Below are 70,716 nucleotides of genomic sequence, written 5' to 3' on the forward strand. Positions count from 1 at the left end.
GAGGAGTTATGTCTCTTCCCAAACACCAACCCAGTCTACCACCGGCTGGTGTCCTAGAAGTCAGTTCTATTCTGACACTGACTATGCAGAATCAGCACCAGACTTCCACAGGTTCAAAGCTCAGTCCTGCAAGACCACCCTCATTTCAGATACCAGCCACAAGAACGGGGCCCCCAGTTTACCCACAATTCTCTCTGACTTGGCTACAGAGTCAGGGGTTTCCATGACCACCCCCTCAGGTTTGGTCATTTACTAAAATGACTCACAGAACACATCAAAGTGCTTTCCTTATTGTTACTGGTTTATTATGAAGGCCACACCCCAGGAACAGCCAAGGAGAAGAATGCATAGGGCAAGGTATGGGGGACGGGGTTGGGGGGCAGGGGAAGACACAGACCTTCCATGCCCTCAGCAAGTTGTTCACTCTTCTGATTCCTTGCCAACCCAGAAGCTCTCCAAAACCTGTCACTGATGGGCTTTTGTGGAGGTTTCATCATGTAAGAATGATGATTATTAACCCAATCTCCAGCCCTTCTCCCTTCCTCAGAGGTTGCGGGGGCTGAGTTGAAAGTTCCAGACTTCATTTGTGACAAGGCTTGGTCTTTCTGGTGACCCATCCTAAAACTACCTTGGGCCTCTTAGTGTCACTTCAGTGGAACAAACACATTCCTCTCACCCCTACCACTCAGGAAATTATAAGGGATTTAGGGTCTGGGATTAAAAATAAAGATCAACTATCTTTCTATGATAATAAAGAACCCTTACTATATTAATCACATGGCTTTTAAATTCTTAGTTTCATCATTCCCAATTCCCTGCCACATCTTAGCCTTGTTCTCAAACTTATTTTGCTTCTTCAGATTGTGTTTTTTCCTGGCCTTTTAGCAAGCTTTGTACTTTTTACTGAAAGCCAGACAGGATGTATCAGATAACAGGAGCTGACCTAAATAACCCTTTTAGTGTGAGATGCTATGTTTACCTGGCTAAGAGTCTATGTTTGACGTTTTCTGTACTTGTCAGAGAATTTTATTTGATCTAGTTTCTTCATTTTTGCCTCCCCTGTGGTTTTTGGGTTTCCCTAGAAACTCCCTCTTAAATAGAGTTGTAATCTACTGTTACTGTTCTAGAGTTGTGTGGATGTGGTGGTGACATACTGTGAAGGGGAAACATTCCATGATACTATGATTAAATCTCAGGCCTTGTTTTCCTTTCTGATGGGCCTGAGACTGGACTGTGACCTACAGAGGAGTTTCTTGGAATCCCTACCCCTTTATTTTCTCTCCTATGATGATAGACAGGAAGGTTCAAGGGGACTGAGCTGTCTAATTCCTCTTGAGCAGGATCAGATTGGGTTCTGGTAGAATGACTGGTTCCCTTTGAAGGCAGGCTTTCATACAGAACATTCTGGGTGTATTCCAAAATGGTTAGTCTCTTCCTCCCAAACAGGAGAGGAATTTCATGTTCACGTTCATGTTCATGTTCTCCATGCCAGGAGAAGCTGGCAGAGCACCTGGTGGAAAGATCAAGAAACCGGAGGACCCCACTAAGACTAGGCTCCCAGGAGTTTTTAATTCTCGAGTTAGTCCATGCTCAGTCTTCAGCAGTGAGTCAAAAGCAGTTTAAGTTTTCTTAAGGTTTCAGAGATTTCCACTCCCTGTACACTGATTGTCTACATCAGCCTGTCTCTCCAGTTTTCAGGCTACAATTTTCCCTGGGACCCCTATTCACTGATGGACCTAAGGAGAGATTTTCAGTTGGTTCGGAATTTCTCTTGTGGAACGTGGAGTAACAATTTCTAAGCTCCTGACATCGTGGAACATACTGTGTTTATTTTTTAAAATCTTTTCCCTCGTCATGCAAGTAAAAATACTTAGAAATTTGGAAAGTAAAAAAGAAGAAAATAAAAATCACCTCTGATAACCCAATCTGCAATTAATCCTTGTTATCATTTTAATCTATTTCTATCTGTTGTATTTCCATTTGCATCCTTCGTTTTATTTACTTATATAAAAGGATGCATACAACTACTGGGGATTTACCCTAAAGATACTTCGCAGTGATCCGAAGGGGTGCATGCACCCAAATATTTATAGCAGCAATGACCACAATAGGCAAACTATGGAAAGAACCTAGATGTCCATCAACAGATGAATGAATAAAGAAGATGTGAGATATATATATATATATATATATATATATATATATATATATATATATATAATGGAATACTATGCAGCCATCAAAAGAAATGAAATCCTGCTATTTGCAATGACGTGGATGGAACTAGAGGGTATTATGCTTAGTGAAATAAGTCAATAGGAGAAAGACAATTGTCATATGATCTCCTTGATATGAGGAAGTGGAGAGGCAACGTGGGAGGTTTGGGGGGTAGTAAAAGAATAAATGAAACAAGATGGGATCGGGAGGGAGACAAACCATAAGAGACTCTTAATCTCACAAAACAAACTGAGGGTTGCTGGGGGGAGGGGGGTTGGTTGGGAGACGGTTGTGGGGTTATGGACATTGGGGAGGGCATGTGCTATGGTGAGTGCTATGAAGTGTGCAAACCTGGCGATTCACAGACCAGTAGTCCTGGGGCTAGTAATACATTATATGTTTATTTTTTTTAGTATATGTGCTGCTTTAAAAGGACGCATACGATGGAGTATTGGCTTTCTCCCACTGTCAAGGACTATTTCTGCAGCTTCTCCAAAACTGCTGCTGAAAATATTATCAATGTTGAATGTCTTTTATGAGGACACGAACCCGGTGATGAATTCCCTTCAGGTCTTACAGGACTGCTGGAAATTCTGCTTCTCTGAAAGACAGGAAGCCGACAGACATCCTCTTATGATCATCTCTGTGCCTGTTGTAAAGAGGGGTCAGCAAATACTAGTTGACTGAATGTATGAAAATGTTCCCTTTTCTAGCTACAAAAAGTATGAAACATCCTCTCCCCCTCTTCCTCAGAGGCGGGAAAGCTGACGGTGAGATTGAATGCTCAATGAGAATAATTCAGGGTTTAGTGTATTTCTTTTCCTTCTCTTTCGAAAGGATTTTTAACATTCCCATATGAGTAGCCTTAACGTTTAAAATACACATACATTTTGGAAATTGACAGGATATAAACAACAAATAAAATATTGAGGGACTATCTGTCCTCCCTCTTTATCTGCCCTGAACAGACGGAGGGAAAGACCCACAGATAAGGAGGGGGAAGTGAGTGGACCGCACCTGCGAAGGCCTGCCGGAACCTGGAACTGTACCAAGCCTTTGGTACCAACTCAGTGGTGGCTATATTTATCCCCGTTTTATTGACTGGAGAATTAGAATCAGAGCGTTTTATAGAACTCGTAAGTGGGGGAGCCAGGAGAGAACCCATTCGCTCATTCATTCATTCATTCATTCAGTGTATTTTTACTGAGTGCATGAAAGGTACTCCGCGTGGTTCCAGACGCCACGCGCTGTTCCAGCCCCTGAGGACCCCGCAGTAAACAAAAAGCCCAAACCCCGGGTCCCTTCCCCTACGGAGCTCCCGAGGGGAGGGTGCGAGGGGAGTGGTAAGAGGCGGCTCGATCAACGTCAGTAGAGGAACGAGTCGGGGCTCCGCCCCCGGCCCCCGCCCGGGCTTTCCACCAGCTGCCCGAGGCCCGCGCTCAGCGCGCGCACCCCCCTCGCGCACTCCAGCCACCCGCGGGGAGAAAGTCCCGCGGATCGCCCTGGTGTCGTCCCCCGGCTGAGTTTGCGGTCCGCCCCGGGGCCCACCGCCCGCTCCGCCCGCCCGCGTCCGCCGCCAAGGCCGGGGCCGCCCGCAGCGCGTATCCGGGCCGTGGGCGCCCCAGCCGGAGGCGGAACGGCGGGGGCGCAGGCGGCGGCCCGGAGCCGAGCACCCCTGCGGGCAGCGGCGAAGCGACCTTGCCGAGGTAAAGGGCTGACGGGGTCGGGGCGTGGGGACCGCTAGGGCGCCTGACCTCTCGGCAAACGCCGCCTCCCCGCGCCCGCTTCCCGGAATCCCCCGCAGGCTCCGAGCCTCCCGCGGACTCCGCCTCCGCCCGCGCGGCTCCCTCCCCGCTGGGCTCCCGCCCTCCCGCTCCCCACACTCCCTCCGCCCCCCACACTCCCTCCGACCCCCGTCCCCCGCCTCCCCCGCCCTCCCCCGGCCGCCGGGCGGGGCGGCCCGTGCGTCCTCCGCTGTCCCCGGCTGTCCCCCGCGTGCTCCGCTCCTCGCCGCCCCGGGAGCTCTCGGTCTTTGCACCGGTCCCGCGCCCCCTCCCCCCCGTTCCCACCAGCGGTGCCCCCGACACCCGGGCACCGGCGGCTGCGAGATGTGAGCCGCCACGAGTGTGAGAGTCAAATGCCTCAAGATCCACTGGGCCTTGCAAAACGGGGCTACCGGCTCGGGCCTCGGGGTCGGGGTCCGCGGCCGGCCCTCCGCGGGAACGCCCGGAGTTCACCAGCCTTGGCGGGCGTGCGGAGAGGGTCCCCAAGGGGCGACGGCGGCTGGGGTGTCCGGCGTCCTTCCAGACGCCTCGCTAGGAAGCAGAGGGGCGGGTTGAGGGGAGAGGGCGGGGAGACCGAAGAGCGGCCCTGCTCCCGGGCCGGGGCACGAGGGGAACCGGGTGCCAGTCGAGGCTGGAGTTTCCACCGGGAGAAATCAGCCTGTTCAAAGCTGTCACCAGTTCCATCCATCAGCAGGCTTAGGTGGTGAGCGGTGGCTTTATTGAACAACGCTAGGAATCCCAGGTCATTTTTTTTCTCTTTATTTATTTATTTTTAAGATTTTATTTATCCATTTGACAGAGAGAGAAAGAGAGCACAAGCAGGGGGAGCGGCGGGCAGAGAGAGAAGGGGAAGCAGGCTCCCCAGGGAGCAGGTAGCCGCAGTCGGGGTTCGATCTCAGGAACCTGGGATCATGACCTGAGCTCAGCAGAGGCTGGGCCGCCCAGGCGCCCCTCATTTCTTTCTTTTAGTATTTGTTTGACTTCCTTGCATTTGTTTGGGAGGAGGTCTAGAAGATAGTGTAACAGGCCAGAGGGGTCCGATCTGAGCCCGCTGTGCGGGGACGTGCAGAGCCGCGCTCTGGGAACCTGGAGTCGGGCCCCGCTCCGCCGGCGTCCTACTCACTGAGCCTGGGGGCTGCGACGCCCAGGCCGTCCCCTGTCCCACACCTTGGCACGGTTTCTAAGTACCCGCCCCTCCTCTCACTTGCAGTTCAGGTTTAGGGAACCAAATGGGCGGAAGCGGAGGTCACACCAAAATCTGCACTAAAGAAAACATCTTTTAAACTCTCCTAGCGGTATGGGCTTCCTTGATAAGGTTTGACCTGTTTGTTCCAGGAAAAGGCTTGAACTTTAAAGTTCTCTTGTTCACAAGCTGGCTTTCCACTTTAAAACATCAAAAAATCTGCCTGGCTCTTTTATTCTTACCCATATTTCCTCTGAAGTTCTTCATGTATTTATTGAAAAGTTAAAATCTCCCTGAAATTTGGTTCCTGTGATTTGACAAATGGTAATTAGTCTAAAAAAAATAATAAAAAATTAGAGGGACGCTTAAGTGGCTCACTAGGTTAAGCATCTACCTTCAGCTCAGGTCATGATCCCCGAGTCCTGGGATCAAGTCCCACTCCCCCGCTTGTGCTCTTCCCCCTCTCATTCTGACAAATAAATAAATAAATAAAATCTTAAAACAAAATTAGAACCAGTAATAGTTCCCGGGAAATAGTATTAGGAGTAAAACGTTTATTAAAATATATATATATAAAATATATAAAAATATATATTTCGTCCCTCCCACTTGCGCTCAGAGCTGAACTAACTCATTTTCCTGTTACATTTATAAACCTTCAAATGATTGAAGAACATGGCCTCTATCTTCTTTGACTCTCCGTCATCGTATGTCACCAAAACTACAATGTCATGGAGTCTAAGATGCACTTTTATATTATGTAACCAAGTGAGAAAAACACACATTCTGATTTCAGAGCTGTTTGGATGTAAGAAAGAAATGTGCGGTTTATAATCTGTAAAATGTAATCTGAGCAGAAGCGGAGCCTGACAGTATTTTCCCTGAGGATTCTTCATTCCTTCCGAGAGTGAAACTGATTGGTATGCAATTCTGGGGCGCCTGGGTGGCTCAGTCCTTAAGTGTCTGCCTTCCGCTCAGATCCTGATCCCAGGATGCTGGGATCCAGCCCCATATGGGGCTGCCTGCTCAGTGGGGAGCCTGCTTCTCTCTCTCCCACTCCCCTTGCTGTGTTCCTGCTCTCACTCTCTGTCTCTCTGTCAAATAAATAAATTTTTAAAAATCTTTAAAAAAATAATTCAAGAAGTATAAAGGAAAACTAGTTCTTTGAGAGAGCTGGAGAGCTGAAGTGAGAGTCCAGAAATTGAGAATTCAAGAGAAGGGAGGAAGAAAGAGGGAGGGGTGGGGAGTAGTTGAGAGCCACTAAACGTTTTCTCCAGAGCAGGCAGGAAAATGAGGACACTTCGTGTCCCCGTAAGCCCGGGGACACGGGAGACAGAATCTTAAGCATTGTCTTTGTTCTTGCTGTTTTAATTTTGACAGTTTTTTTCTTTAATATAGTTAAAATTTGGGGCCCCTGGTGGCTCTGTGGGTTGAGCATCTAAGTCTTGGTTTCAGGTCAGGTCCTAATCTCAGGGTCGTGAGATCAAGCCTCATCTGGGGCTTCAAGCTCAGCACAGACTCTCCATGGGATTCTCTCCCTCTTCCTCTCCCTGGGGCCCGCCCTCCCTCTCTCTCAAATAAATAAATAACATCTTTAAATATACTTAAAATTTGAGTTGTACCTGACCACCAGAATCTATACCAGTAAGTCAACAACGATTGCAAAAAGCCTAATAAATAGGAAAGAAGATAACAGTGCCTTGACTGTACTTGACCTTCTAGTTCTTTGAGAGAGGAGCAGTGGTCAGAGGACGTGAGATGGGGAAACTCAGCTGGGCGAGTGGGAGCAGCAAAAGCCAGTGCCAGATCAGGAGAACCAGCCAGAGGCCCAGTGCTGGACTCTCCCTTACCTCTCCTCCAGAGACAATGAACAGAATCTTCCAGGAAAAAGCAGGGCTGGGGTAGCCTGACATCTCTCTCTCCCTTGACTGAGCTCACCTGATCCCAGGGCCAGTCCTGTGGGCTCAGGAAACAGCCCAGTCCTTACAGAACAAGCTGGAAACAGGTGTGGAAGTTAAGGAGACAAGGAGGTTAAGATTTCACTGCTGTATCACAGTAACAGAAGACAAAGCCACCTAAGTGCCAGCAAGGTGACTGGAAGTGGTGGGGGAGGGGAGTGGTAAGAAGGGGGGAAAAAAACAACATAGCTTGCCAAGAGTCTTACTACAAAATTACTATTACTCCTGGGTTAGGAGAAAATTTCTTCCAATAGCCTTATATTCTACAACCTGATAAAAATATGACTTCAAAAGGATAAACTCAAAGACTATAATATTTTAAACTGGGCTGGAATGGGAGATCGCAGACTTTAGGGGATAAATTGAGCATCATGGAAACATGATCACAGAAGTCAGAAGTATGAATAGATACTGCGGAAAGTAAAAGCATTTTTAATAGAGGAAAGGCTTGATTCAAGTCAGTGAATGCTAATGAAAAGAAAGATCAAGTCAGTTAGTAAGACTCTGATGTGGAAGATAAGCAAAGCATGACCAAGCATTAGGATAACTGGGGTTCCTGATGTAGGAAACCCACAAATGGGATTAAAAAAAAAAAAAAAAGCACATAAAGGTAAGAGAAAAGAAATTTTCTTGAAATGACGAAAAAAATGGTCTGTAGACCAAAAGAACATTTTCCAGGAAATTGCCACCTTCCAGGAAATTTCCATATGGGAATGCCCAGCACCAAGATATCTAAAGCGATTTAAAAAAATTTTTAAAAGAAAAGAATTATTTAGGAATCCAAAAAGAAGTAAACAAAAGAGGGGCGAACAAAGTCAAGCTGACCTCAGACTGTCTACTGAGAGTATGGGGTTGCTAAGAAGTGTTCTGAATGGAGGACACTGTCCCCAGGAAGACATTTTCTCCAGCTAAGACGTCATTCGAGGTAAAAGTCAATTGGCAGGTCTTCTCAAATATGAAAGAGCCAAAGGAATTCAAGACCCAGTGAGCCCTCTTTGGGGAAAAAACTGCTGGATTAGAAGAATCCAGTGAATTAGCAAAGTAAGAGTTAAATTAAAAATAAAAGAATAAAAATAATGATAATAAATAAATAAATAAATTAATTAATTAAATAAATTGAAAAAAGGAATAAAAAAATAAAGAAAGAACCCAAGCATAGAGAACTCATGCTTGAAAGGAGTGTTCATGGGTATTTATCTAAATGTGGAATTAATACCAGACAGCTTTGAAAATTGTAGGTAGAATAAAAGGTGATTGTTCTATCAATCTAGACACAAAAAAACAATAAAGCAAAAAAAGATATAAGGAGGTAGGGAGGAAAATGGGAGGAAAAGGGGAATAGTAAAGTTCTCTAGTTTGAAAGCATGGGCCAATAAATATGGTTTAACGCAAAAGATGCTGTGAACATATAAAACCCCAACCTTCCGAATTTCTGCCGTAACTTTTTTTTTTTTTTAAACATTAGTGGACTATCTTAGAAAGTTATTCTTTCCTAAAGAGAAAAATAATTCAAATTGCAACAATTCCTTTGGTCTTTCCTTCAGACTTTTTTCCCCCAAGTACAGTTAAATTTAGACGGAAGTGCTGTCTGTGTGTGTGTACGTATGTGCGTGTATACTCATGCATAGAAAGATCTCTGGGATTATGTTCACCTGTAAATGATGGAAATATCTGGATGCTGGAATTTGTACTTTTATACATTCTTAATTTTTCTAATGAGCACAGGAAAGAAGTGCTACAGAAGCAAGACAGACATTTGAAACATCAACTGGAAACAAACATGCCGCGATATTAGCAATGGTTGATGCTGGGTGGTAGAAATAAGGATGCTTGTTACTTGCTTCTTTCTACTCTTTCCCTAATTTCCAGGGGAAAAAATTACGTAATCGCATTTGTGCAGTATTTCCAAATCTAGTCCATTCATTACTCATTGACGACCAATGCTATGCCAGGCATCAGGCCAGATGGAAGGAAAAACCCTTATGTTCTCCACCAGGGGACCGGGAGGCTCCTTGAGGGCTGGCTGGCTGGCTGGCTGGCTATTTAAGAGGAGCTGGAATTCAGGGAAGAGTCTCTTCACCCCACAATGTCCACTTGACTGGGGCCCTGAAAACCAGCCGTGTTGAGAGGTCAGAGGCTAGGGTCGCTCCCAGAGGAATGGAGGAGAGAGCCAGAGCAGGGTGAGGGACAGCCCGAGCTGGGCACCTGTGCAGGGCAGTGGCTCCTGGGAAAACTTCGAAGGCTGAGGACAACCTTGAATTCAACCCAAGGCGCTTGATGCCTTGTTAGGTGACAGCGAGCTGCAGATTGTCGGGAGCCCAGAGCAAAACAGAAATGCAGGACCCCTATGTTTACAGAGCAAGAAGTACCACTGAAGGCCTTAAACTATAAAGCATTTTCTTTTCTCTCATTGTCTCTGTCTCTCAACTTGTGGCTTTTGTATTTACTGTTTGATGTCTTCCTGAATTAAAAAAAAAAAATTACATTATTAGCAGGAATTTTCCCATTCGACTTTATACTGTGCAAAGCCAGATCTAAGAGCACTTCATTCCCATGGGGAATCATTGAATTACACAATTGGCATCTAACAGGGTACCTCGAGGGTACCTCGAACTAGCTGGTAGGAGCGAACGCAGGCCAGACTCAGGAGGGAGAAGAGGGGTCCCCCCAGGCACACAGCCCCAGAAGCATTCCCTCATGCCGGGGGTACGGTCCCGGCCAGTGCAGCTCCCCGCAGGTGCCCAATGCCACCCCACCCCTTGCGACTCTCGGCACACATGCACTGGGGCCTGAAGAATGCTGGGATCCCCCTCCTGCTCGCCACCCCGCAGGTCCGGGACGGGTTCTGGGGAAGCTCAGCCCCAAATCCCTCCCACTGGAGGACCTTCTATCTCAACCCACCGCATAGAAGCAATGTCTGAAGGTCTTTAAACCCCTGCCCATGGACATGCTAGGTACCTGGATCAAGGCTGACCTCCATGCTCACCCCTAGCGGTCCAGCTAGCTGCACCCCCCCAGGTGGGTTACTGCCAGCCTGGAGGGGGAGCAACTGCCACTCGGGCGATGTGACGTAGCTGCACCACCACACTAAGTGCATCAGCGGTCCCCAGGGTAGAGGGAGAGGCCAGGCATGGGCCTGGGACCACCTCCAGCGGGCGCAGGGGGGCGAGACCAAGTGTGAGCTGAGGCTACCAGCTCCCCGTGGGTCCCGCTGTCCCATCGGACTTCACTAACAAAACACAAGTTCAAAGACAAAATGACTAAGAATTTCAGGACAGCCTCGGGAGAGCAGTAAAACAAGTGTGGATCCCTTCCACCTGGGGGACCCAGGACCCGAGGTGGGGGAAGGAGCGAAGCCAGCCCTGGCTGGCTACAGAGAAGAGATGGAAATAGCTTTGCTGTAGGAAAGCTGATTGGTAGTCAGGGAGGGTTTCCAGGCGCCTCATTAAACAACTGCGGGCAGGATGCCAAGAGACAGGAAATTAGATTTTCCAAACAACCAGGAATCTCATTACTGGACATTAGGCTGGAATTGGGGTATGGGTCATCAGAAACAAAGAAGGGGAGGAGACATCCCCTGGCCCACAGAGGATGAGGGACTTTTAAATGTGTAATTGTGTGTGGGTGTCCGCTGCGGAAGAAACCAAGTGTTCTGTAGAACAAAGGTGAGGATTTTACCACCATCAAGAAAAGACAAAGGGGGGGGGGGGGGGCACCTGGGTGGCTCAGTGGGTTAAGCCTCTGCCTTTGGCTCAGGTCATGATCTCAGGGTCCTGGGATCAAGCCCCAAATCGGGCTCTCTGCTCAGCAGGGAGCCTGCTTCCTCCTCTCTCTGTGCCTGCCTCTCTGCCTACTTGTGATCTCTGTCGAATAAATAAAATCTTAAAAAAAAAAAAAAAAAAAGACAGAGGGGCAAGGGGCCACAGGGCAGATGGTCAGTGCAAGGTAGTGTCACCACCACCCCCCTCCCCACCCGTGGCATTCTATACTCTAGGTGCGCCCAGCGTCTTAGGGAATGTCCATACCCGTGCAGACCCTCCACCGGCAGTGAGGGTGGGAGATGGCGTCACACATCACAGTGCTCTCTGTCGACCTTCGAAATGGGCATGGTATGGCGGGATAGCAGGAGGCAGAGGAGCCTAGGTATGTCATGGGCAGCGGAGTCTTCAGCAGGGATGGCAGTTTTAACCTGGAATCTCTTGGATTCCTCCAGGACAGTACCTTGGGTGGGACGTGTTACCCTGGCAGTCCAGAGGACATTTTAAATTTGTTTTGAACTTCAGCTCAAGTCTGGTGTTCTGTGGTCCTTATTCAGTTCCAACTTGGGGCCTGATGCTGCTACAGTGTTGGGGGGTGGGGGGACAGAATACCCAGAATTGGTAAAGCCCAGTTGCTTAGGTAGAGGCAAAAGCCCTGAGGCAGAAAAGGAACACGATCCATTGCCAGGCGGGGTGGGGGGGAGTGTTTCCATAAAACTCACGAAGAATTTCTCTCCATGGAACAATTTCAGACTATGACTCAAAAGGCAAATGCCAAGGAAGCTTTAAATCTGAAAACATAATGATTTTTTCTTTTTTAAGCCAGGATGAGGGACACGGGTCAACCTAGGTCGTGATCCCAAGTTCCTGGGATCAACTCCCCCATCAGGCTGCTCAGCTCTGCTTCTCCCTCTGCCTGCTACTCCCTCTGTTTGTGCTCTCTCTCTATCTCCCTGACAAATAAATAAATAAAATATTTTTTAAAGGAAAGAATCAGTTTTCTGATTCATATTTTTAAAACTTACAAATAAAATAAAAAATAAATAAGGCCGACATGAGCAAATCAAAGGGCAAGGTGACAACAGAGGGGGAAAGATGTGATTTGTATCAAAGACAAAGGGCCAGTTTCGCTCATAATTAAAAAGTTCCGACAAACAAACCAGTAAGAAAAAAAGCTACAACTCAGTAGAAAAATGAGCAAAGATAGAGTTAACAAGAAAGAAAATGCAAATACCTCTTACATGTATAAAAAATGGATACTCAACTCAGAATAAGAGAAATGCAAATTTATATTCGTCTGAAGATCATTTTTATTTATGAATCTGATTTGAAAAAGTCCAGGGGTGGGGCATATGAGTGGCTCAGTTGTTAATAGTCTGCCTTCAGCTCAGGTCATGATCCCAGGATCCTGGGATTGAGCCCCACATCAGGCTTTCTGCTTAGCGGGGAGCCTGCTTCTCCCTCTCCCTCTGCCTGCCACTTGCCCTGCTCATGCTCTGTCTGTCTCTGAAAGAAATAACTAAATAACCTTAAAAAGAATAAAGTAAGTAACAAGTCCAAGAACTTGATGACAGCCTCCCTGAAGAGCTTGTGGTGAAAGGAAAAATTGTCACACATCACAGGTCGCTGTGTATGTCACACAGCCACCAGGGCAAGAGAGTGGCCGTTTCTATTTGAATTACGAGTGCAGCGCCCCTCTGGGTCAGGTGTCCATCATTGACGCCCCCAGACCCAGCCTCCCCACATAAACCCCTTACTTTGTTCTGCGATCCTGTCTTGCACAGGCACAGTCACCAGCACCCTGGTCCTATGACTTCCGACTGGAATCAGCCAGGGATGAGCCCCAAGTAAGAGGACGGAAGAAAGACCGTGAGGGCTACTCACCCTCCCATCACATGCCGTCCCCCTGCACTACTATCACATTGGATTCCCACAGGATTTTCTACTACCAGATTCTAGCACCTTCCCTTTGCGCCCCAGCCCAGGAGGGTAACAGCCCCGCGGCTGTTAGCTCCAGGTACTACTTGCTTCCTTACTGTTTGCCTACATCCTGCTCACGCATTTGTAACTGACTAAAGTCTTTGTCCAGATGTCCTCATTCGAATATCTTTTTCCTGCTGAGACCCTGAGCGGCATCACCTTTTGCCTGCCATCCTACTTCTGGGAAGTTTTCCTACACTTAGACTCGCACACATGTGGAAGGACACGTGTCCAAGATAATCTGTTGCAGAAAAGACCAGGAGCAACTCAGACATCTCTCGTGGGGCCTAATTCCCTCCATGGTAGTGTGTCCATAAACTGGACAGCTTAACTGGTTAAAAAAAAAAAAAAAAAAAGAAATTCTCTTGGGTGCTGATGTAGAAAGATCTCCCAACTATGTATCTTCAAGTAGAAAAAGCAGAAGTAGGACAAGGATTGTACATCCCATCTCTTGTGTTAAAAAAAAGGGGGGGGAGAAATAATATATATTTGGTTTTGCTTGTGCATAGAGATATTCTGAAGGACTCACCAGAGAATGAATAAAAGTAGTTTTCTGAAGGAAGCAAGACCCTTTGCTATTTACTTCTGTGTGTTTCTGGAAACAGATAATCCCGTCGCCTATTCCAAAGTTAAATTTAAAACCTCTCCCTGGGGGCTTCTGGGTGGCTTAGTTGGTAAAGCGTCTGCCTTGGACTCAGCTCTCAATCCCTGACTCCTGGGATTGAGCCCCACCTCCGGCTCCTTGCCCAATGGGAAGCCTGCTTTTCCCTCTCCGCCCTGCTGGTGCTCTCGCTCACTCGCTCGCTCTCTCAAATAAATAAATAAAATCTTCAAAATAAAAATAAATAGATAAAACTTCTCCCTGGTAGACCAGGAATTGGTACCAGGTCCGGCTCCCAGGAGGGCAGTGGAAGCCTGGACGCGGAAACCCTCGCTGTCCTGTCTTTGTCCATCTTGATCTTTGTCATTTAATTACATGCTTCAGCGTGGGGAATCACCTAATGCTGATTTCCTTTCAGATGTGAACATAAAGAAAAGACTCAATAACCAAGATGCTTTGGAGCCAGAATGCTTCCCCACTTAGATCACGGAATCTGTGTCTCGTGGGTGAGTGTTAACGTTCGTCGGAGCTCTTGTAGGAGCAAGCCAGCCAAGTCACCATGCCCCGGAGCCCAGCTGGGCAGTAGCAAATGGATGTCCCCGACCAGGGGCCCAGCATCAGCCTGTCCAATGCCAAGAGCCAGATGGAACGTAGACAGGAAGCCTGGATTCAGGGTCTTGAGTTTCCACCCTACTATTCATTTTAGGAAAAGAAACAAGAATGACTCCGTAATGATGGAGAGTACCCTCCTAGGCACTTTGAAGAGGAATTCCTCTTAATTCCCTCGTTCTAATCCGAGGCGGAGTTTCTCACTCTACTCCCCTACGGAGGACGAGGCCAAACCCCCTTATCTCCTCTCGGTCACCAGACTGAAAAGTCAGCCTTGAACTTTGGTTTCTGGGCTTCATTTATTCTTGACTTTTTTCCCTATAGTCCAGTGCTGCTCTTTCTCTACCTTTCTTTTGATTCTATTTCAGTGTCACTGTGTCATCTCTTCTAGAGCTTACCTGTAGGGGATCCATGAGGGGGACACTTCTCCCCTGTGCAGAGCTGCCCTTGCCTGTAACCTCTCCCGCAAGTCACTGTGACAGCCAGAAAGCAAAGGAGAGTCCCCAGCTCCCATCACTGCCGATTTTCTTCCTACGCCACCCTTGACAAAAGTCTTAACCTTCAAACTGTATCAGCTGACAACATGCGCGTTCGTATTCTGAGACTTCTTCCAGACACATAGCTAGCTGCGTCTCGGCACTCTCTCCCAACCCATCAGCCCTGTTATTCGCAGCAATTCCCAGACGGATCTTATTTTGGATTCACTCAGGTTGAAACCCTTGAACCGTGACCCACCGATAGCAGCATCGATATTCCAAGAACCGTTTGCTTGAGGATATTTTTTTTAAGCACAAGGAAGTCTCAATCCAGGGTTAAGACATGTGTCCAGGGGTGCCTGGGTGGCTCAGTGGGTTAAAGCCTCTGCCTTCAGCTCAGGTCATGATCCCAGAGTCCTGAGATTGAGCCCCCATCTGGCTATCTGCTCTGCGGGAGCCTGCATCTCCCTTTCTCTGTGCCTGCCTCTCTGCCTACTTGTGATCTCTCTGTCAAAGAAAGAAATAAAACAAAAATTAATTAATTAATTAATTAATTAAAAAAGACATGTCCAAAAGAATGCCAGACTCAGAGCTAGAATTACAAATTGAGCCTGCAGAGAGTGTTTTTGCTTGTCTAATTTTTTTCTTCTTCTTCCTAGTGTGTATCAGCCTCCTGTCTGGTGTGTTATCTTCGCTGCCTGGTAAGAGATTTTCTTGGCTTGACTGAATTTTGTGGAAGGGTCAGGGTACTGGGGCGACTATTCAGAAGTTTAAAATGTGGGGAATTTGATTTCTGATCCCAGATCTGTTGCCCACGTTGTTTGTATCGCTTTTCTTTGATTTTCTCAAATACTCTTTTCTTTCCTCTGTCACAGGGGCAAAAATTAGCCAGATTTGTACATTTGTCTCTCAAAACACTTAGAAGAAATTAATGCACCCCCCCCCAAAAAAAGAGAGAGAGAGAGGGAGAGAGAGAACACACCAGAAGTCATTTTAAAACTCCTTAAAAGACTATGCAATTTCAAGCCCCTTAATCAAAGAACAAGGAGGTACAGACCATGTCAAACAGGAAATGATCCGAATAATTTCCCCTTCATTTCGTTCTTCCACATGCTGTCTGGTACCTGGTGCCAGATAAAGGAAAATAATTGTTTTAAGCCAAACGTCTTGCCTACATCTATAAATCTGTCCATATAATGTCACTGTGCATTAACTCTGTGTCCAAGCTTGGGCTGAGCACAGGAGAGGAAGAGCTCCCAGCCAAGAAGCAAAGTCCTAAGTCTGAACCACAGGCAACTTAGAGGATCATAAAAATTGAATTTGGAAAAAAAAAGACTTGAATTTATTTTTTTTATTAACCTATAATGTATTGTTTGCCCCAGGGGAACAGGTCTGTGAATCATCAGGCTTACACATTTCACAGCACTCAGCATAGCACATACCCTCCCCAGTGTCCATAACACGTAACACCTCCCTCTCCCTCCCCGCTGCACCCCGAAAAGACTTAAATTTAAACGGAATTTGACCAGTGTAGCTTTCAAGTCTCCCTTGCTACCGCCTCATCCCAGCTGCGTAACACTATATAACTCAACTGCTCGGTTTCACGGTCTGTAGAATGGGTCTCTTCCTGGCACCGACTTCAGCATTTTTGCTCAGATTAAGTGCCTGGGAAGGGCCAGTCTGAGCGCTCATTGTCTGTCCCTTACTTCCGTAACTGGAGAGTAAGTGCGATGGGAAGTTCAGAGGAGGGAAAGTAGGCAGTGTGCCGAGCCGCTTAGGGGGACTACAGGAGGCATTGGAGTTGAGTTGAGAGAATTAGGTGGACACGGATCCTTGCCCTAATGACGTGTTGCTCATGAATTAGTTATGTTACTTCATTTCTCATGTCTCACACTAAAATCGTGTCTTTCCGGTGTTCCCAAGACCGTGTGGGCTCCAGATCCCAAGGGACTGATTGGACCACCTTGGGTTCCAGATTTCAGCGTTTCTTTTTTTTTTTTCCTCCTGTTTCCTCTAGATTTGTCAGACAAATCTTGCACTTTCAAGGTGACATTACGCAATTTCCGGGTCATCTTATCTTGGGAATTGAAAAACCATTCGATTGTACCAGATCGCTATACATTACAGTACACGGTTATAAGGTTGGTTTAGCATTTCATTTTTTCCTTGCTAAATACATTCTCTTTATATTAACTGGGGGATGGGGATGGGGAAGGGTCGTGATCCTCCTTGTGTTAGAACTCTCTCTCTCTGAGTTCAGAGCTCTCAAAGTCCAAGTCCGCTTTTAATTAAATTGAGTACTTTAACAGTTTCAAACTGGTTTTGACAAAACTTGTATTTATAATCATCTCTACAGGTCAGAGCCGCAGAAGCAAAATAATCACTGTGTATGGTTTTCACAGTTATTTCTCTAACTCATTGGACAGTCAATGAATAAATGAATACGCTGTTTTCTGAGGACAGGAGTCCAAAGACCTGGCGACCGTATTGATATTGGGTTCATGTTTCTTTACTCGGGGAACTGTGTGGCACATCAGAAAGCTGTCTGGCCCAGACCAGGAGAGGCCCAGGTCTGCAGTCTGGCTTGATCACTGATGGGCCGTCATCTTGGGGCACAGAGCTCAGCTTCTCTGAGCCGAGTGTCCAAAGATGAATAACATAATGGAAAGAGCCCTCAATGGCTCTCTTCTTCCGATGTCTGATGTCACCCTTCTAAGTGGTTGCTTTGATCCAGTCGCCCCTCCCAGTGTTCTTTTGTTTGCTCTTTATTTGGCTAACAGCTCTTACTACCACTCACTGACCCAGTAGAAGGCTTCTTGCAAGTCTCTCTGCTGCCTGCCAAAGTCTTAGTTTCTCTCTGCGTTAGGCGGTCACGTGTGCCACCCACTTACCTTTCTGAAGCTCAAGAAATCAGATGTCTCTGCTGTCCCTACATAGCACGGGCTGACTTGGGACTGGACCATGTGATCCTCGGAGGGAGAGAGGGTTTCAGGGAGGACGCTCGTGATTGTTGTGTGGGGAAGGGAGATCTGGGGCCTCTCCCACAACAGCATAAGGGTTTGCTCATTCATTCATCCAGCAAATATTTACTGAGTACCTCCTGCATGCCAGGGGTTGAACCGTGAACCCAAGTCCTTGACCTCCTAAGGCCTAGAGCAGATACTCTGAAAGTAGGCATGGATTTCAATCAACAAATAAAGACATAATGTGGTAGGTGCTGGTAAACAGTGTGCAGAAAAATAAACACGGGCGAGAGGGATTAGGAGAGAATGGGTGGACACTGTGGGGTAAGGTGTATTTCTATTTTAAATAAGGAAGACGACTTGATACAGTGATACTTGGGCAGAGCCATAACACAACAAAGAAGCTGGGCGTACAGTTAGTGGGTTCTTATCACATAAACACTGAAATTCTCCTTTTGTCCTTTATTTTCCTTTCAAAGTAGACCAGACGGTGTGAAGATTGTGGAGCACTGTTCAAATATCACAGCATCATTCTGTGACCTAACGGATGTGTGGGAGGTCCTGCCTGAGACATACGCCGTCACGGTTGACGGGTTCAGAGGGAACACGACGCTGGTCACGTGCTTCACCGATTTCTTCCTGGCAGCAGACAGTGAGTAGATCTCCCTTTATCATCTCCGTCATCATCAATATTTGCTTCGATCGTGAAGCAGAAAGGTCGGCAAAGCGTGGCTCAGACTCAGGGCATGCCTGACCCTGGCACTTTTCCTAGCTCTGGAACTGTGAAGTATTTACTTGGCCTCTCCAAGCTTCAGTTTTCTTAGCCAAAAAGTGGGATGATGATCTATACTTTGGAGAGGATTCCTCTGTGCCCGAGTGAGGCGGGCATCCCGGCAGCAATGGCCGCTACTTTCTGGTATATTTCAGAACCCGACGGGAAGTAGAGTGAGGTCCAGATGGCCTGTGTCTGAGCTGTCTCAACTCTTTGGGCCAATGTGTTCCTTAATACTGCAACCTCTCCCCCAGATCATAACCCAGTAGCTCTTACCTACACCAGTGCCCGGTCTCAGAGAAGACCAGAGCCCAAGAGTGGGTCTGCCTCTCTCTTCTTCCCCTCTGACTGCAATCAGCTCCCTATGGCACTTGCCTTAACAGTCGCAGGGTCAGTGGTCCTCAGCCAGACTCCAGCATTTCCTCAGTGTCCGACTGTGCAACCGGTTTCCAAGAGAAAGATTCAATTTCAGCTCCCTGTTAAAGGCTGTGTGAGTGTGCTCTCACGCATACGTGCTTACCAAAGTGAAAACAACTGAATCCGCATGGCCACAAACATCCTGAATGGGCAATCCACTGGAATGGTGCGTGTATGTTTATGTGTATGTAGAAATATACATATCTGTGTGTATAAAAAAAAAAAAAAGAAAAGAAAGAAAAGCACAGGAGCACCTGGGTGGCTCAGTGGGTTAAGCCTCTGCCTTCGGCTCAGGTCATGATCTCAGGGTCCTGGGATCGAGCCACGCATCGGGCTCTCTGCACTTAGCAGAACAGAAGCAACCATGAAAATTCACGATGAGTATCGGGGTCATCCAGCTTTCTGTAAAAGGCCAAGAAAGAAATACTTCAGACTTTACGGGTCACACATCATACACCGTATCACCAATTCTTCTTTCACTGTTTTACAACCCTTTCAGAACTAAAAACACCCTGAGCTGGCAGGCTGTACAGAAACCCAATCCACAAGCCTTTTGGCCAGCCCTCAATGGAGATAAATAGGCATTAATATGTTTATGAGATGAGTTAAGTGCAATATATTCCATGCAAAACTGCGGGTAAGAATGATTTAATTTTAGTTTAGATGCGTGTGTGTGTCTACACTAGTTCAGTTTATATACATATACACAATAGACACACAGTAGACAAATAATGATTAACCACATTCAGGGACAGTTGTCTACTGTGTTTTCTGCTATTTCTGCAACAGTTGGATATCATTACAATACGAAAAGAAGTTATTTGTACTTTCGTGTTTAGAATACAGCCTGAAAATCAGGAAAGACTGACTTCCATCCCCAAACCTGCCCTCCATTTCTCCATTAAGCAAATCACATCACTGTTATTGTTCTCAGTTTTTCACCAATAAAACAAAGACATGGGGCACCTGGGTGGCTCGGTGGGTTAAGCCTCTGCCTTTGGCTCAGGTCATGACCCCAGGGGCCAGGGGTCCAACTCCGCATTGGGCTCTCTGCTCAGCAGGAAGGTTGCTTCTCCCTTTCTCTCTGCCTGCCTCTCTTGTGATCTCTCTCTCTCTCTGTCAAATAAGTAAATAAAATCTAAAAAAATAAAAATAAAATAAAACAGAGACAACCCATGCCTCAACGAGGACCCTAGGCAGGCTAAAGAAAAGATAGCTGTCAAGAAATCAGGTTATGTTACAGCACTGGGAACAGTACGGTTAGATATTGGGATTTGTTTCTGATTTTGTTTTCTGAACAGTATCTTTGGAGCCACCAGAGTTTGATATTGTTAACTTTACCGACCACATTAACGTCAATGTGAATTTTCCACCCGTCCTTCCCAAGATACTAGAAGAACTATTACAGTTTCACCTATCACTTATCATCGAAGAACAGTCAGGGGAGATTGTCAAGAAGGTAAGTGGTCAAAACAGTTCTGATTTGGCCATGAATATGTTTTTCTTTAAAAAAAAAAAGACATTTGTAATGACTAGAACAATGAAGGGTAAAGAGGCTGAAGCAATGGGGCCTGGCTTAAGAGAAGAAGTCTCCATAGTTCATTCATTGTGGAAATACGTTGACTTAGCCCATTGGTGTGGTCTTCCTTCGAAGAATAAATCACACACACATCAGGGGACACACAGGAAAGAGAAAGGAGTGTGGTATAGACCAAGAGAACAGACTAATTTCAACTGGGGCAAAATTCTAAATGGAGGAATGAATGAAAGTGGCCTCTGCTTGAGCAACTTACATGGGCATAGCCCTTTGCCAAGTGTAAACCCTTGTACATGACACCAACCTGCAGGATACAGGGGCACATGCTTTTCAGGTAGAGGGCACCAGAAGTCAAAGGTCCTGAGGTACTGGAGCGGACCCAGTGGATTTGAGAAACAGCGGGGAGCTGGAATAGAGTGACCAAGACAGGAAAATAGAAGGAGGTGAGGTCATGGAGACATTGGGGCTCAGATCTTGTGGGGCTTCAGAGTGTCATGAAGATGCTGGAGGACCCGAGGCTTTTCCAGGGTTATCCTGCCTGGTGTATTGAGGAGTAGATCATAGGGGCCAAAGGTAGAATTTGGAAGATCAGTTAAGAGGCTATTATGATGGCTACTTCTCAGTAGGAAGTAGCAAATTATACAATTATAATTTTCCCTTTAATATCGACTTGGATTATAATCAACACCCTAATCCTTTGATTAGGAAAAGGGTACAAAAATAACAGAGGGAAGAAGTAAGCTCATGTAGCTCAGAGACTGTATCAAGTTTCTTTAAAGCTCATAATCCAGTTACATCTAATTTATATTCAACCCATGAGCTATTAATTCTGTTTGAGATTATTATTTCTAAAATAAGAGTGCCATGCTTATTAGGATATTGACAACACTGTAAGGGGGAAATGGTGGTGTTTCGCATCTTCTTCATTAAATAAATAGTCTTTGGACTAAATTAGATCAAGAAAAAGAGGCTCCTGGTGGAAGCCAGGTGACAGCTGGTGGTGGCTTGGACTTCTCCGCAGTAAAGAGAAGTGGTCAAATTCTGCATATGTATTGCAAGTGGAGCTGACAGTATTTTTGCATGGGTTGGATGTGCGGTATGGTGAAGAAAAAGACAGGAGCACCTGGATAGATGGAGCTTCCATTCATTAAAATAGGGTAGATTACAGACAGAGGAGGTAGATGGTTGGATCTCAATAGCTTGGAATTGTATATGTCCATTTTGAGATGCCCACAAGGCATCCAGGAGGAGATATTGAGCAGGAGTTGAAGGCTCCAAGTCTGGAGTTCAGGAGAGAGCTTCTAGCTGGAGAGATGTCCACAGGAGTCTTTAGTTTCTTGGTGTGTATTAATACCTTGAGAAGAGACAAAATCATCCAGAGGCGGATATGCAGAGAGAAGATGTCCAAAGTCAGAGTCCCAGAGGACTCAAAAATGTAGAGATCTAGCAAATGAGGAAACAGCAAACTCTTTTGCTGGGAAGGAGTAACCAGCAGTGTAGGAGGAGAAGTAGGTGAGAGTGATGTCCTGGTGGCTGAGAGAAGAAAGTTCTGGAAGGAGAAAGTGATCTACTGGGTCAAATGCTATAAACGGGACACATTAGAGGAAGACTATGGATTGACGATTGGATTTCGCCGCATGGAAGTCCCGGTGACCTTGATAAGAGTGACTTCGGTGGAATGTTGGGGTGAGGATCTGGTAGGAATAGATTCCAGAAAGAGAAGGGAGCGAGAAATTGGAGAAAGTGAGGTGAGCTACTTCTTCTAAGGAGTTTTTCTATCAAGAGAAGAAGAGATACTCTGTGATGGAAATTGGGGTCAAGGGAGGAACACTTTAAAATGGAAGAAGTTACAGGACGCTCCTGTGCAGATGGAATGTCCCAGGGGACTGGCAGAGCAACATTGTAGAGGAGATGAGGATGGATGAGCACAAGAAGGGGTTGGCCTTGGCTTGGAGCGGGACTGGGCATCCGAAGCACGGTGGGGCAAAATAGTCAGGCTCAGGGGCATGTCTGCCTGCTTAGGGAAACAGGAAGCAAGTATCTCACACTTCATCAAGATCACACAATGGCAACACCAGGTGTGGGACCTAGATCTTCTCAGCTACCATTGGCTATTCCTCTTCCAGGAAGTTTCTACTTCTCTCCCCCTTTTCTTCTTCATTGCTTATTGGCCATGCATGGGATTTTAGTTCTTTAGGGCTCACCCACTCTTTCTTTCTTTCTCTCTTCCTTTCTTTCTTTTCTTATTTCTTCCTCCTTCTAAGCAGAAACTTGCAAAAGAACACTATTACAGAAGGCCATATTTGAACTGCTGGAAATCCTAATTCATAGAACTGCTAGTATTTTGAAAACTGTAAAACTTTACACAGAAGTTGTTTTTTCTTGGAAGAACAACCTTCGTATCATCTCTTTAATTCCAGAATGAAACAGAACTACGTGAGAAGGACGAGGCAAGGTGTTTTAAGGGAAAAGATAAGAAATTAAACAGCACCCACAGGTCTGCCACAGACAAGCTGTGTGGCTTTGGAAAGTTACCTAACCACTGTGAGCGGTAGTTTCATCATCTGGAGAATGCAGATAATGCCAACTTTGCAGACCATTTTAAAAATCCCATTCATTAATGCATATGAAAGCACTTCTGAAGGGTAGATACATATCATTAATGAAAAAAGACAATCTTTTTTTATTTTCTCATTTTTGCTGGGTTATCTCAATGCAAGACAAAATAATCTTGTAAAATGACATCATGGAAACCTTTATTCCTTGTTGAAACTTTTTCTACTCATTTATAAAATGAAGTTTCTAGACCAGATTTCGTGGTTTGAAAGTGTGTGTTGAACGATCAATTTCTGGTCCCTAATAACTTAAAAAATCCTTTTTCCCATCAAGCCAGTATTTTTATCCCTGTTTAAGATTTGAAAACAAATCCCCAAAGACACTGTTTAGACCTGCCTCTAAACGAAATTCTCCCTCAAAGTCTTCCTGATTTTTGGCTTCTTTTCACAGCATAACCCCGCACTAGATGAAAACGTCATTGGAAATTTCACTTACATCATCGACAAATTACTTCCAAACACAAACTACTGCGTATCTGTTTATTTCATGCCTAGAAATCTGGAAGCAATACGCAGATCACCAGTAAAATGTACCCTCCTTCAACCTGCACGCGACACAGGTATAAGTTTTTAAAAATTCATGTGTGGCTTTTGCTCTGTGGGAAAACATATTTAATGAGAAGAATCTGAAAGTCGTGGAGTATGGAAGTTATCTCTTCCCCTGAAAGCCCATCACAGTGATGTGTTCTCTTGGTCAGTTGCAGCCAAGTGATGGAGTCCCCTTTAAGGTACCATACCAGAGGGACAGTTCCGTGTCTACCTTTATAAAGTCAAGTCCTCCTGAAATGGAAATGCTTCAATTTCAGGGAGTCAGGATGAAACTCAGTTCTGGGCACCCTTAGCTTGGCCATTACTCAAGCCAAGGGCTGGAGGAGGGAGGGATTCTGGAAGCAATTAGAGGCAGAGGTATCAAAGGGTCAAATTACGGAGGTTGGGTGTGGCTCATCCATGTGGCCTGCCTCACAGGAAGGTGAGCTATTGTTCGCACATGGAAGGAATACTCACTAGTGTGGCTGAGATAGTTCCTGAGGAAGACGGAGAAGTCCTGTTGCAAAGGCATCAGAACAGGAAATAGCATAGTTCCCAAGCCTTCCCCCAAACGGAGAAATTTGAGTGAGACCAATCAGACTTAGGAAAGTTCGCTGCTGCTGATTAGCCCAGGAAGTAACAAGTTCCCTGATTGTTTTGCCAAAAGTGAACATCTCCACCAAGGAAGACTTTCAGAATTTCCCAGCCCCCATTAGAGTTTCTTTAACGTGCTCATTTACCAGAGTTCAGACCCTAAGGTGAGGCGAGAGGAAGGAACAGTCAAGGGTGTGGCTTATTTGTGGGTTAAGTGACCTACGGTCCACACTGCCTGACACATGAAGTTCCTCCTTGTGATTTTACTCTCCTGTGTTCCTCAGGGTCAGATGACACACAGAACAATTTTAAAGGAAAAAATATCTCCTTTAATGTATCTTTAAAGGGAAAACGCATTAGCTTCAATCATTATTAGAGTGTCAGTCAAATACAGGCGAATCTAAACTTGCGTATAAATTCTTTATGCCTGGAGCTCTTACAAAAACGTGAACTCCAAGTGAAGTTACATACTTATGTCCTCATACCAAATCGCCAACATCAGCTCACTGTCCACCGATTTGGTTCATTTCCTACACTCTCTGGAGTTGGTACAGGCCACCCAAACTTCTGTCCAGCCTGGCCACAAATCCAGAGGTTCCCATGACCTCCCTTCACATTTAAATAGGGCAGGAGCTCCTGTCCCCTCGGAGTCATGCGGTGTCAACCTCCCAATACTTCCATGTGTCCACCGACTTGGAACCTCTCTAAGCTTTGCTGACCAGAGTTTGTACTGGGTTTCATTACGTAGGCATGATTGATTAAACCATCATCCATTAGCGACTAAATGCGATCGGCAGCCCCTCTCCCTTTCCTAAGGTCAGTGAGACTAGAAGTTTCCACTTTCTAATCACCAGGTTGGTTTTTCTGGTGACCAGCCCCCATCCTGGAGCTCTCCAGCACCCTGCCTTGCCTTGTCTCGTCAGCATAAACTCAGATTTGGTCCCCGAAAGACACTCCTGAAACTGGTATTTTGTGCCAAGAACTAGGGGCAAAGACCAGATGATTTATTGTATTATTATTTTTTTATTTTTATTTGTATTATACCATGACCTTATAAGCAAATGAAACTAATGGACTGGAGAAACTATTTTCTCCTCTCCTCATGGAATACTGGCGTATTCCATTGGTGTAGGGGTTTTCTGCACTCCAAGTCATCCTCTTGGATGACCAATTCAGGGTCTTATGACGTAAGACCAGTTCAGGGTCTTACGATTTCACTCAGTCTCAACACTGTCTACCTGGAGGTAGAGACCCGATCTCACAAGACTGTCCCACTGCCACTGCAAATGCGAGTTGCGATCAAAGTTGTCACCTGGGTGTCAGACTGACCAGCTATAAATTAGAGATAATCACAGCCCTCTCCCTGGGTTTGATCATTCACTAGAATGACTCCCAGAACTCAGGAAAACAATTTCTTTACTGGGTTCCTGGTGGATTCCAAAGGATATGACCCAGGCACAGCCTGGGTGGGGAGCTGCATAGGGCCAGGTATGAGGGGGAAGGGCAGGGAGCTTCTCTGTCCTCTTAAAGCGAGCACGTCACCCCCACACCCCAACTTCCCAACCCAGAAGCCCTTAGAACCCTGTCTTTTAAGGGTTTTATGCAGACTTCATTACAAAGGTAGGATTGATTAAATCCTTTGCCACTGGCAATTAATTCAACCTCCAGTCCCTCTCTTGCCCCCAGAGGTCCAGGGGTAGGGTTGAAAGTTCCAACCTTCTAATCACCAGTTGGTTCTCCTGACAACCAGCCTCCATCCTTAGGGGCTTTCCAAAGTCATCTCCTTAACAGTAAACTCAAGTGTGGTCAAAAGGGGCTTGGATATGAACAACAAAAGACACTGCTTCACCTTCCCTGCTCTTATCACTTAGGAAATTCCTAGGAAATTTCAGAACCCTATGCCAGGAACTGGGGACAAAGACCAAATAGATATTTTCTTTATTATTATTGTGAATCACAATCTCAGCAGTAAACACACAAATCAGTAGTATGACATGACAGACGGTGGTTTGCAGGAACTCAGTCCCCACCTGGAAGATGAAGTTAAGTCTGAGACCAAAGGCACACATTCTTTGGGGGTTGACATGCTTTGTGATGACTCAGTTTCTCCCCTGAATTTTCTGTTTTACCCGCTAAGAAACAGTCATGCAATAGCATGTTGTCATGTCATTTTGTCTTTACATGGTGCGAGCACATCATTTTGCATATTAAATCAGCCTCCCTTCTTGTATCATTACCCAAGACAGCACAAGTACAGGTGTCCTTCACAATCCAAATATTGGATGTCTCAATTCTTATTGTCTGAAACTCAGGAACCAAGTAGGCTCACATAACATGGACTCCTCACTGTGGAGACTTGTCATCTGAACTACGTTCAACTAGCCCAACCTGGGAACCAGACAGGTTCAGATGGTGGGAGATTCTTGACACACCTCCTGGGACAGGTGTTCACTTCCTCAGCCTTGGGGATGAACACTGCTGTCTTAGGGGAGTACTCATCTGGGTGGAGTTTAGACCAGAGATCTAGAAAAATGTCTCCCTTCCGGTCAAGTCCTAAATTACCTGGTTGGCTCCTTCAGGAAGGCCTTGAGGGAAAGCTGTGTCCATCCATTTGACGGGACCTACTGTATGCTGGGTTCTCTCATAGATGCTGGGGAGATGGCAGTGACCAAAACAAATAAAATTGAGGGGTGCCTGGGTGGCTCAGTGGGTTAAAGCCTCTGCCTTCGGCTCAGGTCATGAACCCGGGGTCCTGGGATCGGGCCCCGCATCGGGCTCTCTGCTCAGCGGGGAGCCTGCTTCCTCCTCTGTCTCTCTCTGCCTGCCTCTCTCCCTACTTGTGATCTCTCTCTGTCAAATAAATAAATAAAATCTTTAAAAAGCAAAACAACAACAACAACACACACACACACACACAAATAAAATTGAATATCCCTGATCTCGTGGAGCTTACATTGCAGCAGAGATGGAGAAACAAAACTTTAAAAAGCCACTTGCAGTCAGAAGGTTGAAATTTTCCAAAAGGAATTTTTTTAAAAAGATTTTTGTTTTGTTGTTTCTTTCAGACAAACTCTTCTTTTCCACCTCTCCTTGCCTGTAGGGTATACTGTTAAATAACAGACATTCAAGTACATTTTAAAGACCTAATGAGCTCTGTTGAACAATTCGGAAATCAGGAATCGGGGAGCATCCCACCTAATAAATAGAGAGGAGCTCCAGAGGGCTATAGAAAAGGAAAGGTTTTTAAAATCAGGACAAGGAAGTCACACCGAAAAAAGGGATTTTCGAGTGAAGTCACCTCCCTTTGGGGGACAGAAAGTTATTATATCAGGTGGATTGCCTGGCAGTGCTGAGCAGGAAATTCTGGAATGACCAGTTAAGATTACAGTCCCGGGGGGGGGGGGGGGGGGGGCGGTGAAAATGCAATTAGGTTAGGTGTTGAGACCCTGTGTGTTATGGACTAGGTATAAGTGACTCCATTTTGGACCCGGAGTTTCGTTTTGTTTCGTTTTGTTTTGTTTTGTTTTTAACAATACTAACAGGTGGCGATGGAGCATTTGAGATGTGGCCAGGATGACTAAAAACTGAGTTTGGTGGAGTTTCTCTTCAGCTTTGATAATTAATTTCATTTTTTTTGAGGTTTTATCTATTTATTTGACAGAGAGAGAAAAGGAGAGAGGAAAGAGAGCACAAGTAGGGGGAGCGGCAGGCAGAGGGAGATGCGGGCTCCCTGCTGCGTAAGGAAAACCGCCCCCCCCACCATCCCCACCCGACGCAGGACTTGATCCCAGAATCGAGCCAACCAGGTGCCCCTCAGTTTTGGTAACTTAAATTTAAAGAGTCATGTGCAGCTCATGGCTATTGTGTTGGAGAGTGTAGCCATAGAACCATCATTAAACCTGGAAGACAGGGTCACCGGATGGCTCAGTCAGTTAAGCATATGCCTTCAGCTCAGATCATGATCTCAGGGTCTTGGAGTTGGGGGGGCTCCCTGCTCAGCACGGCGTCTGCTTCTCCTTCTCCCCCTGCCCCTAACCTATCTTGTATTCTCTCTCTCTCAAATAAATAAATAAAATCTTTAAAAAAAAAAAAAAGAAAGAAAGAAAGTAGCTGGAAGACATTTTAATTTGAAAAATTAAATCTGCCGCTTTTATCCTTGGAAACTATGTATACTTGGATTACTTTTCATTCTATGTTTAATAATAGTAACATTTGCTTGTCTGATAACTCATTCCACCATCAGTCCAATGAGTGTTTATTCCCATCTGTGATCATTTACTGAATTTATTTCTAAATAAAATCATTTCATTTTCCATCAACAGGGTTATCAGAATCTGCCAGAATTGGAGGAATAATTACTATGTTTTTAATAGCTGCTGTCTTCATAAGCACCATTATAATGCTGAAACGGGTCGGTTATATATGCTTAAGAAATAATTTCCCCAAAGTTTTGGTATGTAGTCTCTTTTTAAGTTTCTTTATTTTTTATTTTAACTTAAGGATTTTTATTATACTCTCAAATATTTTCACAGCAGAAAAAAATCCCATTTTCTAAAAACAGCAAGCTGTTTTATCACTGAATGATACCCAAATATATATGTCTCTGTATTTCCATTTTCTGTTCTCTGTTTATACTTTGCCCACATAATATTTTTAACGATCACCTGGTATTCCATTTTCATTAGTGTATTATCTTTCCTTTAATCATTTTCCAGCTATTGGGCATTTGCAATGATTTCTTTTCCTTGCTTTTCTTTTTCTTCTTTGGCATGTATGAATAATGTAATGTGCTTCATTAACATTTTTTGGAAAGATCATCTTTCCGTTTGGATTATGTCAGTGGAATATGTACACAGGTGGATTTATCTTTTAAAGAGATAAAGAATTAATTTATGCTGCCAAGTGCGACCGTGTAGGTGGATACATTTCTCCAAAGCTCTGCTGACATTGATTAATCATTTTTATGTGTATAAAGGTCGCCCGCAGTTGCTCTCATTTGTGTTACTTTAATTACTAGTGAAACCAGCCCGTTTGTCTTTGTTTTTCCATCTGTGCTCCCCAGGGTGCCCCCTTCCTACTCAGAACCTTCAACCCCTCAGACAAATCTGGGTATTGATCTTACAACTTTTCCAAAACCTCCTCATGTCTTTTGACACGTGTGCCCATAAATTATGGATCACTTTCTCTATCCCGTTGCTGTCTTTCCCTCTTCGTTTTACAGTTTTTCATTCAAAACGATCTCACGTTTCTATGTTTGAACTCGTTTCACCTTTTTCTTCTCATTTTTAAACAACCACATATTTAAATTCCTCTGCAGTGGATAAAATTGTACTCTTCTTTCTCTTGGTCTTATTTCTTCGGTGCAGGTCGGGGGAGGGGTTGTTCATGGGGAGGGGTGCGCTTTGGGAGATTTTTGGTTACAACTGGTGTTTGAGCCCAGCCGTCATTCGGCTGCGCCTTCGGAGAGGTTAGATGCCTCTGCACTGCGTTTCACCCACACTGTGATCCCTGCCTTTCAAGAACGGACATTATTTTTTAATGTATTTATTTGAGAAAGGGGGGGTGCAGAGCGCGCACACAAGTGTGCAGAGCAGGGAGGGGCAGAGAGAGAGGAAGGATCTCAAGCGGACTTCCCAGCACAGGGCTCCATCCCAGGACCCTAAATCATGACCTGGGCTGAAACCAAGAGTCAGACACTTAACCCACTGGGCCACCCAGGGGCCCCAAGAACGGACATTTTTTACCCACGGTGTAAAATACTTTTCAAAGTCTTTTCTGCCCTCAGCCAGTTGCCTCCTTATCTCAACCTTAATCCACCTCCTCCTGTCGGAGCTGTGTTGATTCCTTTGGTCTTGAGGTCTTGGGCAAATCCTACTCTAACTGCTATTTCTCACTACAGCCTTGAGATAAAAAGGCCTTTAGCACCACACCCATTCCCTCCTTGATCAATTCTTTGCCTGGGTTACTAGTCCTCCCTCCAGGTCTCCCTGGAATTCCTCCCCTCCCTAAGATGCATCCAAAAAAATAAATAAATTTTTTTAAAAAGATATATATACATATATATGCATATATATATAATATATAAAATATCTCCATTATTTATTGTGTTGACCCAAGTACTGAGAGGAGGTGTTAGTAGCTTGTGTCTTTCTAGTATTCCTCCATTAAAAATTGTTATCCTCGGGCGCCTGGGTGGCTCAGTGGGTTAAACCTCTGCCTTCAGCTCAGGTCATGGTCTCAGGGTCCTGGGATCGAGTCCTGTGTCTGGCTCTCTGCTTGGCGGGGAGCCTGCTTCCTCCCCTCTCTCTGCCTGCCTCTTTGCCTACTTGTGATCCCTCTGTCAAATAAATAAATACAATCTTTAAAAAAAAAATTGTTACCCTCACTATGAACCCAGGGAAACAAACTGAGGGTTTCAGAGGAAGGGTGGTTTGGGGGGAAGGGGGTAGCTGGGTGATGGGTATTAAGGAAGGCCATGTGTTGTGATGAGCACTGGGTGTTATACGCAACTAGGGAATCATTGAACACTATATCAAAAACTAATAAGATGTGCTATACAGTGGCTAAGTGAACATAAGAAAAAAAATTTTTTAAAGAAAAAGTAAATGGCTAAAAAAAATCATTACTCTGTGTTTAAGTAAAAACTCTAGGAATGGCAAAACAAAACACTCAATACCTAGTGTATTTGTGTATATGTGTTTAATCGACAATACATGTTAAAAAATTTTTAATGACATCTTTTTACATTTTTTTAATTTTTTCCTTCTTTTGTTCTTTTGGGGTATTTTTGTTTTTGTTTTTTGTTTCTTTTGGCATTTGTATTTAACAAATATTTACTGAGGACCTACCATGTGTCCACATGCTCCAGGCACTAGGGATACAGAGGTGAACAAAACAGATGGAAAATCTTGCCCTCCTGGATCTTAAAGTCTGAGGAGTCAGGGCAGAGACGATGATAACTTATAAGTGATATAACTGGTGAAGTTAAAAACTTCACATGAATCTAGAGATCAGCTATTAAAGTTAATAAGTTTGACAGAGTTGATATCTACGAAATAGTCATTATAAAAATAAACATGAAACCACTTTTCAACATCCAAGAAATTCAATACAAATCATAGTATAATACAATTCAATACAAATCATAGTGTAAAGCTCTGTGAATTTTCACAAACTTGGTGCATCCATGTAACTCGTGCCTAAATCGAGAAAGAGACTATCATCAGCCTGCCCAAGAGTATCTCTCCTGACACCTTCTAGTGAGGACCCATCAAGAATAACCACTGTCCTGATTACTCACAGCATAGATTAGTTTTGCCTGGTCTTGAGCTTAGAATCCTACAGTGAAGTGGAATCACAGTTTTTTAAAAATACCATTACAGGAGCGTCTGGGTGGCTCATTCAGTTAAGCATCTGCCTTCAGCTCGCTCATGTCATGATCTCGGGGTCCTGGGATCAAGCCCCACATCAGGCTCCCTGCTCAGTGGGGAGCCTGCTTCTCCCTCTGCCCTTCCCCCCTGCTTGTGCTCTCTTGCTCGCTTGTTCACTCTGCCTCTTCCCAGTGGATAAATAAAATCTTAAAAAGAAAATTTTTTAGTAAATAACAACAAAACTACCATTACACTAGTAATAAAAAATATTCTTAAAACATTTTAAGGAGGGGCGCCTGGATGGCTCAGTGGGTTAAAGCCTCTGCTTTCGGCTCAGGTCATGATCCCAGGGTCCTGGGATCGAGCCCTGCTTTGGGCTCTCTGCTCAGCCAGGACCCTGCTTCCCCCTCTCTCTCTCTGCCTGCCTCTCTCCCTACTTGTGATCTCTGTCTGTCAAATTAATAAAAAAACAAAAAACACACACATTTTAAGAAGTTAATCTAATAGAAGACAGTACAGGTCTTTTGTGGAGAAAATCATAAAACCTTATTGCAAGGCATTAATTAACAAAGATTTGGTAAAGTAGAGAGCCCAGAACCAGACCCACTCATAGGGAAACATGACTAATGATGAGTAGATATTGCCATGGGGAAAGGATTGGCTGATCAATAAATGTAAATATATGGGAGAAAATGAAGTTGGATCTCTACCTCACACCATTCACAAATATCAGTTCCAAGTATATTAAAGACTAACATGAAAGGCAAAACTGTTAAAGTTTTAGAAGACACAACAGGAGATTCTATATGACCTTGGGGTAAGGAAGATTCTCTCAGACACAAAAAGCAGAACTGTAAGGAAGAACATTGATACTCTTTTTTTTACATTAACATTAAGAATTTCTTGTCATCGGATGTCATTGATGATGTAAAGCAATAAGAACTCAGGGAGAATGATCATAATTATATAAATAATCAACAAATAATTGGCATCCAAATTATATAAAGACCTCCTATGAATCAATAAGAAAAAAGATGAACGACCCAATAGAAAAATTCAGCCCAAAGCTGGATTGCATAGAATAGAGGAAGAGCAGGTTTGTCAAACTGGGCAGCCCAGGTGGGCGCAGGAGAATAGAGAGGAGGACGATGCCAGTGACCATCACAGGTGGACCTCCTTCTCCCCATTAGCCTCCCCGTTGTTAGTTTTAACCTAGAGACAGAATCCACCTCCAGGGCAAGACTCAGCCTGCCTTGTATTCTCCAGAGTTCACCCAGCTCAGCTGTATCCTGGCAGTGCTGTCTTCCAAGAAGAGCTGGAAAAGAATGTGAGTCTTGCCTGTTTGGGGATCTTCCCCCATCTTTAAGGTCCTCCAGTCCAGGGGACCCCGATGGAATCGCGCCCCGCCCCCCAGCATCTCCCCCCTCCCACGGTCCCCTGACATCCTTTAAGAATACTTCGGCAATCCAGAATCTAAATGGATCGACCCCCCTGACATGGAAGAAGCAGGGAGCGGAGCAGGTGGGAAGGAGTGAAAGCCAGAGCCTGGCTCCTGGGACGCACCCCCTACCTAGCTTGAAATGCAGCCTTCCCCTCCTGCTACTCATGAACCTTGGGCGAGTTGCTTCACCTCTCTGCCTTGTTTTCTCAGCTGCAAAATGGGAAGAAGAAGCGTAAGCCTACTTCGTGGCCGGGTTGGGAGGGTAAAATGCATTATAACGCGTAAGCAGTAGGACGAGCGCCCCGCAAATATGAAGCAAACAGTACACACCTGTTAGCCCTGTTCCTGCTGTTGCTGATGTCATCGTCACCCTTCTCAACCCTGTGCAGTTACTCGCATTGAGTTTTATTATGTCGGAAAGTAAAGAACAAACAGAATTGATACTTTCTCTCTCTCTCTCTCTCTCTTTTTAAGAATTTTAATAACTTGTCAGCCTGGGTATTCCCTGAGATGCCACCATGGGAAGCAGTGGCTTTCGTGGAGGTGATTCATATTAACCGGAAGAAGAAGGAGTGGAATTACAATTACGACGACGAAAGCGACAGCAGCGATGAAGCCACCGCCCCTCTGACAAGCACAGGGGGCTATACCAAGCACGGGCTGCTGACGGGGCTCCCGGGTCCCACCTCTGCCTCCTTGGCCACCGGGCAGGACTGCCTGGAGCTGGACACCGAGGAACCTAACCTGTCCGAGCCGAAGGGGGAGCCACTGATGGCACCAGAGCCCAGCCTCGGGCGAGGGAAGCTGCTACAGGACTGCTTTTTCGAGGACGGCAGCTCCACGGAAGAGGCTGGGGACAAAATCGTCTTCAATGTAAATCTGAGCTCTGTATTCGTGAGCACCCTCGATGACGATGTGAGCACCCTCGATGATGATTCGGATGTCCCTCCAGTGTTACCAAGTTTTCCAGAAGAGGATTCCCACACACCGGAACCAAGCTTTCTGGCCACCGGCGGGGAAGGGACACAGCAACCCTTTCCCACTCCCTCCGCAGAGTGCCCTTGGCCTGAAGATGTGCTTTCTGACAAAAGTGACAGTTCTGAGCCGAATGTTGACATCGGGGATGGCTATATAATGAGGTGAATTCCCCAAATATTTAATGACCGTGGACTGACCAATACCTCCAGGGTTTCCCTCCCTGCACAGTCACTTTCTCCTCTGTGGTCCACAAAGTTCCGGAGGGCTGAGGGCCGGTGTGGGAGACTGCAATCAGCTTCTCCTTGAGGTGCCTGGTGATGTCATCTATGCAAATTCCATGCAAATTACCAATCTGGAAGGGGGGTCGGAACCAGACCAGCGGATCCTTCAGTGCGTTGTTTACACGTCCCAAGTGGTTTTCAGGGGTGGTCCAGGGCCCTGCGAGATTTCCGAGAAGTAATGAAATTAGCCAGGGTGGGAATGGGGAGAGACAAGAAAGACACTCAGCAGGAGTTGAGTCCAGCAGGCTCAAGGAAGGAGCCAGAAAGCAGACAGGAAAAGAGAAGGAAGGGAAGGCAGGGCCCCACAAAGAAACAGAAGCCCATTTTGGAAGGAGGGAAGATCCAGCCCAGTCTTGGGTTCCTGCCACATACCACATTCTGTCACCTACGCTTGACCAGCCCTCCTCAGTTTGAGTGAGGAAGACAAACTCATGCATAAATAACTTCAGCGTCAGGCAGGTGACTAATAGGAAACATTTGCATGAGAAAGAGGGATAGAATCTCTGTGCCAAATTTTAAAATTAAAAAAAAAAAAGCGAAAGAACAAATGCAAAATTGTTTCAAGGTCTTCAGAGGAAATAAGACACAGAATTCCTGGAGGTCCTATTTACCAATTTAAGAAGCGCTGTGTGCACTGATTCCAGGTGTCCTATGTGTGACCAAAGTTCCTGTGGAGGGGGGGATGGGGGAAGGAACGTTCTAGAACATCATGTAGCAAACCAGACAAGAACTGGGACTCGAGTCTGACTCTGCTGCTATTTCCGTGTGTGACTGTGGGTACTTTGCTTTGCCTCTCTGAGCCTCAGGTTCTTCATTTAGGAAATAAGGGCATTGGGCTAAGTAATCTCCAAGATCCTATGGTGCTAAGAGAAATATTAGAAAATACACAGGAATGAAGACTCTGGCGGAGACCTGACAACCCTGAGAGGTCCCCAAGGAGAATCAACGGTGTGGGACCTCCTATCTCATTCCCCTCTCCCCAAGAGCAGCCTTCTCAGACCTTTCTTCTAGATCCATTCACAAGGGGGACAACAACAATTACGAGTTCTGATTCAAGGGCTTTGACGAGATTATTTTTACAACCATTCTAAAGTATCAAAGGAGAGAGATGTGAGAGGAGACGGGGTTATTTAATAACCTGATGAAATTGCCCAGGAAAGGAACTTTGTCGTGTGAAGAGTCCGATTCCCCGCCCTCTTGAATCATCTCTCATATTTTGAAAGCTTTCCAGAGTGATCTTTTGGAATACCCTTTTTATGGCTGCTCTTATGTGTATGTGCGTGTTTAAATTTTGTATAATGGTCTGAAGTTGGTGAAGGATAAATACTTTTTAATACAAACTTGCTAGTGTCTTCAGAGTCGTTTCTCATTAGATAGTGTGAAAAGGCAGCCGCTTTGTGGTTCTGCTGACATTTCTGGGGTTACACAAAAGTCCCTGTGTGCGCAGCGGCCAGCAGGGGTAAGGGAACATTCATCCTCTGGGCTGTGTTGCTAGTGGTAACCTCAAGCAGCGCCTTACATCATCGTGTAATTACCCTGCTCTGGGATTTCCAACCTCACCACTGCCCAAGCTTCAGAAGAGGAAATTAAACCTCTCTCAAGCGGTCTTGTGAAAGTAACAAGCTTTTGCCCCATACATGTCTTGGTTTTGTGATGTTTATCCCTAGGGGGGTGAGAGGGGGGAAGAAGATCCTTTGGAACTGTCTTTGCTAATGGAGGGACTCCCTGCTATCTGCAGGGAGAGGGGATCGGAGAGAAAACTTGGAGAAAGTTTTCACGGCAGAAAACTTGAGGAATATTGAATGGTGTCAAGAAAAACCACCACCACCCGCAACCCCAGGTAGAATCTCTGGGTGGGAGTTGCAGTGTATTTATTTAACTCGGAAATGCATGCACTTAGTTTTAGGGGAGATGTCTCCCCAGTCGGGGCACTCTACGGACAATTTTCCAACCGTTTTACTACTGGCGTTTCCCACCCAACCGCTGGGGGAAGCAAGGTCCCCCTCGCTCCGCATCTCCCCTCCACCCGCCAGCAAACCTCCCCCCGCAACACACACGCTCGGCGCCTGGTCCCGGCCGGGGCGGGGCCCAGGGAGGGGCGGGGCCTCGTGCAGCCCCGCCCATCCAGTACCAGGAAGCGGCCACCGCGCGGGGCCGGGAGGACCCGCAGGCTCTTCGGGGCACGGCCCCCCGAGCGCCCTCCAGGCTCCCGGCGCGGCCATGCCGCGGAGCCTGCGGAGCTGGCTGGGCGGCTGCCTCCTTATGTCAGGTGAGGGGTCCGCGGGGAGGGGGCGCCGGGCTGTCCCCGGGGCGCCGGCCGGTCGGTGCGCCGCGCGCCTCCCGGGCTCCGCGGCCCGACGTTCGCTTGGGAACTGGAGGCCGAGCTAGGACGCCGGCGGCGGTGGCCCCCGGATAACCCCAGAACGGACCCCAGAGACGCACTGGAAGTGATCGGGTGCAGAGGCCGGCCACCAAGGGCCTCCCATTCAGTCCTCAGCACCCCAGCAGAGGTGCTCCGCCCCCCAACAGCACAGCTCTGTGGCTTCGGAGCTCTAACTCCACCGAAACCTTTTCTGCCCTCCTCTTAATTTCCTGCTTCAAACCACGGTGGACCCCTCCTTCCTTTCTGATGAACTCATCCCCGGCCTTCCAGGATACCACTCGGTCCTGGTTTTCCTCCTACCTCTCGGGCTGTTTCTCCCTGGGATCCTTCACCTCTGCCAGATCTCTGTAGAGCCCAGTTCTTGCCCGGGCCCTCCGCTATCCCTGTAGGGGAGACCAGCAGAACCCTGGTGTTGAACACCAGCTATAGGCCGGTGACTCACATGTGAATCTCTGTTGGACCCCTTGGGGGTTGGGCGGGCGATGGTTTGTCATACTCTTCTGTCTGCTTTTCTGTATGTTTGATATTTTCTATTAAAAAGTTTAGAAATGGGGCGCCTGGGTGACACAGTTGGTTAAAGCCTCTGCCTTCAGCTCAGGTCATGATCCCAGGGTCTTGGGATTGAGCCCGGCATTGGGCTCTCTGCTCAGCAGGGAGCCTGCTTCCTCCTCTCTCTCCGCCTGCCTCTCTGCCTACTTGTGATCTCTCTCTGTGTGTCAAATAAATAAACAAAATCTTAAAAAAAAAAAAAAGTTTAGAAATGATCTCTGCCGTTAGCCCAGATCTCTCCCTTATGCACCAGGCTCCTCTGTCCGGGTGTCTGGGACATTTCTGCGCGCATATCTCTCCCCATCTCAAACCTAATGCAGCAGAAATGGGACTCTTGGTGTCCTTGCCCCCAACCCCAATCAGGGCTTCAGATGCTTAAGCCAGGAATGAATATTAAGTTCTCCACACCAAATGTACCAGAAAGTCTAGAATCTATAGCTCTGGAAATATACCTGAAATCTATCTACCCGCCCCTGACACCTTCTTCCCACCACCTACATCCTGGTCACCCCGCTCTGTCTCCACTTCACTCTTGCTCTCTGCCCTACCCCAGCCTCCAACACCACCGACCCCCCCCCCCACCGTGGTTCTTCAGATAAAATCCAGACTCCTCAGTACAGTTCATGTGTGTCTTTTTCCTTCCCCCACGTGCCCATTCGAAGACCTGGAGCCATACAGGAGACTCAAGTGTTGGATACAGCCATTTACTAGTGCAACCTTTTTGAGGAACAAAGATGCAGACATTTCCCTTTAATTTTTACAGCATTAGGAATGGTGCCACCTCCTGAAAACGTCAGAATGAACTCAGTTAATTTCAAGAACATTCTACAGTGGGAGTTGCCTGCTTTTCCCAAAGGGAATCTGACTTTCACAGCTCAGTACCACAGGTGAGTCTGGGGTGCTCTTGGGAGGAAGGCCCTGAGCTGGTCACTGGGCCGGACCACAGGAAAGAAGAGTCTGACTGCCATCGCCCACATGACCGTGACAACCCACAGGGAACTTCCCTGCTGACCTTTTTCTCTCTGTCCGGGAGATTCTTGTGAAAGTTCTGTTCTCTGAAAAGAGACAAGTAAAATCTTTTTTAACTTTTTCTTGTTGGAATAGCTTATCATTTGATGATCACAGGGCCACTGGTAGGTAGATACGGACATTTGATCCCGTGGCTATGGATGTCATTGGCCAGAGCAGTAGCCTGTTGTCACACAAGCATATGGGATTTGTCACACTTGATTTTTTTTGTTTGTTTAAAGATTTATTTGTTTATTTATTTGAGAGAGAGAGAGAGAGAGAGAGAGAGAGCATGAGAGGGGAGAAGGTCAGAGGGAGAAGCCCGATGGGGGACTCGATCCCCGGACTTCGGGGATCATGACCTGAGCCGAAGGCAGTGGCTTAACCAACTGAGCCACCCAGGTGCCCAACAACTGATGTTTTTTAAGAGAAAAAGCGTCACTGAAATCATCTCCACTTATGAGAGCAGGATTGCTCGAAGTCAACAATTTGCAAGTGGGAGGCATCCAGGAAAGCTGAGGTATGCAAAACAGGAGGGTCCTTGCCATGCTATCACCCATCCCCTCCAGCATATGATAACAGAACACTGACACGCTGCGGGGTGCACATAATTTGCATAATGGGTGCTCAATTACTCTGTGGCCGTGTCCTGAAATAGAAGGTAAGATAGCTAGCTACTCACTGTGAAAAGCTCTAGCCTCTGAAAGCAGCAGAGGCTTACGAAGGAAGGGTGAGTGTCACCGAGACGGTTATCTCAGGGGTGCTCTGATCTCCCAGTACCGGCCCCGCCTGTCTGTTTTTCCCTCTGCCAGCCCGCCCTCATATTTGCCATCATACACCACGGGCTAGATGCAGGTGACACACCTTGATACCAAGTGCAAACAGCAGCAGAAGGCCAAAGGGTGATGAACCAACACACCTGCTTCCAGTGTGACTCAGAAACAAAGACAGACAGTCACTTCGATGAAGCAGGAAGAAACATAGAGTCCCAGATCCCATTAACCCCACACTCCTTCTCATCCAGATTTCTTTTACAAACACATCCCAGGCCTGTCGAAGCAGAGAAGACATAGAAAGATGAATAAGATCGTCTTTGTTGACTTTTGGGGGCACTTCTTAGTTCTAAGGAATTCCCCACTAACAGAATTTTAAGATTTCATTTTAAGATTAGATTTCAAGATTTTAAGATTTCAAGTACAGTGCAAAAGAACTTCCAAATAGCTTATATCCAGATTCACCGGTTTTTAAGGTTTGCCGTGTTTCCTTTGTCTCTCTTTGTCTTACATCATGCCCTTTGCCCCTTAATATTTCATGGAGAATTTCCTAAGAGCAAGGATGATCTCTTACATCGCCCCGTGTAGCTGCTGAGATTGGCACCTTTCATGTTGGGGCTGGACTTCCATCTGACCTATAGTCCTTCATCAAATTTGTCGGTTTCCTCAAGGACTTAGGACAGGTGATCGGCCAGTATTTTTCCCCACTGTGTATTTTCTACCACTCCTTGGTTTGATAATTTCATGTCTGTTTCTGCGGTCTTGACAGCTCTACAGATTTCACTCTGCAAAATTAACCTCCTCCCTATCTCTCTCTCCCTGCACACCCGTTTATTCTTTGTTATTCCATTCTGTGCCCTTGTAGTAGAGGCCTTTGGTTGGGATGTTCAGTCTTGTAGGCACGAGTTCCCAGTGGCTTCCCAGCAACCTGGTGCCACGTGTCCCTAGCACGGACATCCAGATTGAGCGTGGGATATGCTGGGGCAAACAAAGCGTGTGCTGGGGTGTCCCTGGGGAAGAAATTTGATCTTGAAAAATCTGATTGCTGTTTTCCGTGGCTTGTGAAAGATTTGTTTGGAATTCAGCTTGAGAGGTTGGGTAGCACAGACTCTTACATGTGTGTGCGGGGTGGGGTGAGCAGAGCCGGCACACTTCAGGAGAATGGATTGGTGATTTGAATGTGGCAACATCTTTGAAAAGGAGATGTAAATCTGGGGAATGGGTTCTACAACCTACTTAACGGGGAGAAAAATATGTCTAGATGCCCTAAAAATGACCTGGTGAGAGAGAAGTTATTGCAAAACAACTTCTGGAATGTTCCATGTTCCAGCCATTTGATACATTAGTTTAAATGAAGGAAGTGACCTCAGGAGAGAGAGCCCCCTTCATGCTATGACCTCTGGAGTCTCCAAACGGTGGGATGTTAGGCAGCCCATGAAGAGTTTGGATTGACGAATGTTTGTGGGATAGTACGAAAAAGAGGAGATTGTAGACTAGTCTGAGCCCAATTATCTCTACCTACTTTTAGCCAGAAATTGTTCTGGGCATCACCAAAGACGTGATGAGGTATGGTGTGGTGCCTAAGACTATGGGCTCTAAAGTCAAGCTGATCCCAGCTCTGTAGGGCAAGTTTCTCAGGTTCTCCATCCCTGCGCCCCATCTTTAAAATAGGAGTGATCCCTGTTCTGCCCTCCTGGACTTGAGGTCATACAGGTAAAAACACTTCCTGCCCCGCCTGACACCTATGTGCTTGACAAGTGGGCTGTTACTATTTTATCATCATCAGCTTTGTTATCCCCTCTAAGGACAGCCAAATCAGAGGAAGATACTGAGGAACCAGTTAGACAAAACCCCCCCTTTTTGTGAGACTAGAGCCTGGGTGCCCTCCTCAGGTGGCCGCGAGGCGGTCACTCACACCTGTCAGGCTTCTCAGACATCATTTTCCTTCTTCAACTTCACGTGTCTGCCACCCTCCCTTCAAGGGTGGGTGTCAGGGCTCCAGCTCTGTTCTAAACCCATTGTATAAAACAAATCTGTGTGAGAGTGAATTGTTGCAAGATGAATGGATAAAGAAGATGTGGTATATATATATAATGGAGTACTATGCAGCCATCAAAAGAAATGAAATCTTGCAATTTGCGACGATGTGGATAGGAACTAGAGGGTATTATACTTAGGGAAGTAAGTCAGTTGGAGAAAGACAACTATCATATGATCTCCTTGATATGAGAAAGTGGAGATGCAGTGGCGGGGGAGGGTGGTTTGGGGATAATAAAAGAATAAATGAAACAAGATGGGATCGGGAGGGAGACAAACCATAAGAGACTCTTAATGTCACAAAAAAAACTGAGGGGGGCTGAGGGGAGGTGGGTAGGGAGAGGGGGGTGGGGTTATGGACATTGGGGAGTGTTTGTGCTATGGTGAGTGCTGTGAAGTGTGTAAACCTGGCGATTCACAGACCTGTACCCCTGGGGTTAATCATACATTTATATGTTTATTAAAAAAAATTAAAAGAGTGAATCATTGCGTAGTTTTTCCAGAGTAATTGCAGAAATCATTTGTGGGACACTGTTTGAAATTCTTGTAACAGACCTATTTTGGCCAATCTGTGTTATATCAGTATTCACAGACTGTGTCCCTCCGCTTTCATAAATAGCATCATCAAGGAGGGAAGCTTTATTGGTCGAATATATTGAAGACTCAAGCCCATTTTGAAGAGACATGTGTTCACTAGGATACAAATGTTGCTGAGGAAGTTCTGTTATGAAGATAGACACTTCTTTATGTTTAAACTAGTTTCTGCCCCAAATCGTTTGACCACAGACAGATTTTTTTTTTCTAAGATTTTATTTATTTATTTGAGAGTGAGAGGGAGAAGCAGACTTCCCACTGAGCAGGGAGCCCAACTGGGGCTCGATCTCAGGACCCTGAGATCATGATGTGAGCCAAAATCAAGAGTCAGAGGCTTAACTGATTGAGCCACTCAGGCACCCAGGGGCAGATTATTTTTTAAACAACTTATGATATCTCAAGAATCACTAAAATCCCATGAAGCACAATTGAGGAAGTGCTCACATAAATAACACATGCTGTTCCTCAGAAGTGACAAGTAAGAATTCGGTTTATATTTCTCGAGTTATCCTCCATTAACCTTTGGTAGTAGGGATTTATAAAGCACCCATGAGCCCCAGAGGGACTGAAGTGAGAACTTTCATGGTTTTATTTTTCTGGTTTTACAGTTATAAGAAATTCCAGGATATGTGCACGAGGACTACCTTGACGGAATGTGATTTCTCAAGTCTTTCCAAGTATGGTGATCACACCTTGAGAGTCAGGGCTGAATTTGCCGATGAGCATTCTGACTGGATAAACATCACTTTCTGTCCGTTGGATGACAGTAAGCCACTTTGGTTTCCATTTTGTCCTGATGCTATCATCGCATCTTGGTTTTCTTTCCCCCTGGTCATGGAGGAATTTTTTTTGAGCACCCACAGAGTGGGTGGCCTTGCTCAAGGAGCTTAGGGAATATAATGACGTCATGGCTGGAAAGACAGGAAGGGATGGTCATAAAGTTAACACAATAATTAAATGTAACTCTATTAACGTTAATGCCTTGTGGGTAAGAATGAGTTGAGGCCAATGTTGTTAATAAGAAGAACCGGAAGGATGGATGTAGCACATTGGCTGGAAGGGAATGTGACATGACAGGCCGAAGAATAAAGGTTATTCAGGGCAGGGGTAGAGACAGGAAGATCAGGTGCAGACAGCCAGCCTGCTCAGAATGAAGGACAGAGCAATGGATTCAGCTAATGGTAGATGCGTTGGGTCAGGCTGGCTGGTAAGTACCCAACAGAATGTTCCCAGGTTAGATCTGGGGGGTCCTCGGGGCTCACCAGAGGTCATGAGGTGAACATAGTTAGAACATCAGGAATTGGAAACTGATTAAACCACCTGATAGCAATTGAGACAGGAAGAGGATAAGGGGGGACAAGAACCTCATGAACAAAACTCAAGGGCATCCTTCCAAGGAGAAGCTCCGGAGAAGGGCTGCGAGGATTGTGTCTGTGTGGGGCAGGGTCTTTATACCGCTTCTGGCTCTGGACCCTCATGGTTCCCACAGTTCCGCCTTTCCTGGTGGTGCCTGCAGCTAGGATATCCTTCCATTCTTTCCCAATTCTGTCCCAGGCTTGGACAACAAAACTCTTATTTCTGGAGTCAGAAATTCTCAAAGTGTTTTATCTTTTCTAAAGGTATCTTTACAAAAGCTAAGAAAAATCAACATTAAAAGAATACTAGCAGCTTCACAGTAGTCAATTTTCCAAAACGTAGTACAGGTTTCTGCTCCTGTAGTTGCTAAGTGACTTACCAGGGCCTGCCTGGTTCCAATTCCTATGTTGGGCCCATCTGCAGAAATTCCCTTTAGAAATTAATACCGTATAGATAAGCAGCTTGCCCAAAGGTCACACAGATAAGGAGTGGCCCAGTAAAGATTCCGAGCCAAGCCCCTGTGCTCATGCTGTTAGCAACAGCTACCCTACTTTGGATCCTTGCCTCTTGAAGTTCATATGACAGGAAAGTGCTGCAAGAAGTCACATAGAATCTGTTTATACTTACTTTGAAAAGGTATCTAATAAATATTCTTATCTGGTTTTTAGCTACCAGCAGATTAAAGACAAGGCAGAATGCTGGAAGCAGGCCCATTAGCAGCTTCAGAAAAAAGTAATAATAACAGCAGTCAGAGAAGAAAACAGGATATAACTCAAACAGCAGTCACCCAGAGATATTTATTGTTCATTGTGCAATTATTATTGAGCATCTACTATAAGACAGGCAGATTCTTAGTGCAGAAGTTATAATAGCAAGAAGGAATCTCAGCCCTCATGAAGCTTACACTCTAATGGAGGGGAAGACAGGGAAACCAGCAAATACATATTTTATGACAGATGTGACTGTGGCTCTCAAGAAAATAAAGCAAGGTTCTGGGGTAGGATGTGTTGGGAGCTGCTCTTTACATAGGGCCATAAAAGAGTCTCTCTGAGGAGGTGATATTTGAACTGAGACCCGAATAAAGCAAAGGGACTAGCCACATGAATATCCAGTAAAAGAGCATTGGGCAGAAACAGCTACAGACTTTGTTGGAAAGTATATATGATTATGTATGTTAGGCACTAAAAGTAGTAGAATTACCATCTATAGCTTCCAACCCAGCAAAAGAAATAAAGAAAATTCAACCCAATAGAAAGAAAAAAGAGGAAACACACACACACACACACACACACACACACACACACACACACCCCTGCATAGAAAACACAAAATAATGTAGTTGGAATAATTACAAATATATCAGAAATCACAATAAATATAAATGGGCTAAACTTGATTAATAAAATAAAAGACTATCAAGGTTTGTTTGTTTGTTTGTTTGTTTAAGAAACAAACTCCAACTACCCTCCTTGACCACATCAATCAATGTCATAGCAAAATTACATCAAAGAGCAGGGTGCTTCAGTCAACCACTAGGTCTGCCCAATTATGAAAAATAAATGTTGATGTTTTTAAAACGTGACTTTTGACTGTCATTTTGCTTTGTTCTCTTCCTCTTAGCCATGATCGGACCACCTGAAATGCAAGTAGAAGTACTTGCTAATTCTTTACACATGCGTTTCTTAGCCCCTAAAATGGAGAATGAGCCTGAAACATGGACCATGAGGAATATTTATAACTCATGGGTTTATAACGTGCAATATTGGAAAAATGGTTCTGATGAAAAGGTAAGCTCAGCAAATCATATACATTTGAGACATAGGCTCCCCTTCTTTGCCTAGTGTTAGTCTGAGGCCATGACAATGGAGAAAGGAGGCTAGGAAGCCATCCAGTCAGGATCTCGCAAGGTGGTAGCACCTTATGTTCCAGAGGATTTAAGACCAGATCCTCTGAGTGCCAGAAGCTTCCCAGTCTGACGTATACCTGGTATTTGGCTCATGCTTCCCAAGCCCCATAGGAAATACACAGAGCAGACTTCCAGTGTGTTTAGCTGTGAGAGCAGGCCTTTCCCTCCCTGAAGGGAAGTTGTAGGAGAAGGTGGGTAGAGCTGACTCAACATTTGGCTGACAGAAGTTGGGGTCCACTGAATCAGGTGACAGGCTGCATGACTGCTGTTTTATGGTATAAACCACTATGCCCCATGAACACCACAGAACAGCCAAGCCCATGGTCAAGGCAGCCCCTCCCCTGGATGCTGGATGAACAGTATCACACTGACCCCACTATTCCCCCTTGCTCTCCTCCTCTTCAGGGGATGTTTCCTGAGCTAGGAGTCAGACCCTGTTGGAATGTCGCTTCTGCCACTGTGACTCTAATCACATTCTCAGCCTCAGCTTCCTCATGTCTATGAGATGGGCATAATAATCCACTTGGCGGGGCACCTGGACGGCTCAGTCAGCTAAGCGTCTGACTCTTGGTTTCAGCTCAAATCATGATCTCAGGGTCGAGGGATCAAGCCCCATGTTGGGCTCCATACTCAGCACAGAGTCTGCTTGAGATGCTCCCTCTCTCTCTCTCTACCCCTCCCCCTACATGCATGCATGCTCTCTCCTCTCTCTCTCTCTCTAAAATAAATAAATAAATAAATAAATAAAATCTTTTTTTTTTTTTAACCCACTTCATTAATAGAGTGGAAATAATTACCTACTTCCCAGGATTTGGGGGATTTAATGACATAATGAAAAAAATAAACTTGACCCTTTACCTGAACAACATTTGCGGTTGATACAGGGGTTTTCCTTCCCCTTATATAGACACAATTGGGCTGTTTTCATTCATCCATGGTGAGGCTTTTCCTTATACGTAGTGCTTCCGAGCTGAATGCCATCTATGGTCCATAGATACATCCATGTATGTTATGTAAGTTAAGTTAAGTTACATGTATGTTACCTCCTCTATATTAAATGTTGGTTCTGTCACTTCATTCTCAAGAGTTTGGGAGGAAAGTGTCACCCTTGTGTGTTGTCATAGGAATGATGTGATAAGTGTATGTGTACCTACTGCAGAGGCCCCCAAAATCTCAACTTAATCCCCCCCTCCAAAAGCCTCCATTAAATGATGCAGGATATCAGCCTCCTTCACAAAATAGATGATTTGGCTTATAGTCAAGCCCTAGGGGGGGTGTGCCTAGAAAACAATAAAGAACGATGAGTTTTATAGTCACTTACAAAATGCAGATATCTACGCTAAGCTCTGGGACGCAAAGGTAAGACAGGTTTGACCCACTCAAAGGTTAGCTGTGTACTTTTATTAAGGCTCTGTCTCCATAGCCTACCATGCCTGAGTGCCTCCCACACCAAACCTGAAAGGCAACACCCAGTTAACCTTTAGCTTCTTATCTAGAATGTGCCCACAGGATAGGCATCTGGTGACACATTGGTCCTGTCACTTGTGCCCGTCGTGTGGAAGACTTTGTTGTGGCATGCCAAGTGTTGGAAAGGCCACCTGCTTCCCAGGTCCTCCCTCTCGAGTGTCTGCAAAGTCACCAGAACTGGTTTAAATTCACTCTGGACTGAATGTTTGTGTCCCCCACCAACTTCACATGTGGGAACCTAATCCCCAATGTGCAGGTGTTAGGAGTTGGGGCCTTTGGGAGGCATGGGATTAGCAGCCTTATAAAAGGGACCCCAGAGAGCTCCCTTGGCAGGTCCTTGTGCCCTGTGATGAGGACACAGCGTGTAGACGGCTGGCTCAGAATCAGGAAGCCACCCTCCCTAGACCCCAGGTGTGCTGGTGCCTTGGTGTTGGACCCTCAGCCTCGAGAGCTGTGAGAAATTACATGTTTATTTAGATGCCGCCTGCTCTGTGGTGTTCTGTTACAACAGCCTGCAAAGAATAAGACAATAGGGTTCCCTTCTAGAATGCAGTGTTAAAAGGCTGCCGTATCCAGTTCGTAAACTCGTAGCATAAAAGGCTTCAGGAAATGCTGTTTCTTCCTGATGGGAGCATGTGAGCAAATAAAATCAGAAATTCTCCAGGGTGTGAAAGCTGGCTAGAAAGGCAATCAGAGGGGACTTGAACGGGGCTTTTCACGTCTGTCCTTCCTTGCCTGCCAGTGTGGATCAACCCTGAGTTTAATCTCTGCGCAAAATAGCACTGCAAGGTTGTAGGGGCATTGGGTCCCTAGGAATGAAAGCCAGGATTTTTTTATTTTTAATTATTGGAAGTTATACCATACTCTTCATGCAGTCAATGGTATAATCAAATTCTTGTTGTCAATGAGCTTGGCTTTCTCCTACAATAAAGGAATAGAGAGAGAGAAGCTGTCAACAAACCCAACGCAAAAAGGAAAATAACCAATTACTAAAGTAAAAAAAAAAAAAGCTTGTGCTCATTTTCCATTGAAATTCCTGTTCACCTAACATATTTTATTTTATTTTTTGAAGATTTTATTTATTTATTTGCGAGTGATCATGAGCAGGGGGGTAGCAGCAGAGGGAGAGGGAGAAGCAGGCTCCCTGCTGAGCAGCGAGGCTGATGCGGGACTCGATCCCAGGACCCTGAGATCATGACCTGAGCCGAAGGCAGACGCTTAACCAACTGAGCCACCCAGGCGCCCCTCATGTAACACATTTTAAATAGGACCCTTCTATCAGAAAATAGAACCAAGAACCATGATGGAAACGTGGGTGCATATACTCTTCTAGTTCCCTTTACTTTGCCGGGAACTGTTTTGGTTTTCCAAACTCAGGAACAGATCATCAGTGAGGATGGCTTAGGTTCCCACTAAGCTGAGTCAGGGAGTCCATGGCGGGTTCCTTGCAGAGGAGACTGGATCCTGCCAGATGAGGACATTTCAGGGGCTCACGTGGAAAAGCAATTCAAAGAAGAAAGCTGGGCCGCCAGGGTCAGAAACCTGCTCTTGACCTAGGAGGGAAATCACATGGAGCCCCACGCTAAGGGTCCGGAGTCACCATTCTGGGGCTGCTATACCAGATTTCCCCAAACCCAACAAAAGTGTGTTGTCTCAAGGTCATGGAGGCTCGAAATCTGAGATCCAGGGTTCAGCAGCGAGAGTCCTTCCAAGGGCTGTGAGCAAGGCTCTGTTCCATGCCTGTCTCCTAGCTCCCGGGTCCCTGGCAGTTCTTGGCTCCTTGGCTCTTGGAAGCAACAACCCCATCTCCACCCGTCTTTATGGGGGTTATGTGTCCGTGTCCAGATATCCTCTTCCCACCAGGACACCAGGCATGTTGGTTTAGGGCTCATCCTCACAAGCCCGTTTTCACATGATTCCCTCCAACTAAGTCCCTTTCCAAATACTAATTAGGACTTCCACATATGAATGGGGAGGGGACCCAACTCAACCTGAACAACCTGATTCTTTTTCAAAAGGGAGTGGGGAGGCCTGTATGGCATCTAAACTAGAGAGTTCAGGAAACGAAGTGGTCTGTGAGGACCAGAGTCATCTCAGGGTCCCTGGGGATGAACGGGGAGGAACACCTGCTTCCTTTAGCTTCCCATTTTGAGCCCAAAGTAAAGATCATAACTGGGAAGGTTGGGCGGGGAGAGGAGGTACAGAGGCCTGTTTTTACTTTTGTCTTTGCTCCTAGTGGCCGAAGACCTGTCAATATGACTTTGAGGTCCTCAGAGATCTTGAGCCATGGACGACTTACTGTGTTCGAGTTCAAGGGTTTCTTCCTGATCGGAACAAAAGTGGGGAATGGAGCCAGCCCGTGTGTGAGCGAACAGCCGATGATGGTGAGTCATGAGACGCACCACCTGTAATTCTGCCTCCTCCGAGCCTTTCAGATCGTTCCGGAGACCCCCACCCAGGGTGAGCGTTGGAAGGTCCCTTAGACAGAAACCCGTCTGGCTCCAGCTGCAAGCCAGGTCGGCTCTCACTGATCAACTTCCTGCGGGAAGGAGACCACCCCCTTCTGAGGCAGCTCGTTGCCTCTTAGACCAAAGGGATGGATGGACGTGTTTTCCATTCATTGGGCTCTACCTCCTCTCACTCATCGGCGCTGTGCTCATTCTGTCCGCTTAGCTCTCCTGGTGCAAGTCTTATCAGTCCTCCAAGACCACCAGCAAGGTTGAGCCCCACCACACTACCCAGAAGACTCCCTTCGCTGGGCTGCATGTCTCCAGCCCCTCAGACACATGAGGGAGAGATTAGAGGCCTTGATCACTGTCCCCGCCAAGGGCCACTTGTCTTGGCTTCCAGGACCTCAACACAATTGCTCATAGTCCTCCCTAGTTCTTTTTTTTTTTTTTTCAGATTATTTATTTATTTATTTGGCAAAGAAAGAGAAAGAGAGAGAGCACAAGTAGGTAGAGCAGGAGGCAGAGGTAGAGGGAGAAGCAGGTGCCTCACTGAGCAGAAAGCTGGATGTGGGACTTAATCCCAGGACCCTGGGATCATGACCTGAGCTGAAGGCAGACGTTTAAGAGACTGAGTCCGCCGAGGTGCCCCTGCTCGCTATTTCTTAAAAAAAGAGAGAGAGAGAGAGAGAAGGAGGAAAAGAAGGAAGAGAGAGGTGGGAAGAGTACCATTGGCCCATACAGTGCGATCATTTACATACAGACATACTGCATTTGCACACAGGACGATACGGTCTTGCCCCCTGGATGTCTGCACCCACAGAACAGGCTTTTTTTTTTTTTAAGATTTTATTTATTTATTTGTCAGAGAGATAGCACAAGTAGGCAGAGCTGCAGACAGAGGGAGAGGGAGAAGCAGGCTCTCTGGTGAGCAGGGAGCCCGATGTGGGACTCGATCCCAGGACCCTGGGATCATGACCTGAACTGAAGGCAGACACTTAACCGACTGAGTCACCCAGGCACCCCACAACAGGCTTTTTTATTATTTAAAGACATCCTCGGGAGACTCAGCCAGCTCAGACCGTGGAAGGATGAATACACGCAGGTCCACTCCTGGCCATTTTTCATTACTGAGGCCCTCCTGGAAGCAAGACCTGGGGGCTGCAGAAATTCCTTCCAGAGGGAACAAAACTTTTCGTCCTCTGTGTCACAGTGCAGTTCGGCGAAAATTGCAACGCTCCAATTCCACTGATTCGTCATTTCCACTTAGCAAGTTCCTGAGTGTTGCTTTTTGTCATTGAACGTATTTCTCGCCCAGCTTTGCTCTGTCTCCTCTCGTTTGCCAGAAAGAGCTTGAGGATCTTTACCCATCGTTGCTTTGCGCTCCAGGATACAGCTTCCATTATACTGTTCAGCTGCTTGTTTGCTGATCCCTGACCCATCAGAAGAGATCAGACTTTTATATAAGCGGTGCTGGCTTTTTGTCCGAAAAGTCACTGTAAATGTAAATGTAAAAAAACTGGTAAATACCAGCTAAAATGGACACAGCCCGTGCCAAGTGCAAAGCTGTGTCAACTGTGTTCGAGACGACGTCTGGATATTTCTCGAAATAAGAGCCCCATAATCAGGTGTGCTTAGAAATGATGGGGCCTCTCGGAAACCCCCCCCCCATATGAGTCCCGTTAGCATATCTGATGTTTCAATACCCTTTTTGAGGATCAGCATCCCAAGGATCACAGCCTGGGAAAAACCAGCCCCTCATATGCCATACTCTCACAACAAATCCTCCCTGTCCAAAAAAAAGGGGGAAAGCAGCCATTTTGAGCTAATTTCTTCTCAAAGCCCTAATGTTGTTTTCGGTTATCATCCTTATCCTTTTTATGTGTTGGTCATTAGCCACTTAATTATCTGTTCCAGGATGTTTGTTATTTTTTCTGGAGATCCGCTTCAAGGTCACTGGCCTGGAGTTTTCTGAATCATGTTTTTTTGTTTGTTTGTTTTAAAGATTTTATTTATTCATTTGATAGAGAGAGATCACAAGTAGGCAGAGAGGTGGGCAGAGAGAGAGAGGAGGAAGCAGGCTCCCTGCTGAGCAGAGAGCCCGATGCGGGGCTCGATCCCAGGACCCTGAGATCATGACCTGAGGTGAAGGCAGAGGATTGACCCACTGAGCCACCCAGGCGCCCCTCTGAATCATGCTATTGTCGCTTCCTTGCTTTGTAAATGCAATAAGTGTTTGCCTGAATCCGGGATTCTTTCCCATCTCACGGACACAGGCACGTGAATCTTCTGTAATTGTAGTAGTACATTTTCTCAGGGCTACAGAGCCACGCAGAAAATCCTGCTGTCGTCCTGAAGGGACTTCTCTGTCATTCTCTTTTTCTGTGGCCCCCAGTTCAGTGCCTCGCATCATCTGGAAGGCCAAGGTCAGTGTCCAGTGGACCTGCCCACGTCTGGGCTGGCCGAGCCTCTCTGCAATGCCTTTAAATAATGGAAAGCCCTTCCTTCGTGGGCTGCATTATTTTCCAGGCCACACGTTATTTCTACAGCACTTCTCTCTGGTTTTGTTTTGTTGTGTGTTTTTTTGGGTTTTTTTGGGGGGTTTTTTTTCTCATTTTAGTCCTCTCTTGAATCATTCTTACTTGAATCAGAATTCTGTACCTTGGGGCGCCTGGGTGGCTCAGTGGTTTAAAGCCTCTGCCTTCAGCTCAGGCCATGATCTCAGGGTCCTGGGATCGAGTCCCGCATCGGGCTCTCTGCTCAGCAGGGAGCCTGCTTCCTCCTCTCTCTGCCTTCCTCTCTGCCTACTTCTGATCTGTCTCTGTCAAAGGAATAAATAAAATCTTTAAAAAAAAAAAAAAAAAAAGAATTCTGTACCTTCGGAGCCCCCAAGCTGCTTGAATCGTGAGAATCCCTGGTCTTAGAATTATCCTTTTTGGGGGCGCCTGGGTAGCTCCGTCATTATTAGTAATGACATTCTTAAAGTCACATTGTGAAGGATCCCTAATGGTCCTGAGACCTTTATGTCACAAGACGTGCTTTGAGAGCTACAATTTGGCCTATGAGAGAAATATTTCAAATATTTTGTGACTCTAAACGATCACCCAGGAACTGACAAAACCCAAGCATTTTATAAAAGGAAAGCATAACCCATGGAAAACCTGCTTTTGTCAAACATTTTAGGTTTGTGTAGACATAGCTATCTCGTTTGAACCTCACAACCCATTTTTCCGTGAGAGCCTTGTAAGGATCTACCCCTTTCACAGACTGGAAAATCAAAGTTCAGAGAGGTGAAGCAACTTGGCCAGCGTCACTCAGCTGGTAAATGAATGGGGACAGAGAAGGTTACCTTTCCTGTAATTTACTGCCCCTGGACTCATTCCCCAGGTGAGCACAATTTCCCTGCGGGTGAAAACAGGGAGAGGCAGTCCTCCGGGCCACACCTTCAAGTGGAACTGAAGGAAGTCAGAGAGCTTTCTGGGGAGCTCTAGGTCCTCTACCTAGGTCCTCCCCTAAGGCCCAGCCCTTGTGAAGCAATGACCCGTTCTCTCTTGGGGTGACTCACAAAGGCATCGTCTGAACTTTGTTGCCATTGTCAAGCATCCTTAAACCAGCGATGGCGACACATCCTGCCTCGACCACAAGGGGACCGGGCACTGCCCTCCAGGGACTCAGCATAGTGTCAGTGACCGTGGTGGGTTCAGGGGCTTAATCCTTGTCCGCTGAGTGGGGGGGCCCCTCCGTCTGGCTCGCTCACCTTGTGACCCTGCGTTCACCAAGAAGAGACACATTTGGGTTGAATGTGCTGAAAATATAGGCTGGCAGGTGCCCCTCCTCAATTCTAGCAAGTGAGGTGACTTTGCAGGGGGTCTGGGAGGAGGTCCCTTGAGCTCAGGGCCCAGGCCGGAAAGATGGTGATGACCAGACCACTGCCAGCGTGAATGGAAACAAGGAGGGGCGAGGGAGGAGGGCAGGCCCATCCCAACCCCTGCTTCCCACCCCCGCAACACAAACACCACATGGGTTCAGACAGGCAACGCCTGTGGGCGCGCACTGCTCAGTGCGGGACTTGGGGGGCCGGCAGCCAACCCAGCCCCGGCGAACTTCGGTCTGCCCTGGGCAAGTAGGAATCGACATTTTCTCCGCAAATAAAATGACTCCCTTCTAAAAAGACTCGCTCTTAAAGGGCAGGGTTCATTGGCTTGTCCTCTCTGGGCCCCAGAAGCTTTGGGTTTTAATCGGGAGGGTGGTGCCGGTTGCCAGGCTCCTGGCGTTGGGAGGGTGGGTGGCCCCGGGCAGCAGAAGAAGGCGCCTGGTGCTGAATGAGGGGAGCCGGGACCACAAATGCCCGGGTCAGAGACAAAGCTGGCGGGTAGAGCAGTAAAAACAGATTTTATTCAGTAAGGACTTGCAGGAGGGAAAGAGCTACCCGGGTGTTTTAAAGGACGAGCAAGAGAGGGGCAGAGAAGAGGGGCTCGGGGAACGGACACATCACATAGCAGCTGAGAGGGGCCTAGGGCAGCATCCACGCTGCTCCATCGGCGTCGAATGCCAACTGGTGTTTATCAAGTCAGGCTCCCCCTTCCCGCCAAGGCTGGGGGACAGGGGGTCTCCTTCACGAAGATTGCAATTTAGAGGAATGGCTGCAGGTCCTTGAGAAAGGTAGCCCTGGATTTTAGGAGGCACAGGTGCATCTTGAAGGGGCGGAGGAAGGATTCACAGGCATGAGCTTTGGATAGCAAAGGCTCTAGGAAAGGAAGGCCAGGTGTTGGCAGAAGAGGCGGCGAGTTCTTTTGTGACTTTTTCCAGACAGAAACCCGCGGTGGGTGTTAGGTCGTGCAGCAGCAAGGCCACTAGAGGCCACACTGGAGTTCGGGCGGGTGTCTGAGTGGCCGGGGGGCTCGGATGGTGGTGTCATGCCAAGAGTTTTTGCCCTTTTCAGTACAAAGCCTCACAGCGCATGCATTTCCTTGGGGCTCTGGGGTCCCGTTTCCTGCGTCAAGGCAGCAGAGGCTTCTCCAGAAACCTGGGGAGGCTCATTGCTCAGAGTCCCTGCTAAGTGTTCTCCTCGGGTATGTCAGCAGCCGTGCCCGAAACCAAAGCTGGAAAAAGACAGGAAGGGGGTGTGGGTTGGTGAGGGGGCCTTGCTGGAAACCCCTGGATCCTTGAGCAGGTGTCCTGTGTTTCCTCCTCACCGGCCCCCTCCCGAGATGGGCATCTGGCCCCGTTTTCAGGGATTCCCACCGGATTGCCACGGTGACAGAGTGTGGGGGTCGGGTGACCCGGGTGTCCTTGACTGCAGCCTAATGCAGCACCCCACCCCCTGCTGTCCCCACAGAGACAACCCCACCCTGGACTGTGGCCGTGGTCCTGGCAGCGTCCTTGTGCGCGGCCCTCTTGCTGCTCGGCTGCTCGGCCCTGCTGTGGTGTTTGTACAAGAAGACCAAACACGCCTTCTGCCCGGGGAACTGCCTGCCGCAGCACCTGAAAGAGGTAGGCCTGGGATGGGCGGGGGCTGGAGAGGAGGCCTTTCCTTGCCAGCCAGCTCTTGACGTGAGAGGGGACGACCAGAACTTAAAGTCTACCAGGACTCCTGTGGGAAAGGCCCTCCCTCTGGGAACCCTCTAGACCGGCAGTCGGCTAACTCTCCCCTGAAGGGCCAGATAGAGCAAATATTTTAGGCCTCGTAGCCCAAGAGGCAAAATCAAGATACTGTATAAGTACTTGTAAAACCGCTTAAATGTAGGCATTTAAAACTCTTAAAACCGTGCTGAATTCCTGGGTTTCGCCATAGTTTGCTGACCCTGCTCCGGACTCCCAGAGCCTAAAATTGCGAGCGCAGGGAGCACCAGGTTCCCCGACTGGGTCTCTGGGAACGCCGGTAAGCGGGGCCGCTCCTGTGTCTGCCCTGAGGAAGCTTCTGGTGGTTGCTGGCCCTCTTTGGCATCCCTGGGCTCGTGGACACATCACCCCACTCGCTGCCTTCGTGTTCACGTGACGTCCTTCCTGTGTGTGTCTGCGTCCCATGTCCTCTTCTTCTAAGGACACCAGCCACATTGGATTTGAGGCCGAAGGAGTTCATTTTACCTCGATTACCTTGATTACCTCTGTAAAGACGCTATCTCCAAATAAGTCACATTCTGAGTTGGCGACCCTGGGAGGGGCAGCAGAGCCCCTCTGGAGCTGATGCTGGAGCTGAAGCTTGTCTGAGGAATGATATGCCGCCCCTGTTCCACAGGCCCTTGGTCAGCACCACTGAGGTCTGACTGGCCCCGGGCCCCGGGGCGGTCTCGGAGTTCAGAAATGACACAGAGACGCAGAGCCGCTTCCCTGAGTCCACACACAGGCCTCTCCCACAGACTTCCTCTTCCCTGACCCTCCCGTCTCCCTTCTTCTGGGCCCCTGACCGCACCAGCCTAGCCATTAACCTCTGCCTGTGAGTCCAGGAGGTGCCCAATCTTGGGCCACTTTTCTTCCAACACAAGAAGAGCACCAGTGGAGGGCTTCCTCCTCTCCACTGCCATTCAGGGCCCTCCGGTTCAGCCCCTGGTGCTACCACAGGCCATTTTGGGTTTGCGCGCATGTGCTGTGCCCAACTTCCCATGAACCATGTTTGACCTTTTCCCACTCCCTCAGCTGCCGGCCCCCCGCCCCTGTGGTCATGGTGTGAACAGAGGCAGACGTGCTGGTACCGCAGGGGTGCATAGTGTGGGAGGCTGGGCCCCATGCCAATGTCTCCTCAGATCTCGCTGCAGGACCCGGTGGGTCCAGCAGGCCTTATGGGGGTGACTCACTTCTGGGTGGCCCAGGCTCCCAGTGTCCTGGACTGTCTCTCCCAGTTCCCTGGGAGCTGTTTTTCCAGCAGGGTCTAATTCCCTGCTGTGTGATGGCCTCACCTAGTCCCCAAACTGTAGTGATCTGCACCGTGATTCAACTTTTAGGATTTGACAGATACTCCAGCCAGCATCTTTTCCCACCACAGACCCTTTGGGGACCTGCCACAGCATGTAGCCAGTTCACGTTCAGTTGATGTGTCATCATTGGCGGATCATGCTGGGCCTTCATAGCCCTGCACCAACCAGCCACGAGATGTGGCTAGGGCACCCTGCTCCGTGGCCCATACCTTCCGCAGGTCCCTCTCCTGCCCGTGGCAGCTGTCCTGTGTCACTCTGTGAGTTGCATTCCCAGGGCAGAACATTCCCAGGGCTGCCCCCAGACCCATGAGGCCCACCTAGCATCGCGCTAGTTCTTAGCAGTGGTGGGGGGGGGATGGCATCATTGGTTCTTTACCTTGGAGAGGACGTCCAGCTCGCCTCCCCCACGGAGCCCCTACAACTTTGCTGATACGGCAGGTCCCTGCGTCCCAGGGAGTGTCCCACGCTCCAAGATGCATGTGCCCATCCACGGCCTTGCCACTTCTATCCCTTCTGGTCCTGTGGTCACATTGTCATGATAGCTGATGCCAGGCCTCGTCCCCAGACCACCCAGTTGGGGGCTATAGACTACCACCGGGAAGGACACAGTTGCACGGTCAAGGCCCCTCTCTTCTCTATAGCACAGTTTCTGAGACTACTCTGCTGCAAGCCAGGCCAGCCCCAGGGTCCCCAGAGGCTAGGGCACAAGCACCTCCACAGTGAGGGCTGGTCTGGGCCATGCAGCAGCCACGGTGGGTGGCAAGTGAGACACGTGACCCCAGGCAAGTGTTTCTGAGTGGCTAGGGACCTTTTAACAAGAGGTGTTCACCAGGATGGTGGTGCCAGAATGAGCCAGGAGGCCTCTGTGAGCTCTTGGAGGAACAAAGGGGGAAAGGCCCATTGTTTGGGTGGAAAGTGTTTTAAGTGGAGATGGAGCAGGAAACACAGCTAGTCTCTTGAGATGGGGCAGGAAGCACAGCAAGTCACTTGCTGTTCCTGCTTCTGGCTCGCCATCACAGAGACGGGTCAGACAGGAAAGGACAGATGGGACTACGTGCGTCCAGGCAAGTCAAAGCCAGAGATGGGCACAGCGAAGGGGTGGCTGGAATGAGCCCCCTCGGAGGCTAGAAGACTTTGCAGACCCACCTGCAGAGCCAGCCACTGTGATCGATCTGAGAAATGCCGGCAGGTGCTGGAGAAGGGAAGAGTTGGGGTAGGGGGGTGGTGAGAACGAGGGAGGCGCCAGGAAACTATGTAGACTGAGATCATTGCATCATGAAATTCACTAGCCTGATGCACGATGTAAGGGTCCCCTCACCATGGCCCAGAGAATACTTGCAAGTTCTGGGAGACTTAGTGGGGATGGAGACTTTGCACTGAAGCCATAGGGAGGTTTATCCAATAGGATATATTGAGACTGTGTGTGTGTGTGTGTGTGTGTGTGTGTGTGTGTGTGTGTGTGTCTCCCACCCGGAGACCAGCCTGGTCCTTGCTTTCCTGAGACTTACAACACGTCTTCCTCTGTTCTTCTTTCCTGTCCCCTTGCCCTGAAGAATCAAGAATGGCTCTAGTCCATTCTTACGAATCCACTGGACCCAAGGATTTGGGGAAGTTCCTTCTGCCCCCAGTGTCCTCCTTTGGACCTAATTCCTCTTGCCGCCACCCCCCCTTCCATCAGCTGCTAGAGACCCAGAAGGTGGGAGGTGGAAATCCTGACAGGTCCACACCAGGGGCAGTGCCACTGCCAACGGCTTAAATGAAGTCCCATCAAAGGGCTGAGTGTGGAGATGACATTACGAGGGCAGCAGACTGTCGGGGTGAAGCTACAAGTCAGCAGCGGAGGGGAGAAGGAAAGACACAGCGCCCTGAGACTGTCTCCACCTTGTCCTGAAGACACTGGTGGAGCTCCAAGGAGGGAAATTGGCAAACTTGAAGTCAGCAGATGTTCGGGGAAACACAGCTGGGCATCTTTCATGGTTCAAAGAGCGGGAGAGACCCAGATGGTTAGACTCAGGTTCTGGCCCGTAACCAGCCCCCAACCCCCAGCTCCGGGGAGGGAAACTGACAAGGCCGTACCCATAAAATGCACTAGACAGAAACTTAGCACGAGCCACGTGTGTTTTAAATTGGCTAGTAGCCATGTCTGGTTTTTTTTTTTTAAGTAAATAAGGGAAGACGAAATTAACATTAATGATATATTTTATATAACCCAGTATATACAAAATAATCATTTCAACACGTAATGAATAGCCTTTTTAATACTTGAAATACTGACCTTCTCTTTTCCTACAAAGCCTTCGGAATCTGGATTCTGACTAGCCACATTTTAGGTGGTGAGTAAGCCACATGTGACTCGTGGCTCCCCACGGTGCAGGGCTGAGGGTTACGGACCCATCGGGTGCTGGCGAGCCCCAAAGAGGACCCTTAAACCAGCCGGAGGACACGTGGGAGATTCTGTTCTTTTTCCAAGACGTATTCATCCCGTGCCTGCAACGTGCTGCTTCCTAGAGGAGGTGACGCTCAGGTCACATTTATGCCACAGCATTGGGATCAGTCTAAAAAAATGTCCCTCCCAGTTTACAAGAAAAATTATCAGAGGGGGACCTGATTGCATCATCAGAGGGTGGTCTGAGGTGCAGATTCATGGTTGAATTTTTAGAAATTGTGGTAAAACACACAGAACGTAAAATTTGCCATCTCGACCATTTTTAAGTGCGTAGTTCCGTGGTGTTAAGTGCCTTCACGCTGGGTTACACTGGTGGGCAGCCAGCGCCGCTGTCCGTCGCCGGAACTTTTCCATCATCCCAAATAGAGTCTGTCCCCATTAAACAAGAACTCCCCCTCTCGCCCTCTGCAGCCCCCGGCACCCCCCATCCTTCCTACTTTCTGTCCGTGAATTTGACTCCTTGTGGGACCTCACCTTTAGTAGAGTCATACAACATTCGTCCCTTCGTGTCTAACTTACTCCACCTAGCATAACGCCCTGCGTAGCAGGTGTCAGAAATCCATTCTTTTTCAAGGCTGAATAGTTTTCCACAGTATGGATAGGTCACATTTTCCTTGTCCATGCCAGCACTGACGGACACCTGCATTGCCCTTACCTTCCAGTTCTTTCTTTGAGACCCAGCTTTCTGTTCTTCTGGGGATGTATTCAGAAGTGAAATTTTGCACTGTATGGCCATTCTATTTTTAAACTTTTGAGGAACTCTGATGCTGTGATTGTCACATGCTTTACGCCAGCCTTCTCCAGCCAGGAGTTCCATATAAAATCTGTGTAAGCCCAGAAAAAGGAATGGGGAAATTTTGATCACTGACTTTGTGGGTTTTTTTCTTTTCTTTTTTTTATCCCTCTCACAGTTTTTAGGCCATCCTCATCACAGTACGCTTCTGATTTTCTCCTTCCCGCCCGCTGATGAGAATGAAATCTTCGACAAACTGAGTGTCATTACACAAGTCTCGGAAAACAGCAGGCAGAATCCTGGCAATGGCAGCCCCCCCGAGGCCCCATCTGGGCAGGGGTCCTCCGAGCTGGTCCCCGAGGAGGGAGTGCACACCGAGGGGTACAGCACCCCCCTCCTCCTCTCGCCCACCTGTGAGGGTCAGCGGGAAACCACCTGAGCAAACCCCGCATCTAAAACTCTCAGATTCCAGGACAAGATCTGAACAACCAAAGAGCTAGATTTTAAAGGCTCGCTTGGCAAAAAAAACACTCCACGGTGGGAATGTGTTGCTTTATAAAGGCCTCAATGATTAAAAAAAAAAATTCTTGATCACTGAGGAGTATAATTTCCAGCCTCTTCTGCTCACTACTACGAGGAACAATTTTTAATTAGAAGAAACAAAAATACTTAAAATGAGGGATAAAAAAACGAGATGCTGCAAAACCCAGCCAGATGGCCAAGAGACGGATCCGGAAAGCAGCCTCAAGTCACGGTGGCGAGCGAATTTTTGGGATTCTCAGGGATACTTGGACTGGATTTATTTTGCTACCTGTACATGTTCTTTATAGTGCTGGTGCTCTAGTACAGTTTTATTCTCTAGTTCATCTGTATGCGTGAACGGTGCCACGTTTGGGTACTTGGCAGATAGTGCGTGAGGCTGTCATTTGCTATTTCCTGTGTCCATTCCACAGGTATTCCTTGGTCCTTTCCTCCGTCACACAGGAACAATGCTGGGGGGGGGGGGTGTCTAATGGTATCTGGGAGCGATCAGTCCAGGAAGCCTTGGGTTCCACTCAGGCACCTGCTAGCGTGTGATCCTTCAGCTTCCTCATCTGGACATGGAAATCAAAAGACCTAAGGATTAGTCATATTCCATGAAAATCACCACCCCCGGGGGCGCCTGGGTGGCTCAGTCAGCTGGGGTCATGATCTCAGGGCCATGGGATCGAGCCCTATGCTGGGCTCCACGCTCAGGGCGGAGTCCGCCTGAGGATTCACTCTCTTGATCTCCCTCTGCCCCTCCCCCTTCATGCTCTCTCTGTCTCTTTCTAAAATACATAAATCTTTAAAAAAAAAAAAATTGGCTTCTGGGTGGCTGTCATTAAGCATCTGCCTTCAGCTCAGATCTTGATGCGAAAGTCCCGGGATCAAACCCTGCATTGGGCTCCCTGCTCAGCAGGAAGCCTGCTTCTCCCTCTCCAAGCCCCTTGCTTGTGCTCCCTCTCTGTGTCTCTCTCTGTCAAGTAAATAAATAAAATCTTAAAAAAAAAAAAAAAAGTGCTGTCTCCAGTAGGCACTCAGTAGGCACTCAACAAACGGTAGCTCTTCATATCAGCGATACAATCTCATGGGTATGACCTTAACCCCACACACTGGTCAGCAACCAGTGTCCCTTCCTCTGTGTCAGATTGCCCAATAAAACAGATTCCTCAAAGGCCACAAAAATGGGGGGAAATACTTCTTGGAATGACTTGACATTCTTAAAATGAAATGTCATGGGCTCAGGAAGTGGGGGAAAGGCGGGGTGGGGGTAGGGCTGGAGACTAGAAGATCGTTGACCTTCCTTGCACTCATTTTACATTTCAGTATTTTTAAATTATTTTCAGTAACACTGTGAGGGAGGGATCACCATATTTTCAGTGTTTTGTGCCCCCAGACATCTTAATTGGGGTCTGGGGCTCATCTTGAGACAGGGGAGAGAAATTGATTCTCTTCCCCAGTTAAGCTCTTACTTCCTAAACACGCATCGACGTGGGAGGGGCACTCAACTTGGGAGGCATCTGGCTCAGGAGAGAAGAAAAGAGACACCCCATCGCCCACCCTCTCCCCGCTGTGGACTCTCAGCATTCTTTTGCCTCCCCTCGCACCTGACTCTCCTGCATGTGTCTGAGAAATCTCCCCCCTTGCAGATGTGAAACTCTCCCTCTCTCTAGGGGCTCCAAATGTTGCATTCTCATTTCCCAGACCCCTCACTGCTGGCCTAGAGGCTCCAGCCCAGCTTTGACTTAGAAGATGGGCACCAGCAGCGGAAGCAGGAGCTTGGGGAGAAGTAGCCAATGGCCAACGGGGGCTCACACCAGCACAGTGACGTCCCCACCAGAAGGGGTCTGATTTGAACATTGTTCCTGCTTGGGTTCCCACTGAAGCTATTTCCCTCCAACTCTTCTAGAGAATCTGTGAGCTCCTCTCCATGTCCATCTCCAAACTCCTTTTCTGCTTGTATCAGCCCCGATCAGTTCTCATCTTTGCATCTAAAACCTTGAGCAGGGGCCCCTGGGTGACTCCATCAGTTAAGTGTCTGCCTGTGGGTCAGTTCTTGATCTTGGGGTCCTGGGATCGAGTCCCGCATTCGGCCCTCTGCTCAGCAGGGGGTCTTCTTCTCCTGCCTGTGCCTCTTTTTCCCCTCTCCCCACTCATGTGTCCGTGTGCACACACTCTCCCTTTCCCTACCTCCCTCTTTCTCTCTCTCAAATAAATAAAATCTTTAAATATTAAAAATAAAACTCTGAGCAGGCCACCAAGAGTGGAACAGCATGGATGTGGATTTCCCAGGCCTAAAAAAGCACATGCAGGAGGAAGGTGGGCATGAGACATCTCTCTGCTTGGTTTCCTACTTGAAGGAGTTGACAGAAACACCTTCCCTTCAGAGGTGGGAGGTCCTGAAGGGTTTAGGGAAAAGGAGTTGAAGCCCAAGATTGGCTAAATGGAGCCTGAGGGACTAACAGCCTCCTACCGAGGATCGGAGACACGAGGTGCGAAGACAAAGGGAGAGAAAACTATGGGTCCTCCCCTGCCAAGAGCTGGCAACTGATGCCTTGCCCTACTGGGAAAGACCCCAGGTATTTTGTGTGGTAAGGGTGGAACCAGGATCACCTCAGCGACCAAAGATTCGAAACACACTGAGAAATGCACTGTTGTCTGCTCCCCTCACGCTGCCCACGCTCCCCAGCTCCCACTGCTGACAGACATTTTCTTAGTGCTGAGAAGCAGCCCCCTCTCCTTGTATTCCCCATCCCCCTAAGTACTCCTTTTATCCCTTGACCACCTCTTTAATGATGCGATCTGCTCTTGCCTTCAGCACAGTAAATAATGGACACGTCTATCCTTTGGCAATCTTGATGATAAGGAATGCCGATTTGACTTCCATTTCCCACAACATGGCTGACTAGACAACCTTCCTGACCCTTAGATGAAATCAACTGAAATGTTGGAGTAATGTTTAAAAAAAAAAATTGTAGTTATTTCCTAACAAGGAAGGAAGGAATATCCAGAGGCCAAAATCTACAGAAGCTGACCAAGTGTCACGATTCACCTTGAGGGCATTTGACAAACCCTGTGGGTATCAGTCTCTCACAAGTTCTGAGGGGACAGAAGGCAAAGACCAGTTCTCACCTAAGGCGGGGTCTCAAGGAGCCCTCTTCATAAATCTGAAAATTCAAAGAGCCATCCCCTCTGTGTAAGGACTACTAGGAATAAATGAATCCCACCCTGCGACCATATTTGTTTCCTAGGGCTGCCCTCACAAAGTACCACACACGTGGTGACTTAACAGAAACATATTCTCCCACAGTTCAAGAGGCCAAAAATCCAAAATCAGTATCACCCGGCTGAATTCAAGGTGTTTGAAAAGTCTTCAGAGTTTTTTGGAGACAATGTGTTCCTTCTTCTTCCAAACGCTGACTGTCCCTTGGTGGGTGGCAACCTCACACCAGTCTCTGCTTCTGTGTTCACAAGACCTTCTCGACCCTCTGTGTGTGTCTCCCTCTGCCTCGCTCCTCTGAGGACATTTGTGGTTGCATGTAAGACCCACCAAGATAATCCAGAAAATTTTCGCCATCTTGAGACCCTCAGTTTAAGCACATCTGCAAAGACCCTATTTCCAAATAAAATGTTCACAGGTGTCAGGGATTAGGACCTGGAATCTTGGAGGGTTATTATTCAGCCTACCACACATCCCTAGCTGGGACTACAAGGGCACCTTTTTGGTTTTGGTTGTGTTTTCAGAGTGAAATGGCAAAATATATCCTCCCTGAGAAGTTATCGTCTCAAATGAAAGGTGTGCAGCCCAAAATCACACTGTCTGAGTGGTCAACAAAAACTTCAGAGTTCACTGTTAGAAATCACAAAACCCAAAGGGAAAGCCTCATGAGCAAGAGCCAGCAGAAACAACAAGCAACTAAGTCAGACCCACCAAGACTTCGGACCCTGCTGTGCACAGAATATACAGCATGCTTAACAGAGTTAAATGCACATAAGGGGCACTGATAATGTCAGGAAGGCACAAGAGGCTGGATCATTCCACTTTATTGTGGCAGCACATGAATCCCAAATCTCAGTGACTAAGAGCAAAGATTTGTTTCTCACTCATTTTGCGTGTGGCTGAAGGTCAACTGTCAGTCTGTTCTAATCCCAGTGACCTCTTCATTCTAGGATCAAGGCTGAAGGGCATGCTAAATGGTGAGAGAAATGTCAGCCCCCACAATAGTTTTTAGAGCTTCTGCTTAGGCATGAAGCCTGTGATTTCTGGCCATATTCCTTTGGTCAAAGATATGGTCAAGGCCAATGTCAATGAATGAGGAAGTACTCCTCCCCTGGGGAGGAACTGCAAGTCATGTAGTGACAAATGGAGGAATGTATAATTCTCTTACAAGGAAGAGAGAGAATCACCGGGAGCAATCATTACAATCTGCTACAGACTGAGAAATTGCCAAATAGATTTGGGGGGTGGGGTGCAAATGGACCTGTAGAAATGAAAACTCTAATCACTGAAATGTACAAGTCAAAAGATGGGTTGAACCACCAATTAGACACAGCTGAAGAGAGAATAAGAAAATTGGGCAGGAGGGGGAGTGTATTTGTCTGGGTTCAGAGAAACAAAACCAATAGGATGTGTGGACTTATATGTAGAGAGAGATTGGTTTTAACAAATCGGCTCATAAGATTATGGAGGTTTGTGAGTCCAAAATACGTAAGGCAGAATGATAGGCTAGAGACCCAGGGAAGAGCTGACATTTAGTTGAGTCCAAAAGCAGCCTTGAGAAAGGATTACCTCTTCCATGAATACCTCTGTCTTTTTGCTCTTAAGGCCTTCAACTGATTGGATAAGGCCCATCCACATTATGGAGGATAATCTACTTTACTCAAAGTCTACGATTGAAACGTAAATTTCATCTGAAAAATATTTCCACAGCAATATTCAGATGCATCTGGTCAAATACCTGAGTACCTTGGCCCAGCGAAGTTAACATATAAAATTAACCACTAGAAGGGTAGATCTGAAGTGAACATCAAGGAGGCAATATAGAGAAACATAGGATAAGAAAATGTGAGAGGTTAATATATAAGACATATGATGTATAGAGTGAGACGATCTATTACATGTCTGATCACAATCTCAGAAGACAGGTGAGAAATGAGGAAGCCACTTTGAATATTTAAAAAGACAACAGTTGTTTAAGACACCAGTCTACCAACTCAGGAATCCCAGCAAATCCCAAGCTGGACAAATAAGGAGAAACCACATCATGGTAAAACTACCGGACATCAAAAACAGAGAAGATAGATTACCTTCGAAGGAAGAACAATTAAATTTATGGATGATTTCTCAGCAGTAACAGAAACCCAAAGTGGATAAAATAAGTTCTAAGTGCATCAAAAATCTCAGTCAGGGGCACCTGGGTGGCTCAGTTGGTTAAGCATCTGCCTTTGGCTCAAGTCATGATCCTGGGGTCCTGGGATTGAGTCCTGTGTCAGGCTCCCTCCTCAGTGGGGAGCTTGCTTCCTCCTCTTCCCCTGCCTGTCATTCCCCCTGCTTGTGTGCTCACTCTCTCTCTCTCTCTCTCTCTCTCTCCCTCTCTCTCTCTGTCAAATAAATAAATAAAATCTTTTAAAAATTCTCCGTCAACTTAGACCTGTATATCCTACAAAATGTGTATCCCTTCAGGAAAAGGGACAAAAAGACTCAGACAAACAAAAGTTGAGAGCATTTGACATCAAAAGGTCTTGATCAGATAAAGATCTAAAGGGTGTGTTTTAGGCTGAAGGATACCCTTCCCATGTGGAAGTTACGATACCTAAGAAGAAAAGAGGAGAGAACCTGGTAAATACGTGAGTTAATCTAAACAAATATTGACTATATACAACAGTAATAATCTATTCTGGGTTATCAATGCAACAACTGAAACACAGAGGGAAAGAACTGTAGGGAAAGTGACTTCATGTTCCTGCTGTGTTTCAGAGAAGAATAAAGACACTGATTCATTTGAGACATGGATAAGTTAAGCATATACAGATTCCTAGAGTCACCTCATCACTAGAGAAGTGGTTTCCATCTGGGTCAAGGAAGGGAAACAGTTTTGACCCCAGGAGACATGAGACAATGTCTGGAAACATTTGTGGTTGTCAGAACTGGAGGGGTGTTACTGGTCTCTGGGGGAAAGAAGCTGTGAGGCTGCAAAGCAGCCAATCAATGATGCACAAGAAAGCCAACATGCAACAGAGAATTATTCAGCCCAAAATATCAATAGGGGAGAGGTTGGGAAACTCTGTACCAAAAGGAAAAAGCAGAATAAGGAAAATGACTCACTCAAGAGATTACTCTGACCAAAAAGAAGGGACCTTAAAAAATAAAAGGCAGAACAAATGGGAAACATAAGTAATATAATAGAAATAGATCAACAAGTCAATGGACTAAGCGATCCAGTAAAAGATAAAATTGTCAGAGTATATTTTTTAAATGATGGTAAAATTCTAACTGTTTCTAAGAGACCCACAGAAAACATACAGATCTAGAAAAACTGGAAATTTTTAAAAAGAGGGCAAAGTATATGCCAGGCAAATTCTCATGAAGAAAGCTGATTTCATTACATTAACATCAAAGAAAGAAGACGTTAAGGCACAGAGCATCTGTGTAGAAGTTTCGATTCATCAGGAAGGTAAAACAGTTCTAACCAAGCACACACTTCATGGCGCAGCTTCAAAATAGATCAAAATGGGTAGAACCACAAGGAGAGCCTGCCAAATCCACTGTCCTATTAAGACAGTAATAATGGCCACCACTTGTATGGCACCGACAATGAGCCAGACGCTGTGCTGGGCACATCACCAATTCTGTTGTCTGCTGACTCTAAAATGCCATCAGTTGTAAGAGGAACCATTAATATTTGAACAGAGAAAAGAGAAAGAGGGAAAGAGGGTCTCCTGGGGGGGGGCTCAGTTGGTTAAGCATCTATCTCTTGATCTCGGCTCTGGTCTTGATCTCAGGTGGAGAGTTCAAGCCCCACCCAGTGTGGAGCCTACTTTAAAAAAAGTTAGCAAAGAAAGGAAGAAAGAGAGAGAGGAATAAAGAAAGAGAGGGAGAGAGGAAAGGAAGGAAGGAAGGAAATAAATATTACGATGGAAGTTGCCTCAGTATTGATTGTCAGACAAAATCTAAATGTCAGGGATGTTAAAAATGTGTGTGTGTGTGTGTGTGTGTGCGCGCGCGCATGTGTGTGGGTGTGTGTGTAGAGAGAGAGAGACAGAGAGGAAGTACCTGTGACAAAGTGTTAATAATGATTCTAAATGCAGGGTATCTAGACATTCAACTTCTCTATAGCTTAAAACGTTTTCAAGATAGGGGCGTCTGGATATCTCAGTCGGCTAAGCATCCAACTCTTGACTTCAGCTCAGGTCCTGATCTCAGGGTGGTGGAATCGAGCCCTGCTTCGGGCTCTGCGCTCAGAGCTCCTGGGGAGCTCCAGGATTCTCTCTCTCTCTCTCTCTCTATTACAAATAAATAAATCTTTGAAAAAACTTCTCACAATAACTAGTTGGGGGAAATTGTAATAAATATACAGATGCTTACAAATAGTCCTCATTCCAACACTTTTCAATTCCCATATGCGTTCAAAATACATAGGATTTTTTTCAAAATGAGTTGGTAATGGATTTTTGTCTCAGGAAAAAAAAAAAAAAAAAAAAAAAAAACCCTGTGCAGGGGTTTTCACATTTGTTTTGCTGCTCTAACGTTATAAATGGCTCTGTCCTGGTATCTTCCTATTAGGTGACATTTCCACTGCCCCTTGGCAGGGGGATGCTGTTGGGGAACTTCTTTGAGGGGATGTTGCCTGGGCTGAGAGGTAGCCCCCAAACAGGAGAGAGATCGAGAACACCACACCCTGGTATGTAGTGTCCACACTGGTGGTGAGTGGGACAGGCTGAGCCTGTGTCCCTGCGGAGGCTTCGGGGCTGAGTCACAGAGCCACACGAAAACAGGAGGGCTAATGGCATCCACACCTCATGCAGGGACACTGGCAAGGACATGAGGCCACCAACCCTTGTCCCAGCTAACTGTCAAGTTGATTCCTTCTCATTTGCCTTCTTGCTTTGTCTGCTTCGGCACTCAGAGGTTTTTCTCCCCAGAGCCGTCTAAAGCCCTTTCTCTACATCATGGAGGTATCTACATCATTTGAGGTATCTTCCTTTCAAATGTGCTGGAAACTTCTCTTTTTTTTATTTTATTTTATTTATTTATTTGAGAGAGAGAGAGAACACGAGTGGCGGTGGGAAGGGACAGAGGGAGAGGGAGAAGCAGACTCCCCGCTGAGCAGGGACCTACCCACCCCCCACCCCCCCACCCCCGCCCCACTCGGGACTTGATCCCAAGATCCTGAGATCAAGACCGGAGTCGAAGGCAGACACTTCACAACCACGCCCCCCGCCCCTGGGGGCGGGTCGCCTTTTTTTTTTTTTTTTCATTAAGTAACAACATTGACAGCATTATCATCTATTAACTTTGTGCTGGGTACCAGCTTTGTGATTCATTATCTCACCTATTCTTTGTGGTTGAACCTTCAGCAGGAACCTCTGAAACCTTGTAACAAAAGGAGCTCATCCCGGATCTGTGAAGAGAGATAGGGTGGATCCTGCTGCCTCGTGGAATGTCTGGAGGCCTGCCATCTGAGGAGGATGTGGGCAACTGCCTGCAGAGCCTACAAACTTGGCAGCTATGAAGAAAGGCAAGGACCCCACTTATGTGGAAAATGTCCAAGACTTCTGGGACAAGAGTGGATTCAGCAGATCATCTTGGGGGTCACCGCTAAGACTCTGTGGCAGAAACATGAAGGGTCCCTCCAAGGGCAGTCAGCTGAGCCAACTTCCCCTCTTCCAGGTCCTTCCTCTTGGAGACTCTTCATGGGAGTCTAGCCTGATGGGAAAGGAACTCACCACACATCCTCATGGGGCCCCTGTCCTGATGCCCTTAGCTACCAAGGCATTCTGGTTCCCTTCTCACATCTGTGGGTGCCCACTGTAGCCACCTGGGTAACATTAGAAAAGCCAGTGTCCTGGCCTTGCCCTGACCCATTAATTCCGGCTCTCCGGGGGAGGGATTCAGGCATCACTCTTTTGTAAATCTCCCCCACGTGATTCTAGTGGGCAACCAAAATGGAGAACCATGGCTCTCTTTGAGTGTTTATGCTGCCGTCCAGAAGACAACCATGAGCGGGCCCAAAATGGCGTCTCTGAGACCAAGTCGCCAAACTGGTGCTTGATACATAATCTAATTGCAGTTTTGACTGCCCCTAGAAATGCAGTCTTAACTGGTCAGTCACAGGTGTTTCCCTGAGTGCCAAGGAGTCTGCCACAGGGCTCCCCTTCCATCCCCCAAGGGAAGATGCGGTCATCTGCTTGATAAGACCCCTTGCTCTTCCCTCAAGGGAAAGCTTTGCATGGAACAATTCTTTGCTCCTGCTAATAATTTTTGTGCCCTACCCTCTTTCCAAAAAATCCTTCCATTTGGTACATCTCCTCAGAGCACTCTTCTACTTTCTAGATGGGATGCGGCAACATTCACGAATCATCGAATAAAGCTAGTGAGATCTTCAAATTTACTTGGTTGGGTTTTTGTTACTTAACAGTAGCTTGTGAGTACCTGCTAATGGCACTCCCTGGGTCTTCCTGTTCTCCAGCCTTCAAAGGAGGCACTCTTGCTTTTAATGCCCAGCTAACACGGTCCACCCACCATCCTGTGCTTTTCTAGGAAAGTCAGAGGTCACCCGGGGTTGTAAGCATCTCTGGGAAATATTTTCGTGGCCGACATCTTCCCCTTCCCCCAGCACTGCTTCAGGCTTCTGACATGCTCACCACAGGCCATCTGGGAAGCAGTTGTGGGTGCTGCTACCCCTTTCCCTGGGCCAACACCTGTCACAGAGCCTAGTGCTAAGAAATGTCTATTGAATCAATAGCTAACACAAAATGGTAGACTGCAGCCTTCTAGAACATGCAACAATGGCACATGTGGATGGTAACAAGAGTCATTAACATGTATAGATCAAACAGAGCAGATTCTGCTCAGATTCAGTAAGTTCACAAAACACCACGAAAACACAGGAAAGAGAGCAACAAATCCAGTGAAAAATTCCCAGCTAAAAGAAAAAAGGGTTCTGTTCTGTAAGGCAATCCTGACTACTCCTTAATTGAGCTGAAGTTGCTTTTCAGACCCAACCATACATCAGGAATTACTCAGAATGTTACTGCATCTCCATCCATTCCCCATTCTTAATATTTTGGTTTCTCGTCACTAAAAGGTAGCCTCTACTTTAGCTGGCAGTGGAAGAGCCCATTGGGAATGAGCCCCTTAATGGCAAACTCCGTTTTCATGTTAAAAGCCATCTTGGAGCCCAAGGACCAATCATGGAGTATTTTTTGGAATGAGCTTTTGAAATAGCTGGCTAGCTATTTAGAGAAGCCCAGCATCAAGGTGTTTCTAGATCCAGAGTTTGGTCCAATGTTCTCGGTGCTCATTGAATTCTCTGATCATCCTTAGAGGCAGATGTGAGAGTTAAAGGGTTCCTGTGCCCCCGGGTTTGTTTTTTCCCTCAAAGACTGGCTTTGCCTGTTCCTGTCAGGATGGGCTCCTGAGGCTACCTCTATCACTAGATGTCTGCTTGCAGCTTCCGTCATAGGAAATCACATCTAATTTCTCAGATTCTCTTTCTCACCAAAAGGTGAGGAAGAAACAAATGCAGAGATAGAATAAGGGTAGATCAAATAACTGTGGGTTAGTTTGATGAACTGCCAGCTTGTTTTCTAAACAAAAATCGCTGTTTTGCCTTTCTTTTTCTAACCTTCCAGAAATTCCATATAGAGCTCATGGCTAGAAAACACAGTCTTAAAAAGTGACAACAGATTGCATTTGCCAAATAAAATCAGGGAATGCTCATATTTGAATGTTTCCAATCTGAAACTGGAGGATGGTTTTGTGGCTGATCACAGCCCAGGAGGGCCTCCAAGAAGCCACAGAGACATGCAGTACTAATATCAGTGCAAAAAACACAGGAAGTGCTCCTTTTAACCTCAAGGGAGTTCATGGCCCTCTTCCGTCCTGCCCAGCATCCTGTGTAAAGTGCAACTTCAGTACTTTAAAAACTAATAATAATAGCATCTTTCCTGAGATGTAATTCAGCTACCACACAATGGGCCCATTTGAAGCAGACTAGGCAAACGTTTTCAGTGTATTCACAAAGTCAGGCAGCTGTCACCACCATCCACTTGAGGAACATTTTCATCTCCCCAAAAAGAGGTTCTCCACCCATTCAGCAGTCCCTCCCATTCCTCCCTCCCCTTTCAGCCCTTGAGAACTACTAATCTGCTTTAGATGTCAGTGGATTTGCTTGTTCTGGGCATTTAACATATGTGGAATCCATACAGTCTGTAAGCCTTTGTGACTGGCTTTTTAAAAAAAAAAGATTTTATGTATTTATTTGAGACAAAGACAGAGACAGCATGAGTGGGGCAAA

The 70,716-nt window shown here is 46.8% G+C and overlaps 2 protein-coding genes across 8 annotated transcripts; both read left to right on the forward strand.

Annotated features, from left to right (window-relative positions):
• Positions 1 to 3,604: 3,604 nt before the first annotated feature.
• IFNAR2 (interferon alpha and beta receptor subunit 2) lies at positions 3,605 to 35,402 on the forward strand. Of its 7 annotated transcripts, none has more exons than XM_032353898.1 (10): positions 3,605 to 3,923; positions 12,685 to 12,917; positions 13,900 to 13,987; positions 15,226 to 15,267; positions 16,584 to 16,707; positions 18,009 to 18,181; positions 20,020 to 20,177; positions 23,262 to 23,430; positions 28,315 to 28,445; positions 33,278 to 35,402. In XM_032353898.1, the coding sequence occupies exons 3-10, from the start codon at positions 13,933 to 13,935 to the stop codon at positions 33,944 to 33,946; spliced, it is 1,521 nt and encodes a 506-aa protein (XP_032209789.1). In that variant the 5' UTR covers positions 3,605 to 3,923; positions 12,685 to 12,917; positions 13,900 to 13,932; the 3' UTR covers positions 33,947 to 35,402. The 7 variants fall into 7 exon arrangements, with proteins under 7 accessions (XP_032209789.1, XP_032209808.1, XP_032209797.1 ...); XM_032353906.1 differs by lacking the exon at positions 3,605 to 3,923 and adding an exon at positions 5,771 to 6,104; XM_032353917.1 differs by lacking the exon at positions 12,685 to 12,917.
• A 774-nt stretch (positions 35,403 to 36,176) lies between these two features.
• Positions 36,177 to 59,782, forward strand: IL10RB (interleukin 10 receptor subunit beta). Its single transcript, XM_032353948.1, has 7 exons — positions 36,177 to 36,331; positions 37,758 to 37,881; positions 42,015 to 42,172; positions 44,383 to 44,549; positions 48,372 to 48,519; positions 53,921 to 54,075; positions 58,854 to 59,782. The coding sequence occupies exons 1-7, from the start codon at positions 36,283 to 36,285 to the stop codon at positions 59,112 to 59,114; spliced, it is 1,062 nt and encodes a 353-aa protein (XP_032209839.1). The 5' UTR covers positions 36,177 to 36,282; the 3' UTR covers positions 59,115 to 59,782.
• Positions 59,783 to 70,716: the final 10,934 nt, after the last annotated feature.

The sequence above is a fragment of the Mustela erminea genome, chromosome 1 (assembly GCF_009829155.1).
Source record: "Mustela erminea isolate mMusErm1 chromosome 1, mMusErm1.Pri, whole genome shotgun sequence".
Lineage (NCBI taxonomy): Eukaryota > Metazoa > Chordata > Mammalia > Carnivora > Mustelidae > Mustela > Mustela erminea.

Bases quoted from the DNA above. Each gene is read 5' to 3' on its own strand.
- IFNAR2 (XM_032353898.1), top strand. From the start codon at position 13,933: ATGCTTTGGAGCCAGAATGCTTCCCCACTTAGATCACGGAATCTGTGT. The intron at 20,178-23,261 runs GTAAGTGGTCAA...TTCTTTTCACAG, and splicing joins CAGGGGAGATTGTCAAGAAG to CATAACCCCGCACTAGATGA. The intron at 28,446-33,277 runs GTATGTAGTCTC...TCTCTTTTTAAG, and splicing joins ATAATTTCCCCAAAGTTTTG to AATTTTAATAACTTGTCAGC.
- IL10RB (XM_032353948.1), top strand. From the start codon at position 36,283: ATGCCGCGGAGCCTGCGGAGCTGGCTGGGCGGCTGCCTCCTTATGTCA. The intron at 36,332-37,757 runs GTGAGGGGTCCG...TAATTTTTACAG, and splicing joins CGGCTGCCTCCTTATGTCAG to CATTAGGAATGGTGCCACCT. The intron at 42,173-44,382 runs GTAAGCCACTTT...TCTTCCTCTTAG, and splicing joins TTTCTGTCCGTTGGATGACA to CCATGATCGGACCACCTGAA.